Genomic DNA, 72,089 nt, shown 5'->3' with positions numbered 1-72,089 from the left:
CATGGCCCATGCCCTGGTCCGCTCCGTCCGCCCTCGGTGCTCCGCCGGCATACTCAGGTGCCTGGCAACCCGGCCTTCGGCCGCTTGATGAAGCTACGTACCTAGGGTAGAGGCATGGACCTGTCCAAACTGACCTACCCAACGACATCTTCAGAAGAAATCATCTTTCAATCGACTTGGAGGTGTTCCACTCGACAGACTCAAAGATACTCGACCAATAAGTAACCACTCGACCAAGACCAAGCCACTCGACAGTCAGGAGACCTAAAGGCACTCCGCATGCTAACGGTCGTTTATTAAGTAGCTTTTATGGTCATCATAGCACTTTATTACTAGCGTTACCAGTAATGCCCTGCCTTAATGTACATTGAACCCTTTGTAACGTGGGCTGGCTGGGGTCCTGGCGCACACTATATAAGCCACCCCCTCCTCCGAGATAAGGGTTCGCACCCCTATAATTCATACACGCATAATCCAGTCGACCGCCTCCGGGCTCCGAGACGTAGGGCTATTACTTCCTCCGAGAAGGGCCTGAACTCGTAAACCTTGCGTGCTTACAACTTCTCCATAGCTAAGATCTTGCCTCTCCATACTTACCCCCCTACACTACTGTTAGACTTAGAACCACGACAGTTGGCGCCCACCGTGGGGCAGGTGTTTTAGCGTTTTGTTGGAGTTGCGATCTTTTCTGACCCGAATCATCATGGTTTTCAGCAGAGTTTTGGTGGAGGGCCGCGAGATCCGTCTCGGCGCGCTCACGTTCATCGCTGACGACTCCGCTTGGCTTCAGGAGGCTCCGCTCGACGTGGACGCACTCCCTGTCTGCAGGGCAACGCACTTTAGCGCGTGCGTCCGCGGCATTCTCCTACGGCAACCGTCGACCCCCGACCGGTCGGCCCCTGTGTTGTCCTCCCTCCTTGTTTCCTGCCGGCGCAAGCACTCCGGTCGGTCGAGACTTCAGCGGTGGGTGAGACACGCGGTGGCGCGCCAGTCAGCCACCCCTCAAATCGCGGAGATCGAGCCCGACGAATCCCTCTACGGCCTGTTCGACCTGTCGCCTGGCTCCGCAGAGACCGCGTCCGAGTGTGACAGCAGCGATCCGGCGGCAGAGGTTCTAATGGTCGATGGACCGCCCAGTCCTCCCGGTTTTCCCCGCACCGACGGAGGCGCGGGTGGAGGCGACCCGTCGCGTCCCCATGAGGAATATCTTCCCGAGCCTATCACGTCGCTGCTGAGAGAAGAACTTCACCGCCGGAACATGGATGCACTACACACTCCTATCGTTGGAGAAACCCCCGAGGCTCGTGCCTTGGAAGACGCGCGCCTGGCAAATTTAGCCGAGCGCACTCAGCTGGAGAACCTCCAGCGAGCACTCGGCGAGCGTGCGCGACAACGGGTTCCAGAATCCAGTCGACGTCAGCTCTTTCCGCCCCCGCAGGTATACCGAACTCCAATTCAGAATTTAGCAGGTGCAGCCCGTATAGTAGAGTCGATTCAGCCTTCCTAGTCGGAGGCTGGCAGAGGCTTGCTGCAGATCAGAGCATTACTCCGGGCAGCAGGAGACCAGAATTCCGCTGTTTCTCAGTCGCGGAACAGGATTCATAGCAGATCTGTTGCTGCAGACACAGTCCAGTCGGCCCATAGCCCGAGATCGCCCCCAAGGTGTGAGGGACGTGGAGACCGATGTAATCAGTACGGGAACAGTGAGAAGTATGATCACCGATTCGATCGTGATGATCGACGTCGAGTGCCCACCCCTCCCGCGAGGAGCGGGTCGTATGCGCCTCGACGGCAAGATGACAGGCGCCCTCATAGTGTTGGGCCAAGGATTCCAGTCGACCCCAGGGAACCAGGCTTTGATGCAAGATCCATTCTCGTTCAAGGTTTGGTCGACAGGAACAGAGCTCACCGAGAAGGTCACAACAGAGATGCACCTACCAGCGGCAGAGTACACGTTTTGGAGCCAGAGTGCTTTAGCAGAGCCATCAGGGCTGCTGCGATTCCTCCCAACTTCAGGTTGGCGACTGGAGTCAGTAAGTTCACTGGTGAGTCCAAACCCGATACTTGGCTTGAAGACTACCGAGTGGTCATCCAGATTGGCGGCGGCAATGATGAAGTGGCCATGAAGCATCTGCCTCTCATGTTGGAGGGCTCGGCCAGAGCGTGGCTGAATCAGTTTGCACCCAGCAGCATTTACACTTGGGAAGATCTCGCCCGAGTGTTTGTCACCACATTTGAAGGAACATGCAAACGACCGGCAGGGCTGACGGAACTACGGTCTTGCGTGCAGAAGCCGAATGAAACTTTGAGGGACTACATCCAGAGGTGGATCACGTTGCATCACACAGTTGAGAATGTGCCCAACCACCAAGCAGTTTGCGCCTTCAAAGAAGGCGTTAAGTACAGAGAACTGAATCTGAAGTTCAGTCGAACCGGAGATATGTCTCTGAATTGGATGATGGAGATTGCCACCAAGTAAGCTAATGGTGAAGATGAGGATCGACTCAGGAGTGGCAAGCTCAAGCCAGTCGCTCAAGAAGCCGGAGGAAGTTCCAATCATAAACAGAAGCGGAAACCCGAGCCAGCTGCTCCTAGGGAAGCCTTGGCTGTGACTCAAGGAAAATTTAAGGGGAAACCCAAAGGACCTTGGAACCCCAAGAAAGTTAAAGACCAGGACGGAAATGATGTGTTGGATTTGCCGTGTCACATCCACACAAAGAAAGATGAAGAGGGTAATTTCATTTACCCGAAACATACCACTCGACAGTGTCGACTCTTGATCCAGCAGTTCCAGGGCAAGCAGCCCAAAGATAAGGAAAAGGAGTCGGACAAAGTTGAGGACAAGGAAGATAGTGACGACGGATACCCTCAGGTCAATTCCACTCTAATGATTTTTGCTGATGTTGAAAGCAAAAGTCGACTGAAAGTTATCAACCGAGAGGTGAATATGGTCGCTCCGGTGACACCCAGTTATCTGAAGTGGTCTCAAACTGCCATAACATTCGGAAGGTCCGATCACCCAACTCACATCACCACCCCTGGGAGGCAAGCTTTGGTGGTTGACCCAGTTGTTGAAGGCACTCGACTGACCAAAGTCCTGATGGATGGTGGCAGTGGTTTGAACACATTATATGCTAAGACGTTGAAAGGGATGGGCATTCCGATGTCCAGACTCAGTGCCAGCAACATGAGTTTCCATGGAGTTATTCCTGGGAAGAAGGCTGAATCACTCGGCCAGATTGCTCTTGATGTGGTTTTTGGTGATTCCAAGAATTACCGCAAAGAAAAGTTGACATTTGAAGTTGTAGACTTCCAGAGTGCCTACCACGCTATTTTGGGCAGGCCGGCTTATGCACGCTTCATGGCCCAACCATGTTATGTGTATCTCAAATTCAAGATGCCTGGCCCCAAAGGTGTGATCACTATTACGGGCAATCGGAAGAAAGCGGAAGAATGTTTTCAGAAAGGTTCGGATCGCCGATGCTCAGATGGCAGTGGTGGAGTTACAGGAATACCAGAAGATTGCAGACCCGAGTGATTTGTTGTGAGCCAAGAAGCCCGCTACAGAATCAGCTTTTCAGTCGACTGGCGATACGAAGACAGCTCACATCCACCCGACCGACCCCAGCGGGTCTCCAACTCATATCTCGACAACACTTGACTCCAAATAGGAAGAAGCGCTCATCCAGTTCCTCCGTGAGAACTGGGACATTTTCGCATGGAAGCCTTCTGACATGCCGGGTGTTCCCAGGGAGCTGGCTGAGCACCGCCTAAGAGTCGACTCAAAAGTAAAACCTGTCAAGGAACATCTCCAACGGTCCGCCGTCCAGAAGAGAAAGTCCATTGGCGAGGAGGTAGCTCGACTCTTAGCAGCGGAGTTCATCCAAGAAATTTACCACTCCGAGTGGCTCGCCAACGTTGTTATGGTCCCCAAGAAGGACAAGTCACTTCGCATGTGCATTGACTTTAAACATAGCAATCGGGCCTGCCCGAAAGATCATTTTCCTCTCCCCCGCATCGATCAGATAGTCGAGTCAACTGCGGGATGTGAGCGACTGTCTTTTTTAGACGCCTATTCCGGGTACCATCAGATCCGTCTGTATGGACCTGACGAGATCAAAACAACCTTCATCACTCCATTCGGCTACTTCTGTTATGTTACCATGCCGTTCGGCCTCAAGAATGCCGGAGCCACATTCATGAGGATGATTCAGAAGTGTTTGCTCACTCAAATCAGTCGGAATGTGGAGGCGTACATGGATGATATTGTGGTCAAATCACGGAAGGGTTCCGACCTGCTGACTGACCTTGCTGAAACCTTTGCCAACCTCAGGAGGTATGATATCAAGCTTAATCCATCAAAGTGCACATTCGGAGTTCCTGGCGAAAAATTACTCGGTTTTCTCGTTTCTGACGGGGGAATCGACGCCAATCCAGAAAAAGTCGGTACTATACTCCGAATGAAAAGTCCTGTGCGAGTGCACAACGTCCAGAAGCTTACTGGTTGCTTGGCCGCCCTAAGTCGATTCATATCTCGTCTCGGTGAAAAGGCATTGCCTCTTTACCGATTGATGAAGAAGTCCGACAAGTTCGAGTGGACTCCTGAAACTGATGCAGCATTTGCAGAGCTCAAAGCTCTGCTCTCCACCCAGCCGGTGCTTGCTGCCCCAATCAGCAAGGAGCCTTTGCTGCTTTACATTCCAGCCATAGGACAAGTCGTCAGTACGGTACTTACGGTCGAGCGGGAAGAAGAAGAAAAAACCTTCAAAGTTCAGCGCCCAGTATATTATATTTCTGAAGTCTTGACCCCATCGAAGCAAAGATATCCTCATTATCAGAAGCTTGTATATGGGATTTATATGACCACAAAGAAAGTTTCTCACTACTTCTCTGATCATTCCATTACAGTCGTCAGCGACGCTCCATTGTCAGAGATCCTACATAACAGGGATGCAACTGGTCGAGTGGCAAAATGGGCGATTGAACTCCTTCCTCTAGATATCAAGTTTGAGGCAAAGAAAGCTATCAAGTCCCAGGAAATCGCAGATTTCATCGTCGAGTGGATTGAACAGCAACTGTCGACTCAGGTTCACTCAGAGCATTGGACCATGTTCTTCGACGGCTCCAAGATGCTGAATGGTTCCGGTGCCGGAGTGGTGTTGGTCTCCCCCAGAGGAGATAAACTCAGATATGTTCTTCAAATCCACTTTGATTCCTCCAATAACGCGGCAGAATACGAAGCACTTTTATATGGGTTGCGCATGGCCATTTCACTCGGCGTCCGTCGCCTCATGGTCTATGGCGACTCAGTTTTGATGGTTAATCAGGTGATGAAGGAATCGGATGTCAGAAGTCCAGCCATGACTGGTTATTGCAATGCAGTGAGAAAGCTGGAGAAGAAATTCGAGGGGTTAGAGATTCATCACATACCCTGACTGAAAAATCAAGCAGCTGATGATCTGGCAAAAATAGGTTCCAAAAGACAAGCCATTCCCAGCAATGTGTTTTTGGAACACATCCACACACCATCAGTTCAGGAGGATCCCTTCACTGAAGAGGCCCCGCAGCCAAAAAGTGCCACGGATCCGACTGAAGTTGAAATTCCAGCTGTGGTCGACCTAATCATGGAAGTCTTGGTCATCATTCCCGTCTGGACAGTACCGTACATCGCGTACATCCTAAGGAAAGGACTCCCAGAGGATGAAGAAGAGGCTCGACAAATCGTCCGTCGATCCAATGCCTTTACAGTCATAAAGGGACAGTTATATAGAGAAAGCGTGACTGGGGTCAGCCAGAAGTGTATTACACCAGAAGAAGGTCAGATGATCCTTGATGATATCCACTCGGGGACCTGTGGTCATCATGCGTCCTCTCGGACCATTGTGGCTAAAGCATACCGAGCGGGATTCTACTGGCCAAGAGCCAATGAAATGGCAAAAGAGATAGTCGACAAATGTGAAGGATGTCAGTATTACTCCAATATGTCGCACAAGCTCGCGTCAACCCTGAAAACCATTCCACTCGTCTGGCCCTTCGCTGTTTGGGGGATGGACATGGTTGGACCACTGAGAATGGGTAGGAGCGGCTTCACTCATGTACTGGTAGCAGTCGACAAGTTCACCAAATGGATTGAAGCCAAGCCTATCAAGAATCTTGATGCTTGCACTGCTATCAGTTTCATCAGAGAGTTGATATTCAGATATGGAGTTCCGCACAGCATCATCACTGACAATGGGTCAAACTTCGATTCCGACAAATTCAGGGCCTTTTGCGCCTCTCAGGGCACTCGGGTCAACTATGCTTCGGTCGCTCACCCCCAGTCGAATGGGCAAGCAAAAAGGGAAAATGGCCTAATTCTCAAAGGACTGAAACCCTAATTGATGCGCGATCTCAAGCACGCAGCAGGTGCATGGGTCGACGAGCTTCCATCAGTCCTTTGGGGATTGAGGACAACCCCGAACCGATCGACCGGAAGAACCCCATTCTTTCTGGTCTATGGAAGCGAGGTAGTCTTGCCGAGTGATCTGCTTCACAACGTTTCCCGAGTCGAGCTCTACTCTGAAGATGAAGCAGAACAAGCCCGTCAGGACGCAGTCGACCTCCTGGAAGAAGAAAGAGAAATGGCCATGATCCGATCGACCATCTATCAGCAAGACTTGTGTCGATTCCATGCCAGAAACGTGAAGAGTCGAGCCTTCCAAGAAGGAGACTTAGTCCTCCGAGTGGATCAGCAGAAACCACACAAACTCGCTCCTACTTGGGAAGGCCCCTTCATAGTCACCAGAGTCCCCACAATGGAGCATACCACCTCTACAATGTCGATTGCCAGATTGATGAGCCGCGAGCCTGGAATGCGGAGCTCCTCCGCCCCTTTTATACTTGAATTCTCACTCGGATGAGATGTAATAAGAAAAACTCATGTAGTTTATTTATCAAACACAAGAGCGTTATAATTTTCCCAGTGATTATTATTGTTTTTGTTTGCGTGAGAAATCCCCCAGTGGGTGGCTTAGCTGCGAATCCGTTTCACCTAAGTTTGTAAAAACAATTTCCTACCGAGTGGCGAGCCAGCCTCCCACTCGGGGGCTTAGCTACGAATCTGTTTCGCCTAAGTATTTAAAAAATCCTGCCGAGTGGAGAGCAACCCTCCCACTCGGAAGCTTAGCTGTAGTCCAGTACTCGCCTAAGTTCTCTCACTTGGAGACTTAGCTGCAGTCCGGCACTCGCCTAAGTTTGAAAAAATCCTACCGAGAGGAGAGCAATCCTCCGACTCAAGGGCTTAGCTGCAGTCCAGTACTCGCCTAAGTTCTCTCACTTGGAGACTTAGCTACAGTCCGGCACTCGCCTAAGTTTGAAAAAATCCTACCGAGTTGAGAGCAATCCTCCCACTCGGGGGGCTTAGCTACAGTCCAGTACTCGCCTAAGTTCTCTCACTTGGAGACTTAGCTGCAGTCCTGCACTCGCCTAAGTTTGAAAAAATCCTACCGAGAGGAGAGCAATCCTCCCACTCGAGGGCTTAGCTGCAGTCCAGTACTCGCCTAAGTTCTCTCACTTGGAGACTTAGCTGCAGTCTGGCACTCGCCTAAGTTTGAAAAAATCCTACCGAGTGGGGAGCAATTCTCCCACTCGGAAGCTTAGCTGCAGTCCAGTACTCGCCTAAGTTCTCTCACTTGGAGACTTAGCTGCAGTCCGGCACTCGCCTAAGTTCGAAAAAATCCTACCGAGTGGAGAGCAATCCTCCCACTTGGAGGCTTAGCTGCAGTCCAGTACTCTCCTAAGATTCTCTCACTTGGAGACTTAGCTGCAGTCCGGCACTCACCTATGTTTGAAAAAATCCTACCGAGTGGAGAGCAATCCTCCCACTCGGGGGCTTAGCTGCAGTCTAGTACTCGCCTAAGTTCTCTCGCTTGGAGACTTAGCTGCAGTCCGGCACTCGCCTAAGTTTGAAAAAATCCTATCGAGTGGAGAGCAATCCTCCCACTCGGGGGCTTAGCTGCAGTCCAGTACTCGCCTAAGTATCTGAAAATCCTACCGAGTGGTGAGCCAGCCTCCCACTTGGAGGCTTAACTGCAGTCCAGTACTCGCCTAAGTACGAAACACATCTGAATCCTCAAGGACGACGAGGTGCAAGTCGACTGACACCTTCTCCGTGAGGGCTTCACCACAAATACAATGTGCGCTCCATCCTGCTCTGCAGTAACGAGGTGCAGGTCGACTCCCACCTTTTCCTTCAGAGCTTCGCCACAAATACAATGTGCGCTCCATCCCGCTCTGTAGTAGCAAGACGCAGGTCGACTACCACCTTCTCCTTCGGAACTGCGCCACAAATACAAAAGTTGTCTCGAATGAAGAACGATTCCCGCTCGACGGGGGATTCATGAATATATTTAATGACAAACCAAGTTCAGATAAACCCTAAAGGTTCCGGACCACAGATCGAAGTGCTCGGGCTTTCAGCCCGAAAGAGTTTAACGGTTACAAAAACCACTCGGCATCCCGAGCCAAATTTAAGGTGAGGCATAAAAGTTTGTTCACTCCACGGGAGGAGGACTAGCAGGCTCGACGAACTCGTCTAGGTCGATGCCGTCGGCGATCCGAGTGGCTGCAGCGATGAAAGTCTCCATAAAAGATCGGAAGTCATGCTTCTGGGTGTTGGCGACCTTGATTGCCGCTAGCTTATCTTGACGCACCTCCTTGCAATGGACGCGAACCAGAGACAGCGCCACGTCAGCTCCACACCGGGCAGAAGATTTCTTCCAGTCCTGCACTCGATCAGGGATTTCGTTAAGTCGAGTCATCAGGGACTCGAGATCATTCTGGGGCGTGGTCTCTGGCCAAAGTGTCGGGTCGATCCGCGACATCGCGACCTTCAGTCGAGCCAAGTAGTCCACGACACCGTCGATGCGGGATTCCAGTCGGAGCAGATTCATGGCAGTTTCATCTTTTACGGGAGAATTGATTGGGTCCAAACCTGGCTCAATCCGCCCAGTCTCCTCCTCGAAGTTCTGGCAAAACTCTGCATTCACGAGGATAAGTCAATTTTCGTACACTGAGTCGACATAAAAAAATCAATCGGAACAAAATGTGCACCTTCAAGCTTGATGAACAACTTCTTGGCAAGGCTCCTCAGATAGCTCTCTAGATCGTCCCTCCTGCGAGCAATGCTTTCCATCTTCTCGCCCAGGATGAGATTCTCCTTCTTCTAGCGCGAGCACTCCTTGTTGGCGTCATTCAGAGCAGATTTCAGCCTGGTATTCTCTTCTTCTAACTGGCCGACCGAAGCCAGTTTCTGTTCAGCTAGAGCGGTTCTGTCATCAGCCTCCTTTCGAGCAGCATCCAAATCCTGATCCTTCTTCGTCAGAGCTTCTCTTAGTTTTTCTACAAAGAAATGATGCCTGATTCAGAAAGAGCAGAAGGGTACTCAAGCCTAAGACAGATCAGTCGACAAATTCGTTTTACCAGTGGCGTCGTCCTTGACCCTTTGCAGCTCTGTCTTGGCCAGCTCCAAGTCAAGGTTCAGTTGGATCTGCTGTTTCTCCAAGTCAGCAAAGCGAGCTCCAAGATCACAAGATTTCTGAAATCAAAGGAGAGAAGTTATTTTTACAGCGAAAAACAACAAAGTCAATAAGTTCTAAGGCTACGGTCGACTACCCGCAGTCCACCATAGCCTCGGGGACTACACCCAGTGGGTGCACTTTGCGTGCCCCCACCGGTTCTGATCCCACTCGACCGACCCGCCGGAGTTGAGTGCAGGGAGAAAAAAAAGAGAAGAAGAGAGAAAGAACTCAGACCACAGTCGACTGCCAGCAGTCGACCGCGGTCTCAGGGACTACACCCAGTGGGTGCACTTAGCGTTCCCCCACCGGTTCTGACCCTACTCGACCAGACCGAGTGGAAGAGACAAAATATCAGTTCGATTTACACTCGACAAAATACAAAGACTACAGTCGACTGCCCGCAGTCCACCGTAGTCTCGGGGACTACACCCAGTGGGTGCACTCAGCGTGCCCCCATTAATTCAAAGTTCAACCAACACACCCAGTGGGTGTACTAACGCAAAGATTTTCGGAGCAAAGATTTTCGGAAAGAGTCTTCAGATATCATATCCTAACAGAACAAGCGGCGACCAACTAATCTGAACGTTGCTTTGGAGAGACGAGCTGGCGTCGTAGGCAGCCTGACTGGCGTCCCGCACCATCTTCATCTTCTCCATCATGACGCCCGCCTGGCGTATCGCTCCCCTGGCAGCATTCACTTCGTCTTCTGGGACATGATGGGTCGCAAAAACTGAAGGTGGGTCGACAGGGGCCTGAGCAGTCGACGAAGAAGGCAAGGCACTCGACAGTGGCACGACGAAGGTAACAGAACCCCGATTGGCGTCGCCAGTGTCCTGAACGACTGGTTCCGCCCTCGGCGTCGACTGTAGCGCCTCGCTTGCAGGAGCTTGCCTATTCTTCCTCGTCAAAGACCTCTCGGGCTCTTCATCATCATCGGGGAGGTCAATAATGTTGGGAGCTGTGCAAAGTTCAATTGCCAAAATCACGTCACCCAATGATGCACATTGCAGTTGAATCGACCGAACAAAGACAGTATGGCAGAAATCATACCCAGATTAGAAGTGACCGCATCCTGCATCACCTCATCATTGTCTCTGTAAGCTGAGGTCCCGGAAGTGGTAGCGCTGACAGTTCCAAAGTTCGTCCAGTTAAAACAAGAAAAACAAACAACGCGGAGCATCGAGTGAATACAAAGAGAGACACTCACGCGAAAGCGACGGGGATATCAATCTTGATCTTTGCAACGCCTTCCGAGTCTTCGGCTCTGCAACTTTGGGGTGCTTTGGCGCCTTCTCAGTCGGGGTTGGTGAAGAGATCCGAGGACGCTTTGAAGACTGACCAGCCTGAGCAGTTACCTTTTCGCGGGCGCTCGGTCGTTCTTGGTCAAGCTTGGATCGCTCTCCCTGCGAGGGGGCGACTCGACTTCTTCTCCATCGCTTGAGTCGTCGCTTCCTCCATCCCCTTCACCGTCGGAAGTCCACTCGCCACTGTCGCCGCCACTCGCCTCGCCTTCCACAGCTTGCTCTTGATCTCCGTTGGGCATTGAATACATTTCAATAATGGCCTGAAAGAAAGCAGGGAGAACAAAGTCAGTCGACGCAGTATAGGCAGCTGCGCGAGTGAATTCAGATTACAAGCAAAAACTCCGAATTAGACCATCTCTGGTGCATGAGACTGGTCGAATGGGGGAACTCTCCTGGCTCCCCTGGGGTTATCCTTGTTTCCGGTAATGCCCGACAGCCACTTCTCCAGTGTGTCGTCATCGACCTCCTCCGGGTGAATCCGAGTGGAGTCTTCAAGACCCGAATACATCCACATCATATGGTCTCGGGCTTAAAGAGGCTGGATGCGCCGCTGGAGGAAGACCTCCAAGAGATCCATACCGGTGACCCCGTCACGGATAAGCTGGACCACTCGCTCGACCAGCACCCTCACCTGCGCTTTCTCCTCCGGGAGCACCTCCTCACCCGGTCCATGGTAAAGGGAGGGAGGCCAGTCGATTGCCCTGGCGTCGACTGGTCTTTACAGTAAAACTAGGTCGACTGCTATCCGCAAACCGAGTCGGGAAGAATCATGGCCGGAAAGGAGCTTTTCCCTCTCATCTGGATACCAAGACCCCCACACATCTGGATCACTTGGGTCCTCTCATCACTCGGATTAGCCTTTTTCACTGTCTAGGAGCGACAAGTGAAAATATGCTTGAAAAGACCCCAGTGAGGCCGGCAACCCAGGAAATTCTCACACAAAGAAATGAAAGCGGCGAGATAAACGATTGTGTTGGGAGTAAAATGGTGGAGTTGTGCCCCAAAGAAGTTCAGAAATCCTCGAAAGAAAGGGTGAGGAGGCAAGGAAAATCCACGGTGGACGTGGGTGTCAAGAAGAACGCGCTCACCCTCCCGGGGTTGCGGCTTGGATTCCTTCCCCGGAAGCCGCGTCGAGTCATATGGGATCAGCCCTCCCTCGGCCAGGTCGCCGAGGTCTTCTCGGGTGAGCCTCGAGTGGGTCCAGTCGCCCTGGATCCAGCCCTTCGGCAGGCTGGTTCGCGAGGAGGATCCGCCCCGACTGGTCGCCTTCCCCTTCGACCTCGCCGTCGCCTTCTTTGCCCGCTCCAGAGCCGCCGTCTTCTCCTTCCCCATCGTCGCCGGCGAGACGCGTACGGAACGATGGCGCGAGGGCGAGAGTGAGCGCAGCGGAGGAGCGTGAAGAGGAGAAGAGATAATGGGGACGCACTGTTCGGGAGACCCCGGTCCAACGCCTTATATGAGGCCGCTTCCGAGTGGCTGACTGGTAGGCCCGGGCGGTTCTGTCAAATCCCGTAACAATCGCGCGCGTGATACGTGGTGAAAAAGGTGGCGTGGGGATCGAGGCGGCTCCGCTCTATCCCATCCGATTACTACGGCCTCCCCCGTCCCGCGCGCTTCCCAAAATTCGGATCCCACGAAATCTGCGGGCAGCGGAACAACTTGTCAGACCAAAGGTCTCCTCTGCACCATCACTCGGAGCCTTTCAAGTAAAGAAATTCACTCGACAAAAACCTAAGAATGGATCAAGGCGACTGGAAAGGAAGTCGCTGCCATTGCTCAGGTTCATTGATCCGAAACAAGAAATGCTCATGGCATGAAAAATGAGTCAGAGAAGTGCTCAATCCCTTTCCCACTCAAACCTCGATCCATTCGGGGGCTAATGATGAAGCTATGTACCTAGGGTAGGGGCATGGACCTGTCCAAACTGACCTACCCAAGGACATCTCCAGAAGAAATTATCTTTCAATCGACTTGGAGGTGTTCCACTCGACAGACTCAAAGATACTCGACCAAGAAGCAACCACTCGACCAAGACCAAGCCACTCGACAGTCAGGAGACCTAAAGGCACTCCGCATGCTAACGGTCGGTTATTAAGTAGCTTTTATGGTCATCATAGCACCTTATTACTAGCGTTACCAGTAATGCCCTGCCTTAGTGTACATTGAACCCTTTGTAACGTGGGCTGGCTGGGGTCCTGGCGCACTCTATATAAGCCACCCCCTCCTCCGAGACAAGGGTTCGCACCCCTGTAATTCATACGTGCATAATCCAGTCGACCGCCTCCGGGCTCCGAGACGTAGGGCTATTACTTCCTCCGAGAAGGGCCTGAACTCGTCAACCTTGCGTGCTTACAACTTCTCCATAGCTAAGATCTTGCCTCTCCATACTTACCCCCCTACACTACTGTCAGACTTAGAACCACGACACCGCCTACTGGTGCTCCCGGTGTTCTCAACCCCCGACAGCCGGCCAATGCCTATCACGCCGCCCCGACGTATGCTCTTTATGGTCATTGCACCACCGACAGCGGCGCCTACTACACACCTCAGCCGGCCCTGCTCCCGATACCACCCTCACCATAGCCGGCCAATGCCTCTCACGTCGTCCCGACGTATGCTCCTTATGGTCACTACTCCACTGACGGCGGTGCCTACTACACTCCCCAGCCGGCCCTACTGCCTTCACCATCATATTCGCCGGCACTGCTCCCAACGCCACCCTCACCTCCGACGCTCTATATGCATGATCCCCGGGTTCCTCACTATAATCATGTTAAACGCATTCTTCGGTATCTAAAAGGAACTGTCAATCATGGTCTCCACCTCAATAATTCTTCTCCAAACTCGCTTACCGCATACTCTAATGCAGACTGGGCTGGTTGTCCTGACACTCGAAGGTCCACTTCCGATTTTTGTGTTTTTCTTGGTAACAATTTGATTTCTTGGTCTTCGAAAAGACAGGTTACAGTCTCACGTTCGTCGGTCGAGGCTGAGTATCGTGCTGTGGCACATGCCGTTGCAGATACAATATGTATTCGGCAGTTACTCTCCGAGCTACACAGGCCTATTGAGCAGGTCACTATTGTCTACTGTGACAACATATCAGTAGTCTACATGACCGGCAATCCAGTTCAACACCGACGCACAAAGAATATTGAGATTGATATTCATTTTGTTCGTGAAAAGGTTGCTCTTGGTCAGGTTCGGGTGCTTCATGTTCCCTCTACGGCTCAGTTTGCTGACATTTTCACCAAGGCACTGCCTACTAAGACGTTTCAAGATATCTGTTTCAGTCTCAACGTCGTCGAGCCTGCCATTGATACTGCGGGGGGATGTTAGAGTAGTCCTTATGGTATACGACTTCTAGTCCAAGTCAGTTTTGTACCCCTACCCCAAGTCGGTTTGTACCCTCTTATATACTCTTGTATGTCGCACCAAATCAATCAATAAGCAACAGTTTTATTCAACTTTCAATTGATAGAAATATGTGGAGCCAAATACTCTTCATGTTAAATTAAGTTAATATGGCAATTCATTTCATGTTGTGGCTTATGATGCAAAATTTCAAAAGTTGTACTGCTATAGAGAACTTCCTCTTGAATTGAAGATAGCATAGATAACTAAAGCTAATAAAAAAGCTATTTATCAAAATGATTATTTACTAATAACAAACATGACTGCATTGCTGGTAAGACAATATATACAAAATGACTACCTTCTCAAGCCCTAGATCATAACTTGACGGCTTTCTCTAGCACATGAGCTTATTTTCCACCACTCTAGAGGGAAGCAATTTTATTAGTGCGAATTCCCTATGTTTATACTCGGTGTATATATATGCATGCATGTACATCCTTTAACGAATGGTAGGTCAAAGACTATGGTGAGGATTGACTAAATACAAGATACAGGTCCATAAATGATATCCTTTTTCTACAGATTTATGTTCTATGTATATTAATTATACTTGAAAATCAAACCTATTACCTCTGGCGACTCCAGGTTTGAACATAGATACAATAATAGCTCCCCTGGTGAATGCTCTTCTTGTTTGAAAGGTAGATCGTTGGATGGACTTGATAATGTGACACCAAAACCAGAAAGCCTTGACAAATCCTCAGTTGAATCCCAAAACCACCCATGCATGACTCCCATCTTATTTCCAAATTAGAATTGTATAGGAGCAGGCTTTAGAAAACAACAAGTTATAATCTGAATTAGTGGAACTTACTCCCCTATTGGCAGAAGATATGGATTTATAGTACTATGAAATTTAAATCATCGCGAGCATTCTTGTTGTCAATATTAGTATATTAAACTGATATGCTAAAAATAAAATAGTACAAATAGGATACATGACCAAACTCTTGGCTATACCAAGAAAACATTTTTCTTTTGAGAATAACTGCTGGAGAAATGAAAAAATATAACATATGTCCTTGAACAAACTTATAAATGAGATGAATTAATCACATGTAGACACTGATTTTAAAATTTTCTATGAGCAAATCTGGAAACATTCAAGAGGTAGAAGAAAATTAAATGTATATTCTCTATGTAGATAATTCATGACGGTAACAGGTTAAGTAAACGATTAAGTAGAAAAATTAACCTGAATGTGGGGGCATGCAAAAAAGTTGATCAGTGAGAATCTTGTGTGGATAAGCAAGCCATAATTTACCATGAAGAAACTGAGTTTCTAACATAGAAATAGAAGAAATGAGTTGCCGAAATATAGATCTAACCAGGTCTACAAAGAAAAGAAATGAGTAAATATAGACACTAAAATTCGAAGCCTTCACCTTACTTTGTCAAATTCATAGGAAAAGAAGAATCAATTGATTATTGGTAGTAATAATGCCATATACTCTGACATTTTATAATCACCTCACCTCGACCAAAAATATTATACTAGTATGTAAATAAAGAACTCAAAGGCAGCAATTTAAACTTAGCAGTCAGATAACTAATACCCATGTGATATTCTCAAAATATATCGGATCAACATCACTTAAAAAGCAAAGACTGTATAGTAGAAAACAGTAAAAAAATGACCAAAGTGTTCTCCTTAAAAAAAGAACCAAAGTTCAATCCTAGCCAGCCATACGTGGATCAACATGTATAGGAATTTTTAACACAAGGGCACCGACATCGTTGAGTCGTTAGACTCCCTGATCCATGTGGAAAATAGAAATCCAAATCAGCAGAAAGTACAGAGCATCAAAGACAAAGGGAAGGGAATGATCTGTACCAGCAGAAAAGCCATGGGGAAGTATTCCTGAATCCTTTTCTCTGCCGATCCATCATCGTCACCCCTCTTCCCATCATCTCCACCACTCACAGGACAAACTGATGCCCAGCATGACCACAGTAGCGAAGTCTCTATATAGCCACCTGCTGACCTGCAAGCAAGCAAGCAGTACGAACAAACCAGAGTGAGCATGGACTCTAGAGTGGCAAGAACATGCGCCCATGTAGCAGGCAGATACAGACACGGATCAGAGTTTGCCAACCACAAATGGCCAAACTGATGGATCAAGAGGCCTCGTGACTACAATTGATCAGCCGAAAACTGAAACTAATGGGATCTTGGTTGGATGTATGTGAAGAGAAGGTGGAAAGTAAAATTGATCGTACCTCCTATCTATGACTGGGTTTCTGGTTTCTCTGCTTTCTTGCTGCCAAGTGCCAACGATCCATCCCCTGGCAGTTGAGACCACCCCCATGGCTGCACCGGTCTGAGAGTGCCCCATGATGCCACCGTCCGAGAGCAGGATTTATCAATGGCGAGTGGGGATCGCTGCCCCTTCGATGACTGCATCCTCGCCTCCCTCCAGAGCCAGGATTGATAGGCAGCGAGTGGAGATCACTGCCCCATAGATGTCCGCATCCTTGCCTTCCTCCCGAGTCGGACCCCTCGCGCCATCGCGCGCCTCGCCTCCCATCCGCGCCGGATCGATTCCCACGTGCGCATCGGCTGGATGGAAGCGGATTGCGTCGCCTCATCCTCTCTGTATGGAGCGCCTAGCCTGGATTGCGAACAGTTTTTTTATTAGCGTTTTTCGTACGAGTCAAGCGGGTCAGCAGCAGCAGCATCCCAATAAAGCCCAATCAACCACAGGCCATAAAGAAGTGTAGGATCTAGAAGTAGATGTGTCTAGAGGGGGGTGATTAGACACATAATGCTCAAGTTGCAATTTTTTAAGCTTTTTCGGTTTAAGTGGACTTTAGGCACAATTTCAACACACACAATACATATCAAGCAAGCATGCAAAGAGTATATGAGCAGCGGAATGTAAAGCATGCAACTTGCAAGAATGTAAAGAGAAGGGTTTGGAGAATTCAAACGCAATTTGGAGACATGGATGTTTTTCCCGTGGTTCGGATAGGTGGTGCTATCCTACATCCACGTTGATCGAGACTTCAACCCACGAAGGGTAACGGTTGCGCGAGTCCACACAGGGCTCCACCCAAGGGTAACGGTTGCGCGAGTACACACAAGGCTCCACCCACGAAGGGTGCACGAAGAAGCAACCACCCACAAAGGGTCCACGAAGAAGCAACCTTGTCTATCCCACCATGGCCATCGCCCACACAGGACTTGCCTCACTAGCGGTAGATCTTCACGAAGTAGGCGATCTCCTTGCCCTTACAAACTCCTTGGTTCAACTCCACAATCTTGTCGGAGGCTCCCAAGTGACACCTAGCCAATATAGGAGACACCACTCTCCAAGAAGTAACAAATGGTGTGTAGGTAATGAACTCCTTGCTCTTGTGCTTCAAATGATAGTCTCCCCAACACTCAACTCTCTCTCATAGGATTTGGATTTGGTGAAAAGAAGATTTGAGTGGAAAGCAACTTGGGAAGGCTAGAGATCAAGATTCATATGGTAGGAATGGAATGTCTTGGTCTCAACACATGAGTAGGTGGTTCTCTCTCAGAACATATGAGTTGGAATGGTGTATGCGTTCTGATGGCTCTCTCCTCGAATGAAGAGGAGGTGGAGGGGTATATATAGCCTCCACACAAAATCCAACCGTTACACACAGTTTTCCAATCTCGGTTCGACCGAATCAACAAACTCGGTCGGACCGAAAAGGTAAACCTAGTGACCGTTAGAGATTTCGGTGGGACCGACTGGATCAACTCGGTGGGACCGATGTGCTAGGGTTAGGGTAAATCCAAAACTCGGTTTGACCGATTACTCAAACTCGGTGGGACCGATTTGGGTAATAAGTGAAACTGAGATTTGGCCAAGCAAACTCGGTGGGACCGATTGCATATCTCGGTGGGACCGAGAATATTGCAATGGGTAACAGAGAGTTTGCAAGCCCATCTCGGTGAGACCGAGATCCCATCGGTGAGACCGAACTGATTAGGGTTTGGCAGTGGCTTATGACAAGTGAAACTCGGTGGCGCCGGATAGGAAGAATCGGTAGGACCAAGTTTGGCTTAGGGTTTAGGTCATATGTGGAAGTGGGAAAGTAGCTGAGGATTTTGGAGCATATCATTAAGCACATGAAGCAAGAGGCTCATTAAGCAACACCTCATCCCTCCTTGATAGTATTGGCTTTTCCTAAAGACTCAATGTGATCTTGGATCACTAAAATGTAAACTGACGAGTCTTGAGCTTGAAGCTTTAGCCAATCCTTTGTCCTTAGCATCTTGAAGGAGTTCCCACAACCTTTAGTCCATGCCACTCCATTGTTGAACTTATCTGAAACATGCTAGATTGAAATGTTAGTCCAACAAGAGATATGTTGTCATCAATTATCAAAACCACCTAGGGGGCACTTGTGCTTTCAATCTCCCCCTTTTTGGTAATTGATGGCAACATACATCAAAGCTTTAGATAAAGATATAAAGAACAGCAAGTAAAGCTTTGGAAGGACATGTAACAAGCATAGGTTCCCCCTACATGTATGCACTCATGTAAATATGAGATATAGAGACATGTGAGAGCATAACCATGACACAGTAGGCAATGTGTTACATGCATCTTGGCCATATGCATCAGAGCAAAAGATTATCAAGGAAAATACCTTCATGCTCATGAGTCCTTCTTGCAAACAGTATGTACATAAGCAAGAACTCCTCATACTCATGATTTTGATGCATATACTTACCTTGTGGTCTTGAGTTGGCTTAGGATGGAATGAACCTGCACAAACAAGGTTAGATAACACAGGTACGTCCACTAGCCAGAGCAAACACAAGAAACCACAAGATACCAAGACTGGGATGACATGTAGAGAGTGAGTACAAGGTACCACATTGAATTCAACATGTCCCCAAGAATAAAGATATGCAGTGAATTCGACTGATTTCTTTCCCTTAGGTGTCTTGCTCCCCCTGAATCTTACATGGGATATTGGGAGAAGATAGGAAACAGAAAATCAGAGCTGAAAGATATGAATAGAACTTAATTCAAATGAGTTCATATGAACATGTCTTTCCCCCAAAAAGACATGTGGCATCTCTCCTCTTGAACATCAAGCATCTGGGATCCTTGAGTATTTTCTCTCCCTGGAAATCTCTCTCTCCCCCTTAACAACATCTGGGATCCTTGAGACTTTCACTCCCCCTTGAGGTCTCTCTCTCCCCCTTAATACTTTCTCTCTTGTAGGTGTGGTCCTTGAGACTCTTTCTCTCCCTTGATGTGATCTCTCTCTCTCCTACAAGCTTTGATGTGATCTCTCTCTCCCCCTTTGACATCAATTTCCAAGAAGGTTTTTCCTGGAATCCGTAGAATAGGTTTGGTCCTTGAGATTCAGCACAAAGCAGAGGATAAAATTGTGATGCTTGTAGAGGACAAGATTCATTGGGTGGAGCTGGATCAGAAGAAATGTAGAAAAAGTGGCAAACTGTTTTTCTGATTGCAAAGTCGGTGGCACCGAGTGGCATATTTCGGTGGTACCGAAAAGATTCGGTTGGACCGAAAATTGCAAGTCGGTGAAACCGAGTTTACACAGAGAAAAAACACTTGTCACCTCAGCTCACTAGACAAGTAAGATCTCACAAAGATTTGCAATGAATTAGCTGAAAGATTTGCAAGGAATTTGATGCAGAAATATGCAGAACAAAAATCAAAAAAGAAAAGAGTGAAAGTTTCTAGATGAAGTTTTTTTTTGATTGAAAATGAAAGAAACAAATATGCAAGGGACAAATGCAATAACTCAGAAAAGAACACAAGAGAACTTCATCTAGAATTGGGCGGTGACATAGTCACCTATGTTAGAGTATGTTGACTTAGGAGTCAAGTGAGAACACTTGATCATAGGTCATACTCATTGTTTAAGCTCAAAATGGGGTTACCATTTTTCGTTTACGCATCTTGATGTATTCACATCTTGTTGAGTTGCTTTGACTCATGTCTTGGAGTAAAGCTTCTCTAAGATGGAATAACATACCTTGGGTGGTGGTGTGGTTCTTGCTCATGTAGTTGAACTTGTGTGGGTGCTCAAGGTTGATGTAGCTCATCAAGAGTTGGGAGCACCACTTGGAGTTTGAGTTCATCTACCTACATGGGTTAGTTCTTGCGAGGAAGAGCACTTGTGTATCCAAAAATGACAATTATGAAGCTTAGCATAGAATTTGTCAAAGGATATGTTTGAATGGTTTTGTGCTTCCTTGTCTTCAACCACTATTGTGTAGAGTCTTGGTGATGTAGAGATTGCTCAAGATATGAGTGAGTCGCAATCTCATGGAATTAGATTCAACCAAGCACCTACATGGGTTAGGCAACATGCAAGGTGCAAATATATCCAAGACATAAGATAGTTATCATAAGAGATATATCATGGATTAGTCATAAGCTCATGTCTTGCATGTATCCAATGGAGTTTCTACTCCAAGTTCGAAGCATCAATGATGTTCAATTCTCCTCTCAACCTGCAAAACACTTTCTCATCAAGTGGTTTAGTGAATATATCCGCTAATTGCTTGTCGGTGCGAACATGCTTAAGATTGATGTCACCCTTAGCAACATGATCTCGAATGAAATGATGACGAACTTCAATATGCTTAGTTCGAGAATGTTGTACAGGATTATGACCAATTTTGATAGCACTTTCATTGTCACAAAGAAGTGGAACATGTTTCACATAAATCCCATAATCTTCAAGAGTTTGGGTCATCCAAAGTAACTGAGCGCAACATGAACCAGCGGCAATGTATTCCGCTTCGGTGGTGGATAAGGATACAGAGTTTTGTTTCTTGGAAGACCAAGACACAAGAGATCTACCAAGAAATTGACAAGTACCCGAAGTGGACTTTCTATCAACCTTGTCTCCGGCGTAATCTGAGTCAGAATAGCCAACAAGATCAAAAGAAGACCTCTTAGGATACCAAATGCCAAAATTTGGTGTATGGATTAAATATCTCACTATCCTTTTCACAGCCTTAAGATGACAATCTTTAGGAGCAGCTTGATATCGTGCACACATGCACACACTTAGCATAATATCGGGACGTGAAGCACATAGGTATAACAATGAACCAATCATAGAGCGATAAACCTTTTGATCAACCGGTTCACCATCTTTGGTTAAATCATTATGTCCACTAGTAGGCATGGGTGTAGACATACCTTTGCATTCTTGCATATTGAACTTCTTGAATAAGTCCTTGGTGTACTTTTTTTGAGAGACAAATGTACCTTCCATAGTTTGCTTGATTTGCAAACCGAGAAAGAATTTGAGTTCACTCATCATAGACATCTCAAACTTCTCTGACATTAGCTTTCCAAACTTTTCACTAAAGAGAGGGTTAGTTGAACCAAATATGATATCATCAACATAAATTTGGCATACAAATAGTTCTCCATTAACCCTTTTAGTAAAAAGAGTAGAATCAATTTTACCAATTTCAAAACCACTTGTAGTAAGGAACTTGGTCAAGCATTTATACCATGCTCTAGAAGCTTGTTTAAGACCATAAAGAGCTTTGTCAAGTTTGTAAACATGATTTGGTTTCTTAGGATTGATAAAGCCGGGAGGTTGTTTGACATAAACTTCCTCCTCTATTTCACCATTTAGAAAAGCACTTTTAATGTCCATTTGGTACAAGGTGATATTATGGTGATTAGCATAGGCAAGTAAGATGCGAATGGACTCAAGTCTAGCAACGGGAGCATACGTCTCACCACAGTCCATACCTTCGACTTGTGTGTACCCTTGGGCGACGAGATGTGCTTTGTTGCGAACCACTTGTCCATCTTCATCTTGCTTGTTGCGGAACACCCATTTGGTACCAATGATGTTGTGGTTGTTGTTGTCGGGCTTCTCGACCAATGTCCAAACTTGGTTTCTCTCAAAATTATGTAGCTCTTCATGCATAGCATTTATCCAATCCGGATCTTCCAATGCTTCTTCAACCTTCATAGGTTCAATGCTGGAGATGAATGAATAGTTTTCACAAAAGTTAGCTAAACGAGTTTTTGAGCGAGTGATTCTCCCGGTTTGTATATCATTGAGGATTTGTTCGACGGGATGATCTTTGGCAATTCTTGCTCGAACTCGTGAGAGCTTTTGCTTGGGTCTTCGTTGAACATCTTCTTCATCTTGTTCTTTTTCTTGGCCTTCTTCATTGTTGACATCGTCGTTCTCTTCTCGTGGTGGAGAAGGAGGTTGTTGATGTTCATCTTGACGTACTTCCTCGTTTTCTTCATCTTGGTGTGTCCGACTTGTGGATGCTTCCGTGTCGATTCTTGGTTCACCTTGTCGTGAAGTAGAAGCTTCCACTTGGACGGATGAAGTACTCTCCTTCACCTCCGTTGGACGAATTTTGCCAATGGACAAGTCTTGAATTGCTTCTGAAGGGTCTTTATCTCCTACATCAATTGGCAATTGCTCTACTTGTGAGCCATTAGATTCATCAAACTTCACATCTACCGTCTCTTCAACCTTTCGGGTGAAATTGTTGTAGACACGGTAAGTGTGAGAGTTTGAGCCATAACCAAGTAGAAAACCTTCATGAGATTTAGGAGCAAACTTTGAACGACGATGCTTATCAAGAATATAGCACTTTGAGCCGAATACTCGAAAGTATCCAACTTGGGGTTTGTTACCGGTGAGAAGCTCGTATGCCGTCTTGCCGAGTAGCTTGTGAAGATATAAGCGATTTGTTGCGTGACAAGATGTCTCAACCGCTTCTGCCCAAAAGTGCTTTGGTGTCTTGTATTCATCAAGCATCGTTCTTGCCATTTCGATGAGCGTCCGGTTCTTCCTCTCAACAACTCCATTTTGTTGAGGTGTGTACGTAGCCGAGAACTCGTGTGAAATCCCTTCTTCGTCAAGAAAGGTGTCCACATTTATGTTCTTGAACTCCGTTCCGTTGTCACTCCGAACCTTCTTGATCTTGACATCAAACTGATTTTGGGCCTTCTTAGCGAAGTTTCTGAAGATCTTCTGGACCTGCGAGTTGTCATTAAGAAAGAACACCCACGTAAATCTTGAAAAATCATCAACTATAACTAGACCAAAGGAATTTCCACCGAGACTCTTGTAGGCGTTGGGACCAAAAAGATCCATGTGAAGTAGCTCGAGTGGCCTCCTTGTGGTCATGATGTTCTTCACGGGATGTCTTTGTCCAACCTGTTTACCTGCTTGACAAGCACTGCAAAGTCTATCCTTATGAAATATGACATCGTTAACTTCAAGGATATGATTTCCTTTAATAAGCTTGTCAAGGTTTCTCATGCCAACGTGACCTAGTCGTCTATGCCACAACCAACCTTTTGAGGATTTAGCAACAAAGCAAGTTTTAGGTTGTGCCTTTTTAGAGAAATCGACAATGTAAAGATCACCTCTACGCATACCCGTAAAGACCATTTTATGATTGTCTCGATGAAATACTTGGCAATCTACCTCAGTAAATAGGACATTCAAACCGAAATCAGCAAGTCTAGATACTGAAAGTAAGTTGTAGCCAAGAGATTCAACAAGCATGACATTTTGAATGGAACTATCATGTGAGATGGCCACCTTACCAAGGCCAACCACTTTACCCTTTGAATTATCACCAAAGGTGACATATTTTCGAGGGCCGTCATTTTCAGCAAGCTCACGAAACATCTCTTCATCTCCGGTCATGTGATCAGTACATCCACTATCAAGAACCCATTTCTTTCCTCCTGATTCATATCCCCGAAGATTTGCCATAAGACCAAAATGTCTCATTGCATCATCAAGATCGAAGTCACTATCATCATCATCATAATATTCATGTTCATCATGATCTTGTGACTCATCATTTCCTAGAGAGGGTAATTCATTAGATAAATGATCATCAAAGTGGTCACTTTTATGAATTCTTATAGCTTTGAATATGATATCATTAATGATTCCAACATCTCCTTTAGCATGCTTAAGATTGGCAAGTTCAAAAGAGATTTACCAAAACTAGGATCACTAGAGTTCATCTTACTCAAGGCAATAGATTTATGGAGAATTTCATCCAAAGTTTTCAAGGAATAATCGGGAAATCGTTCCTCAAGAAATTTCCATATGGTATAGGCACAATTGTGAGTAGGCAAACTAGCAATCAAATTTTTGGGCAATCCTCTAATGATGAGCTCAATAGTTCTAAGATTGCGAATCATGTCAATATCTTCATCTAGGGTAGGATGCAAAGGATCAATATGAGGTGCACAAGGGCTAGCAATATACTTGTTCAAATGATATTGATTGAAGATTACAAGCATCTCATTTTTCCACTCATGAAAATACTCTCCATCAAGAATAGGCACTCTATGTCTAAGACTCCCTAGTAGACACATCCATCTTCCTCCAATGGTGATTAAACCAAGGCAATGGAGACCAATGCTCTGATACCACTTGTAGGATCTAGAAGTAGATGTGTCTAGAGGGGGGTGATTAGACACATAATGCTCAAGTTGCAATTTTTAAGCTTTTTCGGTTTAAGTGGAGTTTAGGCACAATTTCAACACACACAATACATATCAAGCAAGCATGCAAAGAGTATATGAGCAGCGGAAATGTAAAGCATGCAACTTGCGAGAATGTAAAGGGAAGGGTTTGGAGAATTCAAACGCAATTGGAGACACGGATGTTTTTCCCGTGGTTCGGATAGGTGGTGCTATCCTACATCCACGTTGATGGAGACTTCAACCCACGAAGGGTAACGGTTGCGCGAGTCCACACGGGCTCCACCAACAGGGACGGTTGCGCGAGTCCACACAGGGCTCCACCCACGAAGGGTCCACGAAGAAGCAACCACCCACAAAGGGTCCACGAAGAAGCAACCTTGTCTATCCCACCATGGCCATCGCCCACACAGGACTTGCCTCACTAGGCGGTAGATCTTCACGAAGTAGGCGATCTCCTTGCCCTTACAAACTCCTTGGTTCAACTCCACAATCTTGTCGGAGGCTCCCAAGTGACACCTAGCCAATCTAGGAGACACCACTCTCCAAGAAGTAACAAATGGTGTGTAGGTAATGAACTCCTTGCTCTTGCTTCAAATGATAGTCTCCCCAACACTCAACTCTCTCTCATAGGATTTGGATTTGGTGGAAAGAAGATTGAGTGGAAAGCAACTTGGGAAGGCTAGAGATCAAGATTCATATGGTAGGAATGGAATATCTTGGTCTCAACACATGAGTAGGTGGTTCTCTCTCAGAACATATGAGTTGGAATGTGTATCGTTCTGATGGCTCTCTCCACGAATGAAGAGGAGGTGGAGGGGTATATATAGCCTCCACACAAAATCCAACCGTTACACACAGTTTTCCAATCTCGGTGGGACCGAATCAACAAACTCGGTCGGACCGAAAAGGTAAACCTAGTGACCGTTAGAGATTTCGGTGGGACCGACTGGATCAACTCGGTGGGACCGATGTGCTAGGGTTAGGGTAAATCCAAAACTCGGTTTGACCGATTACTCAAACTCGGTGGGACCGATTTGGGTAATAAGTGAAACTGAGATTTGGCCAAGCAAACTCGGTGGAACCGATTGCATATCTCGGTGGGACCGAGAATATTGCAATGGGTAACAGAGAGTTTGCAAGCCCATCTCGGTGAGACCGAGATCCCATCGGTGAGACCGAAACTGATTAGGGTTTGGCAGTGGCTTATGACAAGTGAAACTCGGTGGCGCCGGATAGGAAGAATCGGTAGGACCGAGTTTGGCTTAGGGTTTAGGTCATATGTGGAAGTGGGAAAGTAGCTGAGGATTTTGGAGCATATCATTAAGCACATGAAGCAAGAGGCTCATTAAGCAACACCTCATCCCTCCTTGATAGTATTGGCTTTTCCTAAAGACTCAATGTGATCTTGGATCACTAAAATGTAAACTGACGAGTCTTGAGCTTGAAGCTTTAGCCAATCCTTTGTCCTTAGCATCTTGAAGGAGTTCCCACAACCTTTAGTCCATGCCACTCCATTGTTGAACTTATCTGAAACATGCTAGATTGAAATGTTAGTCCAACAAGAGATATGTTGTCATCAATTATCAAAACCACCTAGGGGGCACTTGTGCTTTCAAGAAGGCCGCGAGAGTAGCATACCCTTTAGGACAGCCCGGCCAGGTCGTGGAAACGGCAGCTGAAACTTAGATCTGACGGGCAGAAACAATCTCAACGTGAAATCTGACGGCCGAAATCACTAGAGACGTGAGAGAGCTCGGTTTAGGTGTGGTTATACTGTCCTAAATGACATTTGGTTTGTTTTAGCCCCCATTCTCATTATGAAACTAAGTTTACATTACAACAACGGCAAATATACGACAATGACCCGCTCCGCTAGGGTTCCTACCCTCGCCGCCGCCGCCCCAACTTAGCCTCCCCGCCGCCGCCGGTCGCCGGGCGCGCGCCTCCCGGCCCGCCCCGCTCCCCCCCCCCCTCTCCTCCCCCCCCCTCCTGCGACACCCCCGCGTGCGCCCGGGGGCTCCATGTGGCCGCGGCCCTCGGCCCCGCCTCCCTCCCCTTCCCCCTGCCATCGCCAGCGAGCTCCGTCGAGCAAAGCCCTGGGGGCGCGGCGGCGGCGGGGCCCTCCTTCCCTGTCCTCTTGTGTCGCCGGCGCGGGGCGGCTCCTTCGAGCGGTGGCGCTGGACGTCCGCGGGATCCAGCGGCGCGGTGGCGGTTTCGCGGGGCGGCGGGGGTGGCCTGCATGTGGCGACGCTCAGGAGCCCCTCGTTCTGCGTGCGGGGCGGCTGCGGTGCTCCCATCTCGGGAGGTGGCGCGCGGCCGGTCTCTTGCCGGATCCGGCCGGATCTGGCTTTGGGGGCCGGCCGGCGACGCCTGGCTCCGGTGGTGCGTGCCCAGCGGCTCCGGCGCTTGGAGCTCGCCGGGCGACGCGGGTAGGGCAGTGGCCGGGCGTGGCCGATGCTCCGGCCATGGGCGGCGGCATGGGTAGGTCTCGGTGGGGGCCTACCGGTGTTGTGGCGGCTTCATGGTGGCTCGATGGATCTGCCCGCGGCAACGGCCGACTTCTCTGGCGTCGGTTTGTCTGCGTTCGGGCCGTCTCGACCTTCACCCCATCTCCTCGTCGTCCGGGCGCTACCCCCATCAATGGGCTGGGCCTCTCCCAGCTGCGGTCCACCGCTCGTCTCGCGCCCGATGCCGCAGGACCAAGCTCGTCTCGCGCATGATGCAGCAGGACCGAGCTCGTCTCGCGCACGGTGCAGCAGGACTGACCTCGTCCCCCTCTCGTTGCTGTAGGACCGAGCTCATCTCGCGCTTGGCGCAGCAGGATGGGTCGGTGGATGCCAGTTCTAGCCGACCTATTGGGTCTCGACGCTGGGGGTTGCCCAGGGGCGCGAAAGGTGGGACCTTTCCGCTCGTCCCTTTCGTTAGGGTGCAGCGAGTCTCGGGTGAGGTGGTGTCGAGGTCTTGGATGCTGGGGCGGCGGACCTGGTGGTGGTTGCACGGTGCTCTTGGCCAGAGCCCGTGCCTTGGTGCTGCCCGGTCACCATGGTCGTGTGGGCGGCATGGTTGTCGGGGTGTGGCGTTTGGTGGCGGTGAATGTTGGCTGAGGTGAAAACCTGCTCTATCTTCGGACGGACCGACGGCGGCGAAGATCATTCCCTTCTTGAAGGCGTCGTCGCGGCTCTCATTGCCCGTCATGCGGCTCCGGGGGGAACTCTGATTCTTGGATCGGGCGGTGGCGGCGCCCCGGCGTCGTACCCTTCCTGAAGGCGCCACTTTGAAGCGCATGGTTTGTCATATGTAGCTTCATCTCTTCGGAGCGGTAGTGCTAGGAGTGGTGTTGCTGCGCTCAATGCCTATGTATTTTGTCCTGGGTGTGTGCTTGTGTTGCGGTGGCGTAGCGTGTGTTTGTATTGAATGCTTGTGGTTTGATGCTTTATATATAAAACGGGGCGAAAGCCTTTTTTGGTAATATACGACAATGCAATTCAGTATAACTATGCAGCAACTAATAAAGAAACATCATGAGACACATATTTCAATTTACATGGCAGAAACTATCATCCATGAAACACGCATCACCGGCTATTTCAACATTCAGTATAACTATGCAGCAACTAATAAAGAAACATCATGAGACACATATTTCAATTTACATGGCAGAAACTATCACCCATGAAACACGCATCACCGGCTATTTCAACTGCCGCCCGTCCGACTTGCCAGACGGCATGCTGCGGACGTTCTTCAGCAGGTCCTGGATCTTGGACAGCATCATCATCTGTGATGGGTCGCCAGGGGTGGGGGCCGCGGTGGCGGCACTACTGCTCGCCTGGGGAGGCACCGTTGCCAGCGGCCTCGGGTTCTCCTGCAGCTTGATCTTCTCAAAGATGTACTACTTCTCTGCCTCGGCCTCCTCCAGGAGGCGCCTGAGGTACATGCTCGCATAGTCCTGCTCCGCCTTCTCCGACTTGGCCAGCGCAATGCTCTGGAGCTGCTCTGCCTCCTGCCGGGCCTCGTTGGCCTTCAGCTGGAACATCTCGGCCTCAGCACTCTTTAGCCGGATCATGCTCTCCAGCTCCTCCACCTGCTGCTTCTTACGCAGCTGCTCTGCCTTGAGCTCCCGTGCCTCCCGTGTCTTCTCGTCCAGCTCACGCTCGCAGGAATCCACCGCGAGGCGAGCCTTCTTGAACATCTGCATCTTCTCTTCAGCCACGGTCTCCATCTTTCTGACAGCCTCTTGGACAACCTCAGCAATTTGATTGCAGGCCTCGTGCGGAGTGATCAGGCGCCCCAATTCTTCATTTTCGGACATCTTTGGAAAATCCATCTCAAGCTCTGCCAAATAAGTAATAGTTAATACAAAAGGTCTGAATTACAGCTTAGGCAGATACAAACCGATGGAACGCAAACATAAATAAACCCACAAAGCTGATCACACCAAAAATACTGGAACAAAATCCAGTAATAAACACACTCACCTTTTGGGCTCTTAGGTACACTGCAAGACTATAATATGGAGGGCCTTTAGCCATTGATCAGTATATGATCAAAAGATTATAAAATCACAGTTACACATTAACAGAAAAACTGACACCAAACCTGTAGATAATCTGACTAACAAAACAATATGCTAGAAAAAGAACCACAGAAGATAACCAATTCAGCTGCATGACAGAGCACTCAAATATCTTCTACTTGGGAACGGTAATGAATGCACCAACTGTAGATAAAGCACGTTCATCTTAGATTCATAAACAATATTACTGTCGTAGATAACAAACGAGTAGATCTGAGTTGAATGGCAGAGGCACCATCACCCAACCAGTAGTACTTCTTGCCCCGTTATGTTAAATTGTGATCCAAATTCTAGTACCGTATTAGACTAGACGTAGTACATACGGTGTGGGCCTTTTGCGTTGGTACCGACGCATACGAGTACGACTCGTTTACTTGTCCTACAAGGACTCCTATGTTTCGCCCCTCATATATACCCCATGTAGTCGCACCTCAGACGGCCTGTCGTCTCGTGCTTGTAATACTCCTCCTCATAGTGATTGCGTCTTCGTGCGTCCGTGGTTTTCTCCCGGAAGGGTTTCCACGTAAAAATCCATGTCTCTTTGTCTCGTTTATTCTCGTTATTATCTAACAAGTGGTATACAGAGCCAAGTTACAGATACGAGATTTGAGACGAGAGATTAGGGTTCGGCTATGCGTGCCGCCGCCGTCCTACAATCTTTTCGGATCGGAGACTATTTCCTGTACGAGCTGCTGCAGCCGCAAGTCGCCGAGACGGAAATGTTTTTTGCTGCTGATCCGATTACTAATCAAGCAGTCCACCGAGGGTTCTGTTGGGGAACGTTGCAGAAAACAAAAATTTTCCTACGATTTCACCAAGATCCATCTAGGAGTTCATCTAGCAACGAGTGATTGGATTGCATCTACATACCTTTGTAGATCACGCGCGGAAGCGTTCAAAGAACGGGGATGAGGAAGGCGTACTCGACATGATCCAAATCACCGGAGATCCTGGCGCCGAACGGACGGCACCTCCGCGTTCAACACACGTACGGTCAGCGTAACGTCTCCTTCTTCTTGATCCAGCAAGGGGAAGGAGAGGTTGAGGAAGATGGCTCCAGCAGCAGCACGACGGCGTGGTGTTGATGGAGCTGCAGTACTCCGGCAGGGCTTCGCCAAGCACTATGGAGGAGGAGGATTTGTTGGAGAGGGAGAGGGAGGCACCAAAGATGTTTTATGAGAGGCCCTCCTTCCCCCACTATATATAGGTAGTCCAAGGGAGTCCAAGGGGGGGGGCGCCGGCCCTAGGAGATCCAATCTCCTAGGGGGGTGTGGCCAAGGGAGGAATCCCTCCTCCCCAAGGCACCTAGGAGGTGCCTTCCCCCTTTGGGACTCTTCCCTTCCTTGAACCCTAGGCGCATGGGCCTCTTGGGACTGGTGCCCTTGGCCCATATAGGCCAAGGCGCACCCCCTACAGCCCATGTGGCCCCCCGGGGCACGTGGCCCCACCCGGTGGACCCCCGGGACCCTTCCGGTGGTCCCGGTACAATACCGGTGACCCCGAAACTTGTCCCGATGGCCGAAATAGCACTTCCTATATATAATTCTTTACCTCCGGACCATTCCGGAACTCCTCGTGACGTCCGGGATCTCATCCGGGACTCCGAACAACATTCGGGTTACTGCATATACATATCCCTACAACCCTAGTGTCACCGAACCTTAAGTGTGTAGACCCTACGGGTTCGGGATACATGTAGACATGACCGAGACGACTCTCCGGTCAATAACCAACAGCGGGATTCTGGATACCCATGTTGGCTCCCACATTCTCCTCGATGATCTCATCGGATGAACCACGATGTCGAGGATTCAAGCAACCCCGTATACAATTCCCTTTGTCAATCGGTATGTTACTTGCCCGAGATCCGATTGTCGGTATCCCAATACCTCGTTCAATCTCGTTACCGGCAAGTCACTTTACTCGTATCGTAATGCATGATCCCGTGACCAGACACTTGGTCACTTTGAGCTCATTATGATGATACATTACCGAGTGGGCCCAGTGATACCTCTCCGTCATACGGAGTGACAAATCCCAGTCTTGATCCGTGTCAACCCAACAGACACTTTCGGAGATACCCGTAGTATACCTTTATAGTCACCCAGTTACGTTGTGACGTTTGGTACACCCAAAGCACTCCTACGGTATTCGGGAGTTACACGATCTCATGGTCTAAGGAAAAGATACTTGACATTGGAAAACTCTAGCAAACGAACTATACGATCTTATGCTATGTTTAGGATTGGGTCTTGTCCATCACATCATTCTCCTAATGATGTGATCCCGTTATCAATGACATCCAATGTCCATAGTCAGGAAACCATGACTATCTGTTGATCAACGAGCTAGTCAACTAGAGGCTTACTAGGGACATGTTGGTGTCTATTATTCACACATGTATTACGATTTCCGGATAACACAATTATAGCATGAATAAAAGACAATTATCATGAACAAGGAAATATAATAATAATGCTTTTATTATTGCCTCTAGGGCATATTTCCAACAGTCTCCCACTTGCACTAGAGTCAATAATCTAGTTACATTGTGATGAATCGAACACCCATGGAATTCTGGTGTTGATCATGTTTTGCTCTAGGGAGAGGTTTAGTCAACGGATCTGCTACATTCAGGTCCGTATGTACTTTACAAATATCTATGTCTCCATCTTGAACATTTTCACGAATGGAGTTGAAGCGACGCTTGATGTGCCTTGTCTTCTTGTGAAACCTGGGCTCCTTGGCAAGTGCAATAGCTCCAGTGTTGTCACAGAAGAGCTTGATCGGCCCCGACGCATTGGGTATGACTCCTAGGTCGGTGACGAACTCCTTCACCCAAATTGCTTCATGCACTGCCTCCGTGGCTGCCGTGTACTCCGCTTCACATGTAGATCCTGCCACGATGCTCTGCTTGCAACTGCACCAGCTTACTGCCCCACCATTCAAAATATACACGTATCCGGTTTGTGACTTTGAGTCATCCAGATCTGTGTCGAAGCTAGCGTCGACGTAACCCTTTATGACGAGCTCTTCGTCACCTACATAGACGAGAAACATTTCCTTAGTCCTTTTCAGGTACTTCAGGATATTCTTGACCGCTGTCCAGTGTTCCTTGCCGGGATTACTTTGGTACCTTCCTACCAAACTTACGGCAAGGTTTACATCAGGTCTGGTACACAGCATCGCATACACAATAGAACCTATGGCTGAGGCATAGGGGATGACACTCATCTCTTCTATATCTTCTGCCGTGGTCGGACATTGAGCTGAGCTCTATTTCACACCTTGCAACACAGGAAAGAACCCCTTCTTAGACTGATCCATATTGAACTTCTTCAATATCTTATCAAGGTATGTGCTTTGTGAAAGACCTATGAGGCGTCTTGATCTATCTCTATAGATCTTGATGCCTAATATATATGCAGCTTCTCCAAGGTCCTTCATTGAGAAACTCTTATTCAAGTAGGCCTTAATGTTGTCCAAGAGTTCTATATCATTTCCCATCAAAAGTATGTCATCTACATATAATATGAGAAATGCTACAGAGCTCCCACTCACTTTCTTGTAAACACAGGCTTCTCCATAAGTCTGCGTAAACCCAAACGCTTTGATCATCTCATCAAAGCGAATGTTCCAACTCCGAGATGCTTGCACCAGCCCATAAATCGAGCGTTGAAGCTTGCACACCTTGTCAGCATTCTTAGGATCGACAAAACCTTCCGGCTGCATCATATACAATTCTTCCTTAAGGAAACCATTAAGGAATGCCGTTTTGACGTCCATTTGCCATATCTCATAATCATAGAATGCGGCAATTGCTAACATGATTCAGACGGACTTTAGCTTCGCTACCGGTGAGAAAGTCTCATCGTAGTCAACCCCTTGAACTTGTCGATAACCCTTAGCAACAAGCCGAGCTTTGTAGATGGTCACATTACCATCCGCGTCTGTCTTCTTCTTAAAGATACATTTATTTTCTATGGCTCGCCGCTCAACGGGCAAGTCAGTCAAAGTCCAAACTTCGTTTTCATACATGGCTCCTATCTCGGATTTCATGGCTTCTAGCCATTTGTTGGAATCCGGGCCCGCCATCGCTTCTTCATAGTTCGAAGGTTCACCGTTGTCTAACAACATGATTTCCAAGACAGGGTTTCCGTACCACTCTGGTGCGGAACGTGTCCTTGTGGACCTTCGAATTTCAGTAGGAGCTTGATCAGAAGTATCTTGATCATCATCATTAACTTCCTCTCTAGTCGGTGCAGGCACCTCAGGAACATTTTCTTGAGTTGCGCCATTTTCCGGTTCAAGAGGCAATACTTCATCAAGTTCTACTTTCCTCCCACTTACTTCTTTCGAGAGAAACCCCTTCTCTAGAAAGGATCCATTCTTGGCAACAAAGATCTTGCCTTCGGATCTGAGGTAGAAGGTATACCCAATAGTTTCTTTAGGGTATCCTATGAAGATGCATTTCTCCGACTTGGGTTCGAGCTTTTCAGGTTGAAGTTTCTTGACATAAGCATCGCATCCCCAAACTTTTAGAAACGACAGCTTAGGTTTCTTCCAAAACCATAATTCATATGGTGTCGTCTCAACGGATTTCGACGGAGCCCTATTTAAAGTGAATGCGGCAGTCTCTAAAGCATACCCCCAAAAAGATAGCGGTAAATCGGCAAGAGACATCATAGATCGCACCATATCTAATAGAGTGCGATTACGACGTTCGGACACACCATTACGCTGAGGTGTTCCAGGCGGCGTGAGCTGTGAAACTATTCCACATTTTCTTAAGTGTGTGCCAAACTCATGACTCAAGTATTCTCCTCCACGATCTGATCGCAGGAACTTGATTTTCCTGTCACGTTGATTCTCAACCTCACTCTGAAATTCCTTGAACTTTTCAAAGGTCTCAGACTTGTGTTTCATTAAGTAGACATACCCATATCTACTCAAGTCATCAGTGAGGGTGAGAACATAACGATAGCCACCGCGAGCCTCAACACTCATTGGACCGCACACATCAGTATGTATGATTTCCAATAAGTTGGTTGCTCGCTCCATTGTTCCTGAGAACGGAGTCTTGGTCATTTTACCCATGAGGCATGGTTCGCACGTGTCAAATGATTCGTAATCAAGAGACTCTAAAAGTCCATCAGCATGGAGCTTCTTCATGCGTTTGACACCTATGTGACCAAGGCGGCAGTGCCACAAGTATGTGGGACTATCATTATCAATCTTACATCTTTTGGTACTCACACTATGAACATGTGTAGCATTACGCTCGAGATTCATTAAGAATAAACCATTCACCATCGGAGCATGACCATAAAACATATCTCTCATATAAATAGAACAACCATTATTCTCGGATTTAAATGAGTAGCCATCTCGAATTAAACGAGATCCTGATACAATGTTCATGCTCAAAGCTGGCACTAAATAACAATTATTAAGGTTTAAAACTAATCCCCAAGGTAAATGTAGAGGTAGCGTGCCGACGGCGATCACATTGACCTTGGAACCATTCCCGACGCGCATCGTCACCTCGTCCTTCGCCAGTCTCCGCTTATTCCGCAGCTCCTGTTTTGAGTTACAAATGTGAGCAACTGCACCGGTATCAAATACCCAGGAGCTACTACGAGTACTAGTAAGGTACACATCAATTACATGTATATCACATATACCTTTCGTTTTGCCGGCCTTCTTGTCCGCTAAGTATTTGGGGCAGTTCCGCTTCCAGTGACCACTTTCCTTGCAATAAAAGCACTCAGTCTCAGGCTTGGGTCCATTCTTTGGCTTCTTCCCGGCAGCTTGCTTGCCGGGCGCGGAAACTCCCTTGCCGTCCTTCTTGAAGGTTTTCTTAACCTTGCCTTTCTTGAACTTAGTGGTTTTATTCACCATCAACACTTGATGTTCCTTTTTTGACTTCTACCTCTGCTGATTTCAGCATTGCAAATACTTCAGGAATGGTCTTTTCCATCCCCTGCATATTGAAGTTCATCACAAACCTCTTGTAGCTCGGTGGAAGCGACTGAAGGATTCTGTCAATGACCGCGTCATCCGGGAGATTAACTCCCAGCTGAGTCAAGCGGTTATGCAACCCAGACATAGTGAGTATGTGCTCATTGACAGAACTGTTTTCCACCATCTTACAGCTGAAGAACTTGTCGGAGACTTGATATCTCTCGACCTGGGCATGAGCTTGGAAAACCATTTTCAGCTCTTCGAACATCTCATATGCTCCGTGTCTCTCAAAATGTTTTTGGAGCCCCGGCTCTAAGCTGTAAAGCATGCCGCACTGAACGAGGGAGTAGTCATCGGTACGTGCCTGCCAAGCGTTCAGAACGTCTTGTTCTGCAGGGAGAACAGGTGTGTCACCTAGCAGTGCTTGTAGGACATAATCTTTCTTGGCAGCTATGAGGATGATCCTCAGGTTCCGGACCCAGTCCGTGTAGTTGCTGCCATCGTCTTTCAGCTTGGTTTTCTCTAGGAACGCGTTGAAGTTGAGGACTACGTTGGCCATTTGATCTACAAGACATATTGTAAAATTTTAGACTAAGCTCATGATAATTAAGTTCATCTAATCAAATTATTCAATGAACTCCCACTTAGATAAACATCCCTCCTGTAATCTAAGTATAACATGATCCGAGTTAACTAGGTTGTGTCCGATCATCACGTGAGACGGACTAGCCAACGTCGGTGAACATCTTCATGTTGATCGTATCTTCTATACGACTCATGCTCGACCTTTCGGTCTTCTGTGTTCTGAGGCCATGTCTGTACATGCTAGGCTTGTCAAGTCAACCTAAGTGTTTGCATGTGTAAATCTGTCTTACACCCGTTGTATGTGAATGTTAGAATCTAACACCCCATCATCACGTGGTGCTTCGAAACAACAAACTGTCGCAACGGTGCACAGTTAGGGGGAACACTTTCTTGAAATTATTATGAGGGATCATCTTATTCACTACCGTCGTTCTAAGTAAACAAGATGCAGAAACATGATAAACATCACATGCAATCAAACAATAATAGTGACATGATATGGCCAATATCACATAGCTCCTTTGATCTCCATCGTGGGGCTCCATGATCATCTTGTCACCGGCATGACACCATGATCTACATCATCATGATCTCCATCATCGTGTCTCCATGAAGTTGCTCGCCAACTATTACTTCTACTACTACGGCTAATGCGTTTAGCAATAAAGTAAAGTAATTACATGGCGTTTCTCAATGACACGTAGGTCATACAAAAAATAAAGACAACTCCTATGGCTCCTGTCGGTTGTCATACTCATCGACATGCAAGTCGTGATTCCTATTACAATAGCATGAACATCTCATACATCACATATAGATCATTCATCATTCATCACAACTTTGGCCATAACATATCACAAAGCACTTGCCGCAAAAACAAGTTAGACGTCCTCTAATTGTTGTTGCAAGTTTTACGTGGCTGAAGTAGGGTTCTAGCAAGAACGTTTTCTTACCTACGTGAAAGACACAACGTGATTTGTCAACTTCTATTTACCCTTCATAAGGTCCCTTTTCATCGAATCTGCTCCAACTAAAGTGGGAGAGACAGACACCCGCCAGCCACCTTATGCAACTTGTGCATGTTAGTCGGTGGAACCGGTCTCACGTAAGCGTACGTGTAAGGTTGGTCCGGGCCGCTTCATCCCACAATACCGTTGAAGCAAGATAAGACTAGTAGCGGCAAGAAAGTTGACAACATCAACGCCCACAACAAATTGTGTTCTACTCGTGCAAGAGAACTACGCATAGACCTAGCTCATGATGCCACTGTTGGGGAACGTTGCAGAAAACAAAAATTTTCCTACGGTTTCACCAAGATCCATCTAGGAGTTCATCTAGCAATGAGTGATTGGATTGCATCTACATACCTTTGTAGATCATGCGCGGAAGCGTTCAAAGAACGGGGATGAGGAAGGCGTACTCGACGTGATCCAAATCACCGGAGATCCTAGCGCCGAACGGACAGCACCTCCGCGTTCAACACACGTACGTTCAGCGTAACGTCTCCTTCTTCTTGATCCAGCAAGGGGAAGGAGAGGTTGAGGAAGATGGCTCCAGCAGCAGCACGATGGTGTGGTGTTGATGGAGCTGCAGTACTCCGGCAGGGCTTCGCCAAGCACTATGGAGGAGGAGGATGTGTTGGAGAGGGAGAGGGAGGCACCAAAGATGTGTTATGAGAGGCCCTCCTTGCCCCACTATATATAGGGAGTCCAAGGGGGGGCGCCGGCCCTAGGAGATCCAATCTCCTAGGGGGGTGTGGCCAAGGGAGGAATCCCTCCTCCCCAAGGCACCTAGGAGGTGCCTTCCCCCTTTGGGACTCTTCCCTTCCTTGAACCCTAGGCGCATGGGCCTCTTGGGACTGGTGCCCTTGGCCCATATAGGCCAAGGCGCACCCCCTACAGCCCATGTGGCCCCCCGGGGCAGGTGGCCCCACCCGGTGGACCCCCGGGACCCTTCCGGTGGTCCCGGTACAATACCGGTGACCCCGAAACTTGTCCTGATGGCTGAAATAGCACTTCCTATATATAATTCTTTACCTCCGGACCATTCCGGAACTCCTCGTGACGTCCGGGATCTCATCCGGGACTCCGAACAACATTCGGGTTACTGCATATACATATCCCTACAACCCTAGCGTCACCGAACCTTAAGTGTGTAGACCCTACGGGTTCGGGAGACATGTAGACATGACCGAGACGACTCTCCGGTCAATAACCAACAGCGGGATCTGGATACCCATGTTGGCTCCCACATGCTCCTCGATGATCTCATCGGATGAACCACGATGTTGAGGATTCAAGCAACCCCATATACAATTCCCTTTGTCAATCGGTATGTTACTTGCCCGAGATTCGATCGTCGGTATCCCAATACCTCATTCAATCTCGTTACCGGCAAGTCACTTTACTCGTACCGTAATGCATGATCCCGTGACCAGACACTTGGTCACTTTTCCTCATTATGATGATGCATTACCGAGTGGGCCCAGTGATACCTCTCCGTCACACGGAGTGACAAATCCCAGTCTTGATCCGTGTCAACCCAACAGACACTTTCGGAGATACCCGTAGTATACCTTTCTAGTCACCCAGTTACGTTGTGACGTTTGGTACACCCAAAGCACTCCTACGGTATCCGGGAGTTACACGATCTCATGGTCTAAGGAAAAGATACTTGACATTGGAAAACTCTAGCAAACGAACTATACGATCTTGTGCTATGTTTAGGATTGGGTCTTTTCCATCACATCATTCTCCTAATGATGTGATCTCGTTATCAATGACATGCAATGTCCATAGTCAGGAAACCATGACTATCTGTTGATCAACGAGCTAGTTACCTAGAGGCTTACTAGGGACATGTTGGTGTCTATTATTCACACATGTATTACGATTTCCGGATAACACAATTATAGCATGAATAAAGACAATTATCATGAATAAGGAAATATAATAATAATGCTTTTATTATTGCCTCTAGGGCATATTTCCAACAGGTTCCGCTACCGGCCGCTATAAAAAACCAAGTCGCCGAGAGTTTCCGCTGCGGTCCAATCCGTTCCTGCAGCTGTTTTAGATTGGCGTGTGGCTACAGCCATTCGCCGAGTTGCTGCCGCTAGCCGCTTCAAGTCCCGAGGGAATCAACTAGTATAGTACCATGGAGATATCCATCCACTCACGTGAAGGCTAGTACTATTGAGTACTAGTTGATCAGATTTATTTTCTTATCTGATTGTTACATCCACACGAAGAGCTACCAGGTGCTATCTTTTTTGTTCTTTGCTCCGCAAATTAATTCTATCAAGGATTTTTCTACCGGCTTGTACTACTTGGTGTACACAGATTTATCTGCTCGTGGCTTCCATGAAGTACGATCTTCCACCACTGGACCGTGACACAAGGTTTACCCTATGGCAAGTTAAGATGCAGGCGTTGTTGGCACAGACCGACTATGATGAAGCACTGGATAATTTTGGGAAGAACCGAATTGAGGACTGGACTGATGAGGAGAAAAGAATTGATCGTAAGGCTTTGTCAAAAATTCAACTCCATTTGCATAATAATATTTTGCAGGAAGTTTTGAGTGAGAAAACTGCCGCAGCTCTATGGTTAAAGCTGGAAGGGATTTGCATGACTAAAGATCTCACCAGCAAGATGCATCTGAAGCAAAAATTATTCCTGCACAGGTTACCCAAGGGAGGTAATGTTTTGAATCATATTTCAGAATTTAAAGAGATCATATCTGATCTAGCTGCAATGGAGGTTAAGTATGAAGAGGAAGATACTGCTTTAATGTTACTTTGTTCACTGCCAAGTTCTTATACCAATTTTAGAGACACCATATTATACAGTCGTGATACTCTCATACTTAATGAAGTTTATGAAGCTTTGAACTCTAAGGAGAAGATGAAATTAATGGTGCCTCATGATGGTTTGAGTTCATCCCAAGCCGAGGGATTATCTGTTCGTGGCGGGACAAAGGAGAAGAACTCACATAATGGAAACAGAGGCAAAAGTAAGAACGGCTATAGGGGCCGGTCGCAATCCAGAGACAAGAAGTATTGCAGGTATTGCAAGAGAGACGGGCATGACATCTCAGAGTGTTTCAAGTTGCAGAACAAAGAAAAGAGGAAAGGTAACAAACATAGTGAAAATTCTGCAAACGTTGCTCGTGATGGTAGTTCCGATGATGCTCTTGTCGTTATTGCTGGATGTGCCGAGACCAATGATGAGTGGGTACTTGATACTGCATGTACTTTTCATATGTGTCCACATAGAGATTGGTTTAATACTTTTGATTCCACTACTTCTGCTGGTTCCGTTTTGGGTTTTGATAATTCACCATGCAAGATTGAAGGCATAGGTTCTATTCAAATCAAGATGTTTGATGCCATAATCAGAACTTTGACAGATGTTCGGTATATTCCGAAGATGAAGAGAAATCTTATTTCTATGAGTGCCCTTGATGCAAAGGGGTACAAATATTCAGGTGGAGATAGTGTTTTGAAAGTCACCAAAGGTTCCCTTATTGTGATGAAAGGTGATTTAAGTTCGACCAATGGTCTTTATTACCTTCGAGGTTCTACAGTTTCAGGTAACGCTACTCCAGTTGTTTCAAAGAATTCTGATTGTGATGCTGCTAACCTTTGGCATATGCATCTTGGACATACGAGTGAACTTGGTTTAGCAGAGTTAAATAAGAGAGGTCTTCTTATTGGATATGAACCTGGTAAATTGAAATTTTGTGAGCATTGTATCTTCGGCAAACACAAGAGGGTGAAGTTCAACACTTCGACTCATACAACTGAAGGTTTCTTGATTATGTGCATTCTGATTTATGGGGACCATCTCGCAAGAAGTCACTAGGTGGTGCAAGTTACATGCTGACTATTATTGACGATTATTCGAGAAAAGTTTGGCCTTATTTCTTGAAGCATAAATATGAAGCATTCTCATCTTTTAAGGAGTGGAAGATTATGATTGAGAGACAAACTGAAAAGAAGATAAAGATACTTCGCACTGATAATGGTATGGAATTCTGTTCTAAGCAATTTAAGAATTATTGCAAATCTGAAGGCATTGTCAGACATTACACCATTCCTTATACTCCTCAACAAAATGGTGTTGCTGAGCGTATGAACAGGACCATTATTTCCAGAGCCCGTTGCATGTTGTCCAATGCAGGTTTGCATAGGCGTTTTTGGGCTGAGGCCGCTTCCACTGCTTTTTATCTCATTAACCGTTCACCATCTATTGCTCTTAATAAGGAAACTCCAATTGAGGTATGGTCTGGTTCACCTGCTGATTATTCACAGTTGGGAGTTTTTGGTTGCACTACTTATGCTCATGTTGATAATGGAAAGTTGGAGCCTAGGGCTATTAAGTGCATCTTTCTTGGTTATAAGTCTGGTGTTAAAGGTTTTAAATTATGGAATCCTAAAACCCAGAAGGTTGTTATTAGCAGAAATGTTATCTTTAATGAATCTGCTATGTTACATGATGTTTCATCTACTAATGTTCCTGTTGAGAGTGAACAGCAGCCTCCTATTCAGCAGCCTACTGTTCAGGTGGAGCATGTTATTGACTCAGGTGATACATCTAGTAATGAAATTGTTGATGCACATGATGAACCCGTCGTTAATGATGATAATGTCACTCCCACTCCAAATCAGCCTATTGTTCCACCCAGTTGGAATCTTGCTCGTGACAGAGTTAGGCGGGGTACTAACAAACCTGTCAGGTTAATTGAAGAGTGCAATATTGTTTCTTTTGCTTTATCTGTTGCAGAAGAAATTGAAGGTAACGCCGAACCTTCTTCATATTCCGAGGCTATTATTTCTAGTGATAGTAATAAGTGGATGACCGATATGCATGATGAGATGGAATCACTTGAAAAGAATGGCACTTGGGATTGAGTAAAATTGCCTAGAGAGAAAAAACCTATTCGTTGCAAGTGGGTTTTCAAGAGGAAAGAAGGTGTTTCTCCTAATGATGAGACAAGATATAAAGCAAGGTTAGTTGCTAAAGGTTACAGTCAGATTCCAGGTATTGACTATAATGAAGTCTTTTCTCCTGTTGTGAAGCATAGCTCTATTCGCACTTTACTCAGTATTGTTGCCATGCATGATCTTGAGCTTGAACAATTGGATGTTAAAACTGCATTCTTACATGGAGAATTAGAAGAGGATATTTATATGGAACAACCTGAAGGTTTTGTTATTTCTGGAAAAGAAAAGCTTGTCTGCAAGTTAAGAAAATCTGTTTATGGATTGAAGCAATCCCCTAGACAGTGGTACAAGAGATTTGACACCTTTATGCTCTCTCAAGGTTTCAAAAGGTCTAATTATGATAGTTGTGTTTATTTGAAAACTGTCAAAGGTTCAACTATTTATTTGCTCCTTTATGTTGATGATATGCTAATTGCTGCAAAGAGTATGTCAGATATTGATGAACTAAAGAAGCAATTGAGTAATGAATTTGAGATGAAGGATTTGGGTGCAGCAAAGAAAATACTTGGCATGGAAATATCCAGAGATAGACCATCTAGAAAAGTATATCTAAGTCAGAAAGGATATATTGATAAAGTTCTTCGTCGTTTTAATATGCATAATGCGAAGCCAGTAAGTACTCCGTTAGCTGCACACTTCAAATTATCATCAGCTTTATGTCCTAAGTCAGATGCAGATATTGAGTACATGTCTAGAGTTCCCTATTCGAGTGCAGTTGGTTCACTCATGTATGCCATGGTTTGTTCTCGTCCTGATTTATCATATGCATTGAGTGTTGTCAGTAGATACATGCCTAATCCTGGAAAAGAGCATTGGAGAGCAGTTCAGTGGATTTTCAGATACCTGCGAGGTATTTCTAATGCCTATTTACAGTTTGGGAAAACTAGAGATGGACTTGTTGGTTTTGTTGATTCTGATTTTGCTGGTGATTTGGATAAGAGAAGATCACTCACAGGCTATGTTTTCACCATTGGTGGTTGTGCTGTGAGTTGGAGAGCAACTTTGCAGTCTATTGTGGCTTGTTCCACTACTGATGCCGAGTATATGGCTATTTCTGAGGCATGCAAAGAAGCTATCTGGTTGAGAGGTTTGTACACTGAGCTTTGTGGAGACTCATCTTGCCCTACCGTATTTAGTGACAGTCAAAGTGCTATATATCTTACAAAGAATCCAATGTATCATGAGAGAACAAAGCACATTGATGTCAGATATCACTATATTCGAGATGTTGTTGCTGAAGGTGATTTGAAGGTATGCAAGATAAGTACTCATGATAATCGTGCTGATATGATGGCAAAGCCAGTTCCGACCAATAAGTTTGAGCTTTGCTCAGGCTTAGTTGGTATTTCTCACTAGTCCTATGAACTTTGACGCACAAGGTGTTTAAGCTGATTTGGATGAAGTTATTCACTTTCTTCGACTACTGAAGGGAATTTGGCTCAAGGTGGAGATTGTTAAATTGTGATCCAAATTCTAGTACCGTATTGGACTAGACGTAGTACATACGGTGTGGGCCTTTTGCGTTGGTACCGACGCATACGAGTACAACTCGTTTACTTGTCCTACAAGGACTCCTATGTGTTGCCCCTCATATATACCCCATGTAGTCGCACCTCAGACGGTCTGTCGTCTCGTGCTTGTAATACTCCTCCTCATAGTGATTGCGTCTTCGTGCGTCCGTGGTTTTCTCCCGCAAGGGTTTCCACGTAAAAATCCGTGTCTCTTTGTCTCGTTTATTCTCGTTATTATCTAACACGTTAAATAACAGGGAAAAAGTACTAGGTGCATTAGAATACACTTAATACTGCTGATATGCCTGGAGAGTTCATGATGGTGGGATACCTCAGCTTTCACTATTTCGATAGTTATAAGAAAATGGTTTTACTACTCCCTCCGTAAACTAATATAAGAGCGTTTAGATCACTATTTTAGTGATCTAAACGCCCTTATATTAATTTACAGAGGGATTACAATTTTGCGGAGGACGGTACTATTGTTTTAGTGCAGAAGCATTCTGGAATTGTTCAGAGAATGCCTATTGATCTACTGAATTCGTCTAACTGTTTTAGAATGCATACTGATCTACCGAATTCGTATAACTGTCATTTATGGTATTGTCAGAGAATGCCTGTAGGCTTGCAGTGTACAGAGTTACAGCAGAAGATCCCAAGCCCAACTAGAAATGCTAAAAAAAGAGTTATGTTTTATATGAGAAAAAATATGAATTCAGAAAATATATTCAAACAATAGTTTTAACTATCCAGCTAGAAAGCAAGAAGTATAGCATAGTCAAAGATGAAACCAAATAGCAAGAGAAGCATGACTTAACTCAGCATGATAAAATGAGCGAACAAAACTGGAACACGTAAAAGCATGGTTTAGTTAACGAAGTGCATTTACCTTGGAGTGCCTGCAGCAGCGCTCTAGGACTCATGGATTGAGCAGTACCACTTCTTAGTCTTTCAATCAGATCATCACATCTCCTGAACAAGTTCCTCCCTTTTGAGTCCTCACTTAGACGGAAAATCTTACAAACATACTCAAGTTCTCGTAACAACGCATCCCTGTCCCAGCCAGGAGCACATTGTTGGAATACATCCCTAACCCATCCCAACAGCTCAGATGTCCTTTGGCAAGCTTGGCACCGAAAAAGCATCTCTGGATGGGCAATTCCGTTATTAATTTTCTGTCCGGACCCTATCTGCTCATCACGGATTGCACAATCAGTGTGAGTCCAGTGAGAGAAGACATCACACCCAATCCAGCGGCATGTATTGACTTCAAAATCAAACTTATTGCAGATCACACACATGCAGAGGTTGCAAAAGCCATTCCTGTTGCTACATATATTGCACCTACACTCTTCGGCAGGGAGAGCACTCTTACAGGTGATGTTCTGGCACCTCTTGTACAAGTAAACCTCAGCAAGATGACTCACGGGTAGGTTAACACTTGGATGCAAAAATTCCTGGATTCCAGTCTTGATGGCAACAAGAATCTCCAGCTGAACATGGTGTGTCATCAAAAGTGTAGTTGGTGTAAAATCCACCCTATTCTGGACAAGCTTCTGCAGGTACAAGAACTCCTCAACATGATGAGAACCCCCAGTTCCTTCAAGAATTGACCGAAGTTCACTCTTGATTTCATCCAACGCCTCATCTGGCATAACCTTCATTTTCTCAGCAACTAGATCAACCCTTTCCCGAGCAACCTCCCGGAGAGTCACTCTACCGGTACTTGGGATCCTACGAATGACTTGCCATTCAGCAACACCTTTGGTGGCTAGCTCCTTATCTTTGTCCACTATTCTAATAGTGGTCGCAGCACCACCACCACTGCTTTTGTTTGGTTCTATAGGCCAGGTCTCCCTTGAACTGGCACTCTCAGTGGCAGAGTCATGACCCGGGTCAGAATTTGACGCACGCTCCTGCATATCTAGCGAACCAACTTGGTCTGACGAGGCCAGAGAGAGGGAGGTCTGCAGGTTTGGGGTGCCCCCGTTGTGCCATGGGGGGGGGCATCCCCTGTGGAAGCTGTGGATGGAAATTTGCGCCTGATGAGGTTCCCATCCAAAATCAAAACCGAGCAAAGCATGTAGGTAATAATAACTGACATCAATCACCAGGTTAACACTTGGCACTTTAAGCATCACTTTGTATACCAATATATTACAAGAACCTATCTTGTGTTATGAAGCAAATCATTAAAGAGTTTGCACATTTATTTCCAGAATTGCACCCATGATCTTACTCATCGAATAACATTTCCACAGAGCAGCCACAAAATTTATCCCTTAAATTCCCAGGTCAAAAACAAGTGGGACAATTATCTTCATTTATTTCTAGTACTCCAGTAATCTTAGTCACCAAACAACATATCTCTACTACTATTAAACAAGCAAACATATTCATCACTAAGTGCACCCAGCCTAACATACACAAAGCAACACAGACTAATTACAACCTTACGATGAGGGTCACTTAATTTGATCTAACCGTTAAAACTATACTAACGTTCCGCGAAAACTGCGTTTAGCAATTTACCCGGGCGGACGAAAACTCTCCCAACGAAACGTCCTGCGCCCCGCGTTACCCCAATCCAAATCCAAGGAAGAAAAACGCAACCCATCGCACACGAACCATCGTTAGCGGTGGAAGTTAGGGTTAGGGCGCCGCCGCGCTCCCCTATCCCTTTGGCCATAATCCGTCCTGCTGCCCCTCTCACTGCTGCTCCACCGCCGCCCCATGCTCCACCCGATCCGCCGCCACAGCGCGACCGTAGCCCGGTCTTGCCTTGCCGTCCACCCGCATATCTCCTCCCTCGGGTTCTGGCAAGCTGCATCCACAACCACGGTGAACTGCCATGGGTGCGGCCAATCCGAGCTCGGTTCAGGGCTTCAGGCAGGCCAACCAAGTCTCGACGGTGGAGCGGGCCAGCCCAGTGGCGTCGGACGCTGCCAGTCTCGGCCGTTGCGTGATTGTGCGTATGACGCTCGGCATGTCCCTATAAGTGCCAGCTACTGGTGGTCCCCGCCCCCACGTAATTAACCCAACAACTAATTTTTTTGTTCAGACTGACCTGCTCTTTAATTCTTGCTGATATGTGGTTTCGAGACCCACCCAATCAGGGTTCGCGCTCATGGAGGAGAGCCTGTTCTTCCTGGAGGCCTGGTGAACACATGGGATATGACATGTATGATTCCAGTTGTGCAAAGTCTGCTTGCACTGCTATCCATACTGCCCCTAGCAATATAATTTATCTGCTGCCTCAACAGCTCACAGTGCTGCCTCCTTTGGATGAATCTGAAATTCTATTAGAAACATGACGAACCACTTAGATAGATCATCGATCTGTACAAAACTGATAGATGTCTGTTTTTGTATATCTTATGCGGCCTGATTGAATTTTCTTATCCCACATTTTATTTCAGATGCTGCAACCTTGAGTGATCCATCCACTCGATTCTTGAAACCGTTTGCGTTTTGTGAAGTCTGGCACACAAGGTGCCCTCATGGGTGCAATCAAGTAGATCCCATCAGCATTTTGATCTCTCCAAATTGTTGCACATGTAGGGTTGCAACACAAGTAACTACATGTGAATTGGAACTATAAGATATGTGTATTCCAATTTGAAATTCTATTACGAGTGCATTGCATGTGCATACTAGCTGCGGGTCGAAGTCATGAGGCACGTGCATACTAGCTGCACGTCCACTGCTCCAATGCGCCTTGCACACTCAACCGGTATCGTTTCTGGGGTCGTCGCCCTGACATATCAATGCATATATGTGCGTTGCACATGCACGCTTACTAGTCTAGACAGAGCAGACACGTAACTTATCCGCTAAGCTCCCCAATTCAGAAACAAGCGGTACGACTATCTGCTTATATTTCCAAAACTGCTCAAGTTATCTTAAGTTACTAAGAAACAAAAACCTAGCCAAATCTGCACGTGAAAATGACCGTCATCAGCCACTTGCTTAAGACTTTCATTTCAAGCATCAGTTCACATACCAAAAGAACAGCAAAACCTATCGTATGTCACCAAGCAAATTATCAGTGCTCAAAAACAAGTAGAACAATTTTCTTCTTTTATTTCCAAAATCAACCCAGTAATCCTGATGATCAAAAAACACCTTAATCACCAAACAACATCTTCCCAACTTAAATGGTTTTGGAACAGGTGCTGGCTGGAGGGGACAAGAGGCGGAGTGGTGTCTCATCTTCAGCATTGCCGGCAGTGGGTCTCGGCGGCGTGGTGCACTAGGGTATCGGTGCTGGAAGTGTGTTGATAGGAACACGCAGGAGGGCAGCGCGGTGCGGCGTCGTGGTGGAGTCGACAGCAGAAGGGCGTGGCAAGGTCTATGCATGGATTACTCCTAAAGATGAGACGGCAGAAGATGGCGGGGGCAGATTGCTGAGCGTGCACATGCGGTGTGCACTCAGGATTTGCTAGACCGGTTGGTGATCCTGGCTAGCCGGCGGGCGGCTTGGTGAGGCCACCGGGATACTCGGTATGGCACGGGGTCAGGACACATCATCAAGCTCGTAGGTAGGGCGACTCTGTGCGCCAGGATGGTGGCTTTGGGTTGACTAGTGTATGTACTTTGTAAGGCTATGTTGAATAATATAATAAAGATGGTTGTGTGCATCGTTTGATGCACAGACCATGGGTTATCCTCCTTTTCAAAAAAAAATCCCCAACTTAAGAAAGAAACAAGGGGTACAACTTTCTGTATACATATTCCAGAATTTCTACAGTGATCTTAATACACAAACGCCATCTCTACACAGAGCATCCACATATATTCTCGTCCAAGCTCCCAAAATCAATCAGCGCGAATTTCTTTATACTCCCTCCATTTTTATATACAAGGCCACAAACTCATATTACAAGATGAATTTCTGAGTATATTTCCAAAATTGCTCTAGTAATCTTAAGGTTTGAATAACCAAAACGTCTATGCACATATCAGTATCACAATTTTCTCCCCTAATGTCCTCAATTCAAGTTTCAAACCCAAACTTTAGCAACAAATTCCCGTATTTCATCTGCCGAAACCTCTGTTCGACTAACAAATCGTCTCCTCCACGCAAATGAGACAAAATCGACAAAATAAAAGGAGGGGGAAGGAGCAACCCAGATGCCTAGACGCCGGAACCCATCCTCCACACCCAGACCCGCCACCAAACCATCCCGGGGTAAATTCCACTCCCACCGGACGGGAAGCACGAGCCAAACTAGATCCCAGAAACCTCAGCGCTCCACGGGGCAAACCTGGGTTCAGAGAGCTCACCTTGGCGCGACGGAGTGATCTACACGGAGGGGGAGACGGCCCGAGTAACGAATCTCTGGTGCCGGGTAAGGCTCCGGCTCTGCCGACGACGTTGACGAGGAGGAGCTCGGGAAGCAAAAGAAGAAAGATTTTCCCTATTCCGTTTTCAGTAGGAAAAAAGGACGAAATGGTGGGAGTCCAACCAAAAGGAAAGAAGTCCAGATAACCCCATGAGTTTTCACAAATTGGTCACATTACCCCCTGAATTTTAAAACCAGGTATTTAACCCCCTCGAGTTTCCAGAACCAGATAAATTACCCCCTAACGACTTTGTAGAGTGGTTTTAAGAGTTAATTTGTCCACGTGGCCCACTTCACACAAGCCTGCTATTTTCTGTTAGCAACAAGCTTGACTTGCTGATTCCTGTCCGTCTGAAGCACCTGATGCAACTTGAAGTAGAGTATGTGAAGCTAGTTTCCTCTTACCCTTAAAAATCCTAGTTTCCTTGTGATGGATGCAACTTGGAACATGTACTGTGGAAGTTAAGCTCACGAACACGAAGCTAGCTTGACTTGATCTCTGCCAGTCTGTGGCTGCTCGTCATCACATGCTTGCCCCTCCACAGCTCCTCTGCACATTTTCAGCCATGCCACACCTCTGTTCATCACCGGTAATACCCAGGCCACGCCACGGCCTGATGCTTTGCATAGTTGCACGTCTGAACCTGCCCCATACGCCCCGTCTGTGGACTTTTCACGTATCTTGCCGAGCTTTACTTGGTCTGCAACTGGGCACTTACCTTGCAGAGCACAACAAACAATCAAAAACACCAAACTAAGTACTCCCTTCGTCCGAAAAAGCTTATCCCAAACTTGTTTTTAAATAGATGCATCTAGCACTAACTTGGTACTAGATACATCCATTTAAAGGACAAGCTTTCCGGACAGAGGGAATAGTTGATATCCCGTGTCTTGATCTCGTGGCTAGCACGACAGATATAGACAAGTATGCCTACATCTTAGGAGAAGGTCAATGCACAATGTGCCAGAATTGCATCGTGAGAGATGTAGCTCCAGCGCTTGCTCGTAGCTTGTTGCTGGCCTGCCTCGAGTTCCACTCTGTGCCCATCCCCTCAAAACTCTGATAGGTGTGTCAACTCGAATTTCGAATCTGCCACCAATACAACAGACTACATGCTGCTACAAAATGCACGCGCAATGGCCTGGGCATGCGGCACGGCGTCAGAACCGGGCGTACTTGTCAAGCATGTGAGCACGGTCAACCAGGTGAGCAATGTGATGCATGTTGGCACTTTGAGCGCAACAACAGCATAGCATGCTCAGGAAGCAATCCGCACTGGCCATCGAAGAAATGCATGAGAAGGAATGGATGAGAGTTGTGCATGTTGCAGGCTACGTGTTTAATGGAATACATGTGCGTAGCTATGATGATATTGAGTTGTTTAGAGGTGGGACCAACAATGGCTTGTGTAAAATGGCCCACTTGCTCAAAACCACTCTTAAAACCACCATCCAAAGCCCACAGGGGGTGTTTAATCTGGTTTTGGAAATTTCAGGGGGTTAAATACCCGGTTTTGAAGTTCAGGGGGTTATGTGTTCGTTTCGTGGAACCTCAGGGGTTATTTAGACTTCTTTCAACCAGAAAGACCATGGAGGGCGGTGACCATTTAGTGGCAAATTTGACAATTTTGATCTCTGAATGGAATCAATTCACAAAATGAACAGCTCCTAAAATTATTTCACGCGGCTGATCTTTTTGAGTGGCGCCCGACACGCTGGCACCACACCCTACGGTGCAGCGCCTTGTTCTAGAATGTTACACCTCTGTCCAGCGTGGCAGCCTCTGGGCCCGTATCCAGCGGTACAGCGCATCCGAGCTAGGCGCTGCACTGTGACTTAGTTGCAGCCGCTGCGCGCTAGCCCTCCCCCACCCACCCCATTCTTCCAGCACCAGTTACAGAAGAAGCGGCGGCGGCGGCCCTCTCCTCTCCCCCTCTCAATCCCCTCTCCCAAATCCTTCAGATCTAACGATTTGGTCCGTAGATTTCTTCACCAATCCATCCTAGAAGGTACTCTCCTTTGATCCCTTTCTTTCTATCCATAAAATGTATGGTATTTTGAAGATTTGGGGAACCCTTGTTTGATTAGATTAGAATCTTGCATGTATTAGATACCTAATTGTAGATGATTTATTATTTTGCAACCCTAGTCTAGTTTATTTTATTGAAAATATATGCTTTGGATACATAGGTTGACATGCTATTTCTATGGAAAAGATATTTGTATTGAATCTTGCATGAAGTAGGCCTAGTTTAGTTTATTTGTATTGAATTATATTCATATTTGACAAGAATGCTTTGGATACATATGCTTTGAATCTTGCATATAGTAGGCCTACTTTAGTTTATTTGTATTAAAAAGATAATCGTGTTGACAAGAATGCTTTGTTTGAAATTGTTAGGATGGCCCCCACAAAAAAAGAAATTGTTAGGATGGTTTGGCTTCTCGATGATCACTGGGACCATCAACACCGGTCGTACGCTATGTCGGTGCAGCAGCGGGTAATAATGAAAGTGGCCGGTATTATGAATTTCGTGTTTATTTCAAACGCAAATGCCCCTTTATGTAGTTTTCTAATTTGCTTGTTTGTAGGAGCTTCAACCTCTGAAGATTTAGTCTCACGGGGTCAACCATGGGGGGATGCGCTATGATGAGTGATACACACCGTATGTAAGGGAGACATGACTCCTCCCTTTCATTCAGTTAGTCAGCCGGTCGACGCCACCCCTCAATGTTGCAGCAATCACCGCGCTTACTCATCATTGGAGGCCGGAGACACACAGTTTCCATCTTCGGACCTGGGAGATGACCATGACGCTCCAGGATATTGATATAATCGCCGGTCTTCCTATCGAGGGGAATCCTCTATTTATGAGCACCGATTCTGATGAGTGGCACGAGCAGATGCATGCCCTTATCGGTATGGTTCCTCCGGAACCTCGGGAACCAGAAGCAGAAGACAAGAAGGAAAGAGTCGCGGCCGGTGCTCCTTTCACCTGGATTGCATGGAACTTTGGTACTTGCCCCGAGGAAGCTAACGAGGACGAGGCTCTTGGAATTGGTCGTTGCCTGATTCGTGTCAGCCACCATGGCCCCATCCGTCCATGTCGCCTCTAAGACACTTTGTCTTATGTCTACCCCGTTTAACAACCTTCAACTCCGGATCCAGCCATAGTTGAACTCCATGGTACTCTGGCCATTGTGATTGGTCAAGGTATGGGTGAAAGCGGGGAGCCCGTGTTTTCTTAACCGTCATGATTGAGAAACCCGACTCCCTCACTGTGAGGGGGTGATTGACGTCCACATTCCTAACGCGGCCGGCGGTATACAAGTGTGAGCATGGGAGATGAAGCAACAATGGCCTCCCGCAAGAGCAATCACACCGTGTTAACGAGACCTTGAAAGCCCGACCTCCATGTTGGCGGACATCGTTTGTGGTTCCTCCTGGCTCTTTCACTTCGTACTTCCATTCTTCGTTGTCATATAGTATAGCTTCTTGTGAGTCTGCCTTCCGTGATTGAAATTCTAACCATTCATCAACCTTGGGTGCGAACTTGTACTTGTACTTGTACTTGCTCTTGTTCTCACCCGCTATTTGTGCATCTGTTTCCATCGAGTACTTTAGAAAGTACACATTCATCTTGTCAAATGTGTATTGAACTATTACCATCACGGGTAATCCACGTGCACCTTTGAGCACCCTATTGAAGCATTCAGCCATATTGCTTGCCATTTGACTGTATCTCCAGCCATCTTCGTCAAAAGCACATGCCCACTTGTTCCGGTATTCAATGTGCCTATTGAGAAAGTCTTGACCCCTGGGATCAAGTTTTTTGTGTGCAAGCAATTTGTTGAACAAAAGTGGCGAACCGCTTGTCGGAGAAAGCGAGACAACAATCTTGAAGATCATCGGCCAACTCCTTAAGGCTACATGCCCTATAGAAATTCGAACAAAAGTGCCTCATGCACCATCGATGGTGCAACGGAGCATGCCCGAGAATGTCAATCTCCACCGCGTTAAGAATTCCTTGATGCCGATCCGATATGCCACAATTTTCCCTCTGAGCGGGTAACACCTTCGTCCTCAAAAGGCGCAAAATCCACTCCCAGTTGTCATTGTTCTCCACCTCAACCAAAGCAAATGCCAATGGCAACACCCGGTTATTTGCATCACTTGCTATCGCAACCAACAAGGTGCCCTTGTATCGTTCAGTCAAGAATGTGCCATCAATGGTGATGACCGGCCTACAATGTTCGAAAGCCCTCACGCATTGCTCGAACGCCCAAAATGCACGGCCAAATACTCAGACTTTCCTTCCGTCATGAACCATTTTTTTTCATGAGGCTCTACCACATGAACCATGCCCAGGTTTGTGGTGGCCATGGCTAACAACAACCTAGGGATTTGGTTGTATGATTCCTCCAAACTACCATACAACATCATAAATGTGGCTTGCTTCGCCTTCCATGACTTGCCGTATTTCACCTTGTAATGAAAGATGGCTTTCACAAGGTCAATGACATGTTGGATGCTCATTGTTGGGAGTGTGGATATTGAGTTGGAGAACCTATAAGCGATGAACTCGGACGTGAGTTGTCTATGGTCTTGGGACACAACCATACCATCCACCCTTTTGCCTCGGCACATGTGAGTTGGCACACAACTCACTACGTGCCAAGTGGGACCTCCTTTCCATGGTCTTGCACACACAATCCACGGACATTTTTCATCTTCACATGCACATGCAACCGTGTAGCGCACATTGACGTCCGAGCCACATCTTCAATTCCAAGAAGGTTTCGAACTTAGACCCTTTAGCAATCCCGTTCTTGCCGTAATCCAAATCACGGTGAGATCTTGGCCTAACCCCAAGAGATATACCTTGCCCACCATCTACCACAGCTTCATCCGCGAGACTAACATCCTTGAACAATGTAGTCCGATGATCCCGACCGAATACCTTCTCGAAAGCTTTGGCCTCCTTCACCGTGAACCCCTCCTCATCAACTTGTTCATCGGGACCTTCGTCATCCAAATCCAATGCATAGCCATGGTAATAAGGGATGGAATGGTCCATTGTCTCTTGCAAATGATATTTGGCGAGATCACCCACATTGTTGTCATGGAGATCAACTTCATTGTCATCGTCCGCATACGCATCATTCTCCTCTTGCAAAGCTTCATTTTGGTTGTTTGGAAACGGACTCAATGTTGGCCTCACTTTTTGGGTCAAAAGAGGTTCAACAATTTCATCTCGGTTCAAGGGTGTCGGATTTCGGGTTCCGGCAGACCCTCGAGGTTCGAACACTGAGGTGCGCGTGGAGATTTCGCCTTCTACCTACCTGCACCCCTCCGCCTCGCTAAGATCTAAGCTATGGAAAGAACAACACAAGAGACACAAGGTTTATACTGGTTCGGGCCACCGTTGTGGTGTAATACCCTACTCCAGTGTGTGGTGTGGTGGATTGCCTCTTGGGCTGATGATGATGAGCAGTACAAGGAAGAACAGCCTCGCGAGGGTCTGTTCTTGGCAGGGGGGATGAACTGCTGGGAGGAGTTCAGTCGCCCTTCTTTCTCTCTCTCTCTGTGTGATGCTACTTGATCCCATCCTAGCTTGTTTCTCTCTTGGCTTCTAGATTCTCCCTTCTTGATTGCCCCCCTACCCTGGGGGTGGCTAGTCCTATTTATAGGCAAAGGCCCTGGGCCTCTTCCCAAATATTGAGCGGGAAGGGCGCCAACAATTGGCCATTTTGAAGGGGAACATCTGGTACACTTATCCTGACTAAAGTTGGTCCTCGCCTGCCAAAGGCTCTGGTGGTGACGCTGGCTTGGGTTCCACAATGACTTCCTCCCTGCCGTTGGACTGGTCTTGGTCTCGTTGCACCGAAACGGGTGCCTTTACTTGATGCTCTCGCCTGCGCTTGCTCCCTTTGCACCAAAGAGGAAAGGAGGACACTACGCGGGCTGGCGCCCGCCTGGCGCCCTTGGTCGTCATGGCTTGCATCACGGGCACCTCGTGAGGTACCCCGCCTTGATCTCTCCGCCTCCTCGCGAGCCAGCCTGATGAGGCCGTGCCTGAGGAAGCTCCATGTCGTCCGCCCCGCGAGGCTTGGCCCCTCGCGAGGGTCTTGGGTCTGTGTTGATGAAGATGGGCCGTGCTGGGCCCCTCCTCAAGCCACGCCACAGGTAGGCAAGTCTGGGGACCCCCGTTCCCAGAACGCTGACAGTAGCCCCCAGGCCCAAGGCGCGCCCGGACTTGGCCGTGCAGGGAGGCGAAAGGGCCAGAGCGAAGCGCCGCAGGCCCTAACAGCCTGCGGCCTTGGGCGCCGCGTGGCGGTTGATTGGACATGGGCGTCTCCACTTCCCCACGGCGCCTCGGCAACTGCATGGATTGGACAAGTCCCTGCATGCAAAGCAGGTCATGATTACCTGCGATCGTGGGGGCCGACGGTTGGCCCTCGCCGGCTATAAGTACGGAGCGGCGCGCGCCCTTCCAGTTCATCCCCCCTTGCTTCTCCTTCTTCTTCATGGCTCCGTCGAGGAGGTTCTCGGCCGCAGAGAAGGGGAAGGCTCACCAGCTCGAGCTTGCCTCTCCCCGCCCAAGGGCGGCCGAGGGCGCCCTCGCACACATCCTGTGGCCTCCACGGCAGCTCCCCGCGGCCTTGGAGATGATTTCCAGCACGGTGACAGGCGGACTGCTGCGGCTGGGGGGGGGGGCGCTTCGGTCGCGCGTTCCCCTAGGCCGCGCTTTCGCGCTGCAGAGGTGCTGCCGGAGTTCGTTGTGTGGTCGACTAAGCCGACTAGCACCCGGCTTCAACTTCCTTGCTTCCTCCTCGGCGAGCTCCCGGCCGGTGACTCTTCTAGCGGTGGCCGCGGTCAGCCTCCACGCCGTCGTACCTGCTTGGGAGGTGGTAGCGCGTCTGCCCGCCGTCGCGCCTCGATGAAGCGCGAGAGGGAGTCTGCCTGAGCCCCGGAGGCAGCTCGAGTCTTCCCTGCAGGCTGGTGTGAGGAGAGCTGCGCCTGATTTGTTCTTTCTTTTCCTTTTTCCTGCGTAAAAAGACAGTAGCGTGGAGCCCCGCGGGGGCGTGTTTGGGTTATTGTTGTTAATCATCGCTTTGCTTCCGTTATCGTGCCGTCCGGCTACGTGCCCGCGCGTGGATAGTTCCCGGCCCCAGCCGTGGGGGGGGGGGCGACCGACCCAGGCCCTGTGTTCGTGTCGCGGTGCCCGTGGGGCACAGACTGGAGGGGTGCTCCTGTAATGGACCCAGGTCGTGAAACCTTTGAACGACTAGGACGGAAACACTCACGAGGGCGCTCGGCTGCCCCCCTCGCGAGGCCTTGCATAAGAGAAATCGAGGCAGGAGAGTGAAAAGTCGAAGAACCACAAGTCAAAGACGGCAACAACTTCAATAAAACTTCGAATGAGAATGAACAAGCCAACTGTGGAAAGCAAATGAAAAAGCCACGTCCGGCACCTAATCTAGTCTTCGACGTCTTCTCACTAGCGCGGAGCTAAGTGCTGCCACTGGGCATGGGAGGGAGCCCCAGGGCCTGAGGCCGGCGCTCCTGAGACTCCGGGGCGTGTACAGCCCCAACTCATTATTACATGAGAGTGTCACGGGCGGCGAGCTTCATAGGCGTTGGCCTTCTTCACAGGCTCCGGGCCTTTCTTGGGGGGAGCAGGCTTCACGGGCATTTGCCCTCTTCACAGGCTCCGGGCCTTTTCCCAAACGCGACAGCTTCACAGGCATTCGCCTTCTTCACAGGCTCTGGGCTTTTTCCAAAAAGGATAATCTTCACAGGCATTCGCCTTCTTCACAGGTTCTGGGCCTTTTCCAAAAAGGATAATCTTCACAGGCTCTGGGCCTTTTCCAAAAAGGATAATCTTCACAGGCATTCGCCTTCTTCACAGGCTCTGGGCCTTTTCCAAAAAGGATAATCTTCACAGGCATTCGCCTTCTTCACAGGCTCTGGGCCTTTTTAGGGGTAGAACCTCCGGAGGTGCTGGATGTTCCATGCGTTCTGGACCGGCACCCCCTCCTGAGTCTCCAAGCGCGCGGAGCCAGGCCTGGAAACAAGAACAACCTTGAACGGGCCCTCCCACATGGGAGAGAGCTTGTGCAGTCCCTCCCTGGAGAGAACCCGCCTGAGCACGAGGTTGCCTACCTCGAGAGTTCTGGGGCGGATGTTGCGGTAGTGATATCGTCGCAGTGCTTGTTGGTACCTCGCCGCTCGCAGCGCGGCCTCTCGGCGACGTTCCTCCCCCAGCACGTGGTCCATCCCCCGCATGGCGTCCTGCTGCACCTCGTCGAACGCCAGGACCGGTGCGGAGCGACGTCTGACCTCGTGAGGGAGGACCGCTTCGGCTCCGTAGACCAGGAAGAACAGGGTCTCTCCAGTCGGCTTGGTCGCGGTTGTGCGGATGGACCACAACACGGACTAAAGCTCGTCGTACCAACCTCTATCGTAAGACTCCAGCTTCTTCTTGAACGTCCTGGTCTTGAGGCCCCTCAGGACCTCTGCGTTGGCTCGCTCGGCCTGGCCGTTGCTTCGGGGGTGCGCCACCGAAGTGTAGCATATCTGCGTTCCAAGGTTAGCATAGTATGTTTTGAAGAGGTTACTGGTGAACTCCGAACCGTTGTCTATGATAATGCGGTTCGGCACCCCGAACCGGCTCACAATGCCCTTGATGAACTTGACCGCGGAACCCGCGGGGATGGTGCGGACGGCCTCTACTTCAGCCCACTTGGTGAACTTGTCCGTGACAACATAGAGGTAGTGGTAACCCCCTGGCGCCCGAGGAAACGGGCCCAGGATGTCCAACCCCCAGACTGCGAACGGCCACGAAAGGGGTATAGTCTGCAGGCCTCCTGCCGGCTGATGGATATGCTTGGCATGGAACTGGCAGGCCTCACAAGCCTTCACCAGTTCGACGGCGTCATTGAGTGCGGTGGGCCAATAAAACCCACTGCGGAACACCTTGCCGATGAGGGTCCGTGATGATGAATGATGTCCACAGTCTCCGCCATGTATATCTTCCAGCAGTTCCTTTCCTTGCTCCCTGGAGATGCAGCGCAGGGATACATCGTTTGGTCGCTTCCGGTAGAGCTCTCCATCCTTGATGCAGTATGCCGTGGCCAGCCGTGCCACACGCTCCGCTTCCTCCTCCTTCTCCGGTAGGGTCCCTTGTGTTAAGTAACTCCGGAGCTCCGTGATCTAGCACCCCTCTTGGGGTTCCATCGTCAGGAGCAGGCGTGCTCCTGAGGCCGGGCCACAGACCGGGGCTCCTGAGGCAGGTGGCTGGGGGAGCTCCTCCCGAGGCTGAGCCGTGTTTGACAATGATGGCAGGGCTGAGGGCTTGAAGAGCCGCTCCTCGAAGACGCCAGGCTCCTGAGGTAACCGCCTGGACGCCTGTTTGGCGATGTCGTCGGCCTCCTGATTGGTGCCACGGGGCACATGCTGCAACTCCAACCCCCAGATCTACTTCTCCATCCTGCGGACCTCCGCAAGGTAGGCTTTCATGTGCTCATCTTTCGGCTCGTACACCTTGTTGGAGAAATTGACAAGGAGCTGCGAATCACCCTTGATGGTAAGGCGTTTCACCCCCAGGGCAGCTGCGGCCTTCAAGCCCGCTATTAGACCTTCATACTCCGCTATGTTGTTGGAGACCTTTTCACCTTGCTGGAAACAGAGCTGTACAGCGTAGTAGAGCTTGTCCTGAGTGGGCGATATGAGCACCACCCCAGCCCCACCGCCATGCCTGGAGAACGCCCCATCGAAGTACATGACCCAGCCTTCTGGCTCCTCGCTTCCCAGGGAGAGGGACCGATCCTTGTCGGCCTTGAGGCCTGGGGCCTCCGTCCATTCTGCCACAAAATCCGCTAATGCTGCTCCCTTGATGACTCTGGTCGTGCTGAATTCGAGCTGAAACGCTTGCAGTTCTATGTTCCACTCAGCGACCCTTTCGGCTGAGTTAGGGCTCCTGAGCACTCTCTCCAAGGGGTATGACGAGACGACCTTGATGGGGTGACCCTGAAAATAGTGCCGCAGCTTGCGCGAGGCCACTAGTAGCGCGAGGAGGAGCTTCTGAGGCATGGGGTACCATGCCCTCGCGTCCCGCAACACCGTGCTGACGAAGTATACTGGGTGCTCGACGAGGTTGTGTGCGTCAGTGCTGGTGGCGCCCCCCGGAGACCATGGCGCCTCCTGAGGCGATGGGGCCTCCGGAGGCTGGCCATCTGGGAGAGGGGCCCCTTCCGCCTCCGGTGCACTCCTCTGCGGCGGCTGATCCTCCTTAGCCGTGGTGGCGGTTTCTGTGGGCCTTCCTTGTTCCTGTTTTGCCTTGTCCCAGGCTGCTGCTGTGGTTTTGATTCGACGCTCCTCCCTAACCGCCACCAGGGCTGCGCTGGAGGAGTAGGGAGTGGCGGCGAGGTAAAGCACCTGGGGCTCTTGAGGGCGCGGAGCCACCATGACTGGAGGGCTGGTCATGTATCTCTTGAGATCTTGGAACGCCTTGTCGGCCTCTTCAGTCCATTCAAAGGGCCCCTTTTTCTTCATTAGCTGGAAGAAGGGCAGCGCTCGCTCCCCCAACTTAGAGATGAAGCGCCCTAGCGCGGTCATGCGCCCAGCGAGTTTCTGCATTTCTCTGAGGGTCTTTGGCGGGCTCATGTCCTCGACCGCCTTGACCTTTTTCGGGTTAGCCTCGATGCCTCGGTGGGACACGAGGATACCCAAGAGCTTGCCCGAGGGGACTCCGAACACACACTTCTCTGGGTTGAGCCGCAGGTTCACTGCGTTGAGGCTTGCGAAGGTTTCCTCCAGGTCTTGTATCAGGGTCCTGGCCTCCCGAGACTTCACCACTATGTCATTGACATAAGCCTCGACGTTCTTCCCGAGCTGCGGGCCCAAGGTGATGTGCATCAGCCGCTGAAAGGTCGCCCCTGCGTTACGCAGCCCAAATGGCATGCATGTGTAGTAGTACACCCCACACGGGGTTAGGAAGGCTGTCTTTTCGACGTCTTCTACCGCCATCTTGATCTGGTGATACCCAGAGAAGGCATCCAAGAAGCATAGCAGTTCGCATTCTGCAGCGGAATCGATGATCTGGTCGATGCGGGGGAGTGGGAACGGATCTTGCGGGCATGCCTTGTTGAGGTTGGTGAAGTCGACACACATGCGCTCCTTCCCTCCCTTCTTTGGCACAATGACAGGGTTGGCCAACCAATCCGGGTATCGGACCTCGCGAATGACCCCAGCGGCTTCTAGCTTGTGGGTCTCTTGGACGATGAAGGCCTGTTTTCTGTGGACTGCCGCCTTGCCTTCTGCTTCACAGGGCGCACGTTGGGGCACACGTTGAGGTGATGCTCGATTACACTCCTAGGGATCCCCGCCAACTAGTCAGGCTCCCAAGCGAATACCTTCTTATTCGCGCGCAGGAACCTGACCAGGGCCTCCTCCTGCTCGGGCTCGAGGTTGGCGCCTATGGTGAAAGTGGCATTGGTGGACCCGTCCTCATCGACGGGTATCTGCTTGGTTTCTGCCTTGTCTTGGGTGAACAACTGTTTCTTCTTGGCGGGCGTAGCCCCCTTGGGCTCGGGGGTCTCCGAGTCGGTGGGCTGTGCCGACGCCACCGTCTTGAACGCGAGCTCGAGCACTCGCAGCGCGTCTCCGGTGTCCCCGTGCTCGGTGAGGACACCGCTGCTCCCGGGCATCTTCATGAGGTTGTACGCCGGGTGCATCGCGGCCATGAACTGGGCCAGCGCTGGATAGCCAAGGATGGCGTTGTAGGGGAGGCCGATGGGGGCGATGTCGAAGTCGACCAGCTCCGTGCGGAAGTTGTCGTAGGTGCCGAAGGTTACTGGGAGCCGGATCTGTCCCAAGGAGCTAGATGACCCACCCCCAACGCCTGAGAAGGGCCGGCTGGGTTGCAGCCGTTCCAGGGGTATGCAGAGGAGGTTGAAGGCCTCAACCGAGAGCACGCTGAGGCCCGCGCCGCCATCGATGAGAGTTCTGGTGACGGCCACCTGGCAGATGGTGGGGGTGCACAGCATGGGGAGCGCACCCGAGCAGGCCGAGTTGGAGGGGTGGTTCTCCGAGCTGAAGGTCAGGCCGGCCTTGGGCGCCGCTCGGTCCGGGGGAGCCCCCTGCCGCGTGGAAGCGACGCTGACCCAGCGGATGAATGGCTTGACATGGTGACTTGTAGGCGGTGCCTGCGAGCCGCCCAGGAGGGTTGCGACGACCGGGGGTGTTGGTGTAGTGTGGTGGGCGAGGAAGAGGCTGCAGAGCTCTTTCCAAGAGGCCACGGAGGCTGCCGGCAGGTGGAGCAGCCATGCGCGCGGAGCGCCAGTGAGGGCCATGGGAAGCCAGTTGGCCATGACCCTATCATCACCTCCAGCTTAGAGGATGGCCTCATCGTACGCCAGCAAGAAGGCCAACGGATCAGTCGCGCCGCTGTAGCGCGACAACATCGTTGGCTTGAGATTGTCTGGCCACCGTACCCATTGCAGGGCTGGGGCCAGGGCTCGGAGCCCCCTGGCCCCCGTGCTGGCGCTGGCGGCTGGAGCGGGTGACGCGCTACTCATCGCGGGGCAGGTCGTGGCGGTGGCGGAAGGGAAACTCTGGTGCACCCCTACCTGGCGCGCCAAATGTCGGATTTCGGGTTCCGGCAGACCCTCGAGGTTCGAACACTGGGGTGCGCGCAGAGATTTCGCCTTCTACCTACCTGCACCCCTCCGCCTCGCTAAGATCTAAGCTATGGAAAGAACAACACAAGAGACATAGGGTTTATACTGGTTCGGGCCACCGTTGTGGTGTAATACCCTACTCCAGTGTGTGGTGTGGTGGATTGCCTCTTGGGCTGATGATGATGAGCAGTACAAGGAAGAACAGCCTCGCGAGGGTCTGTTCTTGGCTGGGGGGATGAACTGCTGGGAGGAGTTCAGTCGCCCTTCTCTCTCTCTGTGTGTGATGCTACTCGATCCCATCCTAGCTTGTTTCTCTCTTGGCTTCTAGATTCTCCCTTCTTGATTGCCCCCCCTACCCTGGGGGTGGCTAGTCCTATTTATAGGCAAAGGCCCTGTGCCTCTTCCCAAATATTGAGCGGGAAGGGCGCCAACAATTGGCCATTTTGAAGGGGAACATTTGGTACACTTATCTTGACTAAAGTTGGTCCTCGCCTGCCAAAGGCTCTGGTGGTGATGCTGGCTTGGGCTCCACAATGACTTCCTCCCTGCCGTTGGACTGGTCTTGGTCTCGTTGCACCGAAACGGGTGCCTTTACTTGATGCTCTCGCCTGCGCTTGCTCCCTTTGCACCAAAGAGGAAAGGAGGACACTGCGCGGGCTGGCGCCCGCCTGGCACCCTTGGTCGTTATGGCTTGCGTCACGGGCACCTCGTGAGGTACCCCGCCTTGATCTGTCCGCCTCCTCGCGAGCTAGCCTGATGAGGCCGTGCGTGAGGAAGCTCCATGTCGTCCGCCCCGCGAGGCTTGGCCCCTCGCGAGGGTCTTGGGTCTGTGTTGATGAAGATGGGCCGTGCTGGGCCCCTCCTCGAGCCACACCGCAGGCCGCAGTCAGGCAAGTCTGGGGACCCCCGTTCCCAGAACACCGACAAAGGGTGGAGGGCTACTAGCAACCAAAAGGGAGGGGTTCCGGTTCAAGTCCAAATGCAAACTTGAATCAACCTTCTTCGTTGCAAATAACTCAAGAGCCTTGTCTAGTGATTCGACCACCGTCTCCTTGTATGCAACCCAACGTTGCTCTGAGTTGACACGCATTGTCTTCCAACGGATGTGCATTCCAAAACCAACATTATGCCTTCCCTCCAACTCAACGATATCAATAAGGTCCATCCAATTCAAATGTTTCCTCACTTGTTCCAAGAGCTCCGCATAGCTAGGACTATTATCAAACACCATGTCAAGCTCATCCTGGTTCGGTTCAATATTGCCTTTCAAGAATGCGTATTTGTCCCCATGATGAACAAACACACATGTTCTTCCCATCCATATAAGCATTCAAACAACACAATGTAACATTTCTTCCATGAGTACTAATCCAAGGATTAACACGGAATACAAACCCTAACATATATATGAAACAACAACCCTAACCCTAACCCTTGCCCAACATAACAACACCCATAACCTTAACCCTAACATACTAATAAGCCTAACCCTAGCACCAACATAAGAACACCCATAAGAATAACCCTAACATACTAACAAGCCTAATCATAGGAAATTGGCAAACAAACATCTCACATCTCCATGCAAATCTCTAGATCCATACAAAACTAGGATTTCCCCAAACTAGCAACAAATGATCAATTTGTCAACATTACTTGGATCAAAACAAGGGGATCAGAAAAGATTACCTTGAGGGAGGGTTTGACTTTGAAATCCACGGACAAAATCTTCAAATTTGGAAGGTATGGGGAAGGATTTGTGTGACGCCCCGAGACCGTTGCGCCAGGTGTCTCCCAGTTGTTCGCTGTTATTGCCGTGTCATTCGCTTGCGTGTTGCATCTTGCCATGACATCATCCGCATTGCATCTGCATGTTTTCAAAACTTACATCTGTCCAGGTCTCCCCGTTCCTTCCGTTGTCCGTTCTGAGCCCAGACACACTTGCACGCGCCCGTGACACATCCGAAATATTATTTTATAAGTGACCAGAAAATGTTCTCAGAATGGGATAAAAGTTGGCATGTGGTGTTGTTATGTTGTCAGTAGGCCGCCTGCCAAGTTTCATCGCATTCGAAGTCCGTTTAACGCCCCAACGGATAACTATAGAGGCAGTATAGCCGGTCTATCGTCGTACGTTTTCGGTCCGGAAACAGTCGTCGGGCCTCTCTCTCTTTTCTTCTCTAAGCTCGAGACTGTCTACACAGTCCATTCACCGCCACGGCCCTCCTCGCGTGCGCGTCCGAAAACCTCCCCGAACCCGACCGGGCACTCGTGTCCGTTGAGTCCGGATCGTCACCCAACATCCCCAAAATGTCTTTGTTTATTTGTTGGACTCGCCCACCCTAATTTTCTCGACCGTCTGATTTGAATCGGAGGGCCCAAATGCACCCAAAATCCACCTGCTATATATACTTAAGGTCCAACCCTAAAAATTAGGAGGCCTGTCCCATCAGTCCAATCCCGCCGCCGCCACCCGGTCTCGATCCATCTCGGGATCCATCCCCTCCTTGTTTTCACACACCAGCCATCTCCCCTCGATCCATCGATCCACCCAACCAGCCGCAGCCTCCTTCTTCCTCGATCCAACCAGCGACGACCCTCACCTCCAGGATCTCCTCCTCGCCGCCCCATCTCGCCTCCAAGATCAGTCACTGGACCTGCACCCCTCACTGCTTCTCCTTCTCCCGTTCCCTCTCTCACTTGCTCTATGTCTTATCCATGGAGACCCGCAGGAACACCGCTACCATGGTCGACCTCGACATGCCTCACCGCCATCGAGAATGGAAGGGTTTACCTCGGTTTGGTCTCCCCACCTCCTTCGATGCTCCACCAGGAGAGAAGCCTCGCTCCGCCCCGTCTTGCGAGCACACCGGCGCCTTGGACCGAAGCCACCAGGACCCCAGGCTACCCCCGTCGCTCCTCCTCTTCCCTTTGTTTTCCTCCTGTCTTCTCATGTTTCTCTCTCTCTCTCTCTCTCTCTCTCTCTCTCTCTCTCTCTGTGCGCCCGCGGGTCAACCCCACTCCGTTCGGTGACCCCCGCTTGTTATCGTCTCATTCCCGATCAGATCTGGAGGGATCCGTTCGGATCGACATTTCCAAGCCTCGTCGCCAGCCTCCCCTTGCTTCTTCGTGCGAGCTCACGAGGAGGACGACCCCAGCGTCAAGTCCCTTCTGCCTGCGCTGCCAGCTCGCGTTGTCCCTGCTAGCGACCGATGCGTGGCTGCATCGGGTGCCAGCCGCCTGCGACGCCCGCTCCAGCGCCCCGCTTGGGCCTCTTGCCGAGCCGGCCTGCTCGACTGCGCCCCGTGGTCTGCCTCCGCCTCCTCACCAACGGGCGGAAGCCCATGGGTGAGCTGCTCCCCAACGTCTCTCTATTGGCCCAAGTGCAGATTCGGCCCGATGTATATTTTTTCTGCTATGAACGAATTTCGCTATTTCCAGAAAAACTGCATATTTATAGATTACCCCTTGTTCATGCATTTAATAACTAATTAACCATAGCTCCAAATCTAATTAACTTTATATGTATTTGGGGTAGAAAAAGGCCTACTTTACCATGGTGTACTTGCTTTGCTTGTTTAACAACTCTAAAATTGTGTTTAGGGCAGAACAGTACCAAATCCATAATTTGCATATGAGGATTTACCGGAATTGTCGTTTGTTATTTCCGGCCTCATTTAAACTTGTCTAGATAGGTAGTTTTCATTATGTTTCACCTCTTGCCATGTTTAACAACATTTAATATTGTTGGGTACCTAAACGAGAGAGAACTAAATAAGCCATGTGGTGTTTCGTCAATATGCAACTCGTTGCATATTGAGCTCCACTTAATTTGTAGTATTATTTGTGCACTTTTCCATGCCATGCTTCATTAAACCGGACATGCATCATACTTGGTTGTGCATCATGCCATGTTCATGTGATGGTTGTTTACTATGTTGCTTGCTTCTTTCCGGGTTGCTTCTCTCGTTAGCTTCAGTTTCGTTCCGGAGTTGTGAGGATTTGTTCGACTACGTCGGTTTGTCTTCTTCATGGACTCGTTGTTCTTCCTCGCGGGATCTCAGGAAAGATGACCATACCCTTGAAATCACTTCTATCTTTGCTTGCTAGTTGCTCGCCCTATTGCTATGCCGCGATACCTGCCACCTGCTATATCATGCCTCCCATATTGCCATGTCAAGCCTCTAACCCACCTTTCCTAGCAAACCGTTGTTTGGCTATGTTACCGCTTTTGCTCAGCCCCTCTTATAGCGTTGCTAGTTGCAGGTGAAGATGGAGTTTGTTCCATGTTGGAACATGGTTATGTTGGGATATCACAATATTTCTTATTAAATTAATGTATCTATATACTTGGTAAAGGGTGGAAGGCTCAGCCTTATGCCTGGTGTTTTGTTCCACTCGTGCCGCCCTAGTTTCCGTCATACCGGTGTTATGTTCCTTGATTTTGCGTTCCTTACGCGGTTGGGTGTTATGGGAACCCCTTGACAGTTCGCTTTGAATAAAACTCCTCCAGCAAGGCCCAACCTTGGTTTTAACATTTGCCACTTAAGCCTTTTTCCCTTGGGTTCTGCAGATTCAAGGGTCATCTTTATTTTAAACCCCCGGGCCAGTGCTCCTCTGAGTGTTGGTCCAACCTGTCAGCCGCCGGTGGCCACCAGTGGCAACTCTGGGCTGGCCTACCGGAAGTTTGGACAATCCGGTGTGCCCTGAGAACGAGATATGTGCAGCTCCTATCGGGATTTGTTGGCACATTTGGGCGGCTTTGCTGGTCTTGTTTTACCATTGTCGAAATGTTTTGTAACTGAATTCCGAGTTTGATCGGGTCTTCTTGGGAGAAGGAATATCCTTCGTTGACCGTGAGAGCTTGTGATGGGCTAAGTTGGGACACCCCTGTAGGGTTTTGAACTTTCGAAAGCCGTGCCCATGGTTATGGGATGATGGGAATTTGTTAATATCCGATTGTAGAGAACTTGACACTTAACTTAATTAAAATGCATCAACCGCTTGTGTAGTCGTGATGGTCTCTTTCCGGCGAAGTCCGGGAAGTGAACACGGTTTTGGCGTTATGTTTGAACGTAAGTAGTTTCAGGATCACTTCTTGATCACTTCTAGTTTCATGACCATTGCTTTGCTTCTCTTCTCTCTCTTATTTGGGTATGTTAGCCACAATATATGCTAGTGCTTGCTGCAGCTCCACCTCACTACCCTTTCCCACCTTTAATCTTAAATAGTCTTGATCGCGAGGGTGTGAGATTGCTGAGTCCCCGTGACTCACAGATACTTCCAAAACAAATGCAGGTGCCGATGATACCAGTGCAGGTGACGCAACTGAGCTCAAGTGGGAGCCTGATGAAGATCTTGATCGTAGTCTTGTTTCGTTTCCAGTTGATCAGTAGTGGAGCCCAGTCGGGGCGATCGGGGATCTAGCATTAGGGGTTGTCTTTCTTTATTTGGTTCCGTAGTCGGACCTTGATTGTATTCTGGATGATGTAATGCTATATTTATGTAACACCCCGGATGTAATTTACCTTATCTACATTCCAACTCTTTCCGTTTCCGGCACTAAGTTATTTTATTTCCTCGTTGTTGCGTTTTTGTCTCCGTGTGTTTTGTCTTTGTCATGCATCTCATATCATGTCATCATGTGCATTGCATTTGCATACGTGTTCGTCTCATGCATCCGAGCATTTTCCTCTTTTGTCAAGCATCATGAGTGGATCCCTGCCATGTATTTTGTTGTGATGTTTGGGTGTAGTACCATATTTATCTTGATGCATTTAGTTGGTCACTTGCTGATTATCGCAGACCGGTGCCATATTTGTTTTGCTTGCCATTTCCAAACCGTGCATCCGATTCGGCTGATCTTTATATCGATTTCGACCGAAATCATCTCACCTTTCCAGTGGCACTCTTGGATTTCCAAGTTGAGGCCAGGTTCAATCATTCTTTTCAAAATCATGCATATGCATCCCATATCGCATCCCGCATATCATACCATGTTTGCATCATGTTGCTTGAGCATTGCACGTGGTTGATTGTGTTCCTTTTGCTTGTTGTTCTTGTTTGGGTACAGCCAGTAGATGAGTTCGTGAACGAGGAGCCCGTTGAGTTCGCTTACGAGGATCAAGGCAACTCTGAGTACTTTGCAGGCAAGATGACCATACCCTCGAAATCACTTCTATCTTTGCTTGCGAGATGCTCGCTATTTTGTTATGCCTATGCTACGATACCTATCACTTGCTTATCATGCCTCCCATATAGCCATGTCAAACCTCTAACCCACCTTGTCCTAGCAAACTGTTGTTTGGCTATGTTACCGCTTTGCTCAGCCCCTCTTATAGCGTTGCTAGTTGCAGGTGAAGATTGGAGATCGTTCCTTGTTGGAACGTTGTTTATTGTTGGGATATCACCATATTATCTTGTTTATCTTAATGCACCTATATACTTGGTAAAGGGCGGAAGGCTCGGCCTTATGCCTGGTGTTTTGTTCCACTCTTGCCGCCCTAGTTTCCGTCATATCGGTGTTATGTTCCCGGATTTTGCGTTCCTTACACGGTTGGGTTATAATGGGAATCCCTTGACAGTTCGCCTTGAATAAAACTCCTCCAGCAAGGCCCGACCTTGGTTTTACCATTGGCCACCTAGCCTTTTTCCCTTGGGTTTCGCGGACTCAAGGGTCATCTTTATTTTAAACCCCCCGGGCCAGTGCTTCTCTAAGTGTTGGTCCAACCCAGAGCACCGTGCGGGGCCGTCCCTTGGCAACTTGGGTTACGTTGGCTCCCGTACGCTTAGCTTATCTGGTGTGCCCTGAGAACGAGATATGTGCAGCTCCTATCGGGATTTTTCGGCACAACGGGTGGTCTTGCTGGACTTGTTTTACCATTGTTGAGGATGTCCTGTAACCGGGATGCCGAGTCTGATCGGATTGTCTTGGGAGAAGGAATATCCTTCGTTGACCGTGAGAGCTTGTGATTGGCTAAGTTGGGACTCCCCTGCAGGGATTTGAACTTTCGAAAGCCGTGCCCGCGGTTATGGGAAGACGGGAATTTGTTAATGTCTGGTTGTAGATAACATGAAACTTAACTTAATTAAAATGCACCAACCGCGTGTGTTACCGTGATGGTCTCTTCTCGGCGGAGTCCGAGAAGTGAACACGGTGTTGGAGTAATGCTTGACGTAGGTTGTTCTAGGATCACTTCTTGATAATAGTTGTTCGGCCGTGCTTTTGCCTTCTCTTCTCGCTCTCTTTTGCGAATATGTTAGCCACCATATATGCCAGTCGCTTGCTGCAGCTCCACATCATACATTTCCTTACCTATAAGCTTAAATAGTCTTGATCGCGAGGGTGTGAGATTGCTGAGTCCCCGTGACTCACAGATTACTTCCAAAACCAGATGCAGGGACCGATGATACCGTTCCAGATGATATGGCCGAGCTCAAGTGGGAGTTCGATGAAGACTCTCGTCGTTACTATGTGTCTTTCCTAGATGATCAATAGTGGTGCCCAGTTGGGGCGATCGGGGACTTTGTCGCATTTGGGGTTGATCTTTATTTTGATCTTTATTTTATGTAATGACTTCTTTATGTATTTGTGTGACGTGGCGAGTGTAAGCCAACTACGTACCTTTCCCCTTTATTTATTTACATGGGTTGTTGTGAAGATTACCTCACTTGCGACATTGCTTTCAATGCGGTTATGCCTCTAAGTCGTGCTTCGACACATAGGAGATATATCCGCATCGAGGGCGTTACAAGTTGGTAATCAGAGCCTTCCCCGACCTTAGGAGCCCCTGCTTGATCGAATCGTTGGCGTTGTTGAGTCTAGAAAAATGTTTTGAGTCATTTAGGAATTATATATATCGGATAGTTAGGAATTCTTTTTACTCCTCAGTCCCTTCGTCACTCTGGTGAGGCATCCTGACGTAGAGTTTGGACTCTTCTCTTCTCAAATTTCACTAGTTTTTTTTAGGATCACGCAGGTATCTTAGAATCGTTCAGATGGTTTTTTGACGAGAACATTGTTCTTGGTGCCTCCTGACATTTAGGGGTTGTGGCAGTGTCCTGGGGAGTTGAGCTCCGAGGTGTTGTCATCACAATTTTATCGTTGAGATTTTGGAATACCTGAGTTTCGCCGACATCGAAAATCACTTTTATGCAGTTGTTGGTGAGATAACCTCGACGCCACCTAGTACTGGGGCGGGAGTTCGGGAGTATTGCCATAACTTGTATAACGGATGCTTTTCGAAGGTTGAGGTAAATGATTTCCGAAGGTTTCTTGGTTATGTGTTGAAGGATGGATACATCTGGATGTAGGATTTGCTAGCTTTGGGTGAGATATTATGCTTCCCCTATATCCCCAACACCTGATTGCATAACCAGAAAGGTTCGGGAGTTTCATAGGTGGGAATTCTTGTAGCTCTAGTTCTTCTTCTGCGGATATTTGGTTTGGGATTGGGTAATCCTCACCAAGAACTTGTTCTTGTCCGTACCTTGTTGTTTTATTCTTGTACCCCTATCTAAGTGGCTTCTCAATTTATGGAAATGTCACCATTTCAATTGGAATGCATTCGTTCATTTTGTTCGGATGTGAAGACTATATGTTGCAATTTCAATCCGTTCGATTCAGCTTGAATATTTGCCTGCCAATATGCTAATGGATGTCACCCTCTTCAGGATGGCTCCTGCTAAGGGCAACAACCAGAATCAGGATCCGCCACCACCACCTCCACCTCCGGAGGCATGGCAAGCTGTGATGGCCCTACCAATGCAAACACGCAGCTGATCATGCAAATTCTGAAATAGCGCAACCAAGGCCATGGCAACAATCAGAATCAGTTTGCTACACTCAACCAGTTCCTTGCTAACCAGCCAAAGACCTTCAGCAACTTTGTCGAGGCCTCAGACACCGATGATTGGCTCGTGGACATATGCAAGCATTTTGAGTGCAGTAACGTCAGACCTGAGGACTTTGTCAAGTTTGCCTCCTTCCAACTCAAAGACCAAGCTGCAGAATGGTTTCAGCAGTACAAAGATTCCAGAGGAGGCCATGTGATTACCTGGGATGAATTCCGTCAAGACTTCAAAGCTCATCATATTCCTCAGAGTGTGGTTGAGAGCAAGCGTGAGGAATTCCGCAACCTGAAGCAAGGCTCTTTGTCTGTTTACCAGTACAACATCATGTTTCAGAAGCTCACCTGTTTCGCTAAGCAAGACGTCCATGACGAGAAGAGCATGATATACCAGTTCAGAGGTGGTCTCAGAGAAGAACTCCAGTTAGCTCTCGTCCTCTTTGAGCCCAAGAAGTACGATGAGTTTTACAACATGGCAATGAAGCAAGAGGCTGCCCAACTGAAGTGTGATGCTTCCAAGAAGCGAGTCAGAGATGTGACTTCTTCTTCCTCAAGTCAAGTGGCTAAGGAGCAAAAGTATTGGCTGCCACCTCCTCCGTTGCGTCAGCCTTATCAGCAGAACAGCAAACGTGGTAGTGGATCTTCCCACCCACCCAACCCAGGCTTTCAGAACAAGACTTCGTCTCAAGCTCCAAGATCAAGTGCTCCGTATCACCGTCTGCTTTCAGAGGTCACGTGCAACAAGTGCCAACAGAAGGGTCACTATGCCAACAAATGCTTCAATCAGAGGCATCTTCCTCCTCCTCCTCCTGTGAGATCTGTTAGCACCGCAGTGGTCAAGCATAACCCCAAGCACGCCAAGGTCAACTTGTTGAATGCAGCTCAGCCAGTGGACTCGACAGATGTGATTATGGGTAACTTTCCAGTTAACTCTACTCCTGCAAAAGTCCTTTTTGATACCGGTGCATCAAATTGTTTCATGTTAAGATCATTTGTTTCCAAGCATGACTTCGTTTCGCAAATGTTGGGTAAACCTATCGGAGTGGTTTCTCTGGCTATGTCTATGAGGGCTACTTCGATAGTCCCAGATGTTTCTATCATGATGGGCGACTTCAAGTTTCTGGCTTCTCCAATGGTCCTTGGTAACTCGAATATTGATCTTATTCTCAGAATGGACTGGCTTTCTAAGCACAAGGCTCAGCTTGATTGTCCTGCCAGGAAGATTCAATTGACTCATTCGTCTGAGGATGTAATTGTCTTTGCCGCTAATGATGATACCATTCGACTGTTCTCTCTCAATGAGAAGGGTGAGCTGGATGCCATCTCTCAAATTCCAGTCGTTTGCGAACATCAAGACGTCTTTCCAGAAGAGCTTCCAGGAATGCCTCCGCACCGGCTAGTTGAATTTGTCATCGATCTTGAGCCTGGCACGGAACCTGTTTGCAAACGTCCTTACAAGCTTGGACCTGAAGAGTTGAAGGAGCTGAAGAAACAACTCAATATTCAAGAGCGAATGGGTCTCATCCGACCTAGTTCTTCTATGTGGGGTTGTGGAGTTCTTTTTGTGAAGAAGAAGGATGGAATAGACTGACTCTGTGTCGACTACCGTCCATTGAACAAGAAGACCATAAAGAACAAGTACCCACTTCCCAACATCAATGGGCTGTTTGAACAACTCAAAAGTGCTCAAGTATTCTCCAAGCTTGATCTCCGTATGGGCTATCACCAGATTCGAATTCGTGAGCAAGATATCCCCAAGACAGCTTTCAGAACAAGCTATGGTTCATATGAATACACTGTCATATCTTTCGGCCTCGT

The 72,089-nt window shown here is 48.4% G+C and overlaps 1 protein-coding gene and 1 long non-coding RNA gene across 2 annotated transcripts; one reads left to right on the top strand and one right to left on the bottom strand.

Annotated features, from left to right (window-relative positions):
- Positions 1-28,348: 28,348 nt before the first annotated feature.
- LOC125551604 (OBERON-like protein) lies at positions 28,349-45,677 on the bottom strand. Its single transcript, XM_048714870.1, has 2 exons — positions 44,283-45,677; positions 28,349-29,085 (listed from the first exon to the last, which is right to left on the bottom strand). The coding sequence occupies exons 1-2, from the start codon at positions 45,529-45,531 to the stop codon at positions 28,643-28,645; spliced, it is 1,692 nt and encodes a 563-aa protein (XP_048570827.1). The 5' UTR covers positions 45,532-45,677; the 3' UTR covers positions 28,349-28,642.
- Positions 45,678-45,853: 176 nt separating this feature from the next.
- LOC125551605 lies at positions 45,854-48,800 on the top strand. The gene is made up of 3 exons (XR_007302870.1): positions 45,854-46,421; positions 46,510-46,574; positions 46,813-48,800. It is a non-coding gene; the product is annotated as an uncharacterized LOC125551605 (long non-coding RNA).
- Positions 48,801-72,089: the final 23,289 nt, after the last annotated feature.

The sequence above is a fragment of the Triticum urartu genome, chromosome 4, assembly GCF_003073215.2.
Source record: "Triticum urartu cultivar G1812 chromosome 4, Tu2.1, whole genome shotgun sequence".
Classification (NCBI taxonomy): Eukaryota; Viridiplantae; Streptophyta; class Magnoliopsida; order Poales; family Poaceae; genus Triticum; species Triticum urartu.
Note: the sequence above shows the minus strand (reverse complement) of the source record. Positions and strands in the feature narration are given on the sequence as shown.

What these genes read in the sequence shown, in the direction of transcription:
- LOC125551604 (XM_048714870.1), bottom strand. Translation starts at nt 45,531, where the DNA reads ATGCTTAAAGTGCCAAGTGTTAACCTGGTGATTGATGTCAGTTATTAT. An exon ending in GCTGCTGCAGGCACTCCAAG is followed by an intron (nt 29,086 to 44,282) that starts GTAAATGCACTT and finishes CTTATTTGGCAG; the next exon opens with AGCTTGAGATGGATTTTCCA.